This window comes from Emydura macquarii, unplaced genomic scaffold (assembly GCF_026122565.2).
Source record: "Emydura macquarii macquarii isolate MOO-44397 ecotype Brisbane River unplaced genomic scaffold, CSIRO-AGI_Emac_v2 contig_3477, whole genome shotgun sequence".
Taxonomy (NCBI): Eukaryota; Metazoa; Chordata; order Testudines; family Chelidae; genus Emydura; species Emydura macquarii.
Window position 1 is genome coordinate 1,989,638 of NW_027133614.1, and position 71,105 is coordinate 2,060,742.

Below are 71,105 nucleotides of genomic sequence, written 5' to 3' on the forward strand. Positions count from 1 at the left end.
CTATCAACATGTCTCACTTTGAAGGGGTATATGTAAGCCGGCCATTATGTCTCCCCATGTTATGTTTATGTAATGCTTGTGAAAGACGATGCAGCAGTTAGGGTGTGGGGATAACTGGCAAATGTTTATTCTTTCTTCCTACCCATTTGTAATCTTTGGGGGAATGTTTGTCTTTATATCTCTTGCCTCTATCTTCTCCCCTCTCCCCACAGCTGTTACTTTGAGCAACTTAAATATCTAGGCACAGAGGAACTGCCATGGCAGAGATGAGATTGTATAGCTGAAAGGAGTGGTAATGGCTGAGACATGAAGACTTTCATCTCCAGGACAGCAATTCCAGTATTGTCAATCCCAAGCATTCAAAAAATTACAAGTCAGGCTCCCAAACATCATGAAATTGGCCTAAAAATCATGAGAGTTTAAAAATCAGAAGAGTTAGGTTCTTTTTGTGTGTCTTCAGATATTGGAGACGTTACCGGTCATGTGTTCAAGCTTTTCTCTGCAGCCATGAAGGCTAGAAACTTCCCCTTTTTTTCCAGTGAAAACTGAGTTTCTTAGGTAATAACATGACTCCAGCAATTGGAGGCTTTATGAAAAGGCCCCAAGATCACAAGATTCACAATCAAATTGTGAGAGGTGGCAACATTCAAATCCAGCCCCAAGCAGCCATGTAAAGCTGAATCCATCCGCACCGGGGCCAAGTCCCAAGGACTATAGCAGCATCCTGTCCAGGATTAAGTGTCTGCATGTAGGACCTAATCTAATGCTAGTTTGGTGCCCTATCAAATGGTGGACTCCCTCCAGTTTTCTAAATACACAAATGGCCATATCATAAAAGTCACCCTTTTCTTCGGTGCTACTTAGTAGCCTGCTTGGTAGTCCTAGCAGAGAAGCCAAGGATCAAAACAGGATGAAGAGAAAACTATTTTCTTTACTAGTGGCCATAGCGAAGGCTCATAGGCATCACAGTTTACACTACTACTGCCCATGCTGTAACTATTCACTGGTTAAACAGAAAACTTCAGGTTCCAGGAATATTTTAGATTATAAACTCGGCAGAGCTTGTCCATTTAGTCTGTTTGTACAGCACCTAGCATAATGGGACCCCAAACCTGGCTGGAGTCTCTAGGCAATAATACAATACCAAGAAATAAGGGCAATAGCTGGTATCTTCCACCAGCAGCACTAAAGTCACTTTTAATAAAAATATATATTTTTTTAATGGAGATACCGCACTAGGAAAATAAAATGGTCCACCTAGCTCAGTATCATGTCTCAGCCACTGCCCAATCCCAGATGCTTCAGAAGAAGGCAGAATGCACTCAATGCACCTGCCTGTACAATACCAGAGTGGAGGGAGGTGAGAACTTTCTCCCGACCTAGCTACACCCTGAAGCCTAAGGATTGATAGTTCTTTTAATTTGCAATCTTCACTAGTGTAACTACAGATGCATTTCTTATTCATATTAACAAACAACAAATTTAGGGTTCCTATAGACATAACACAAACCCACAAAAGCACGGAAATGAAGAGTTCAGTCACATAACAATAAATACATTCCAGCACACACCCCTTACCATTTCCACAACTACCATGCATCTGAGACCATACCCTGCAACCTTACCTCTGTCCCCCTTCATTCTTCTACACACACGCCTTTAGCAGATTATCCCCCCCCCCCCCCCACCTGTGAATGTTTGGTGTAGTAGTTTGGAATTGGGAGAGAGTAATTTAGTAAAGTGTTGTATGCAGAAGAGAGGTTAAAGGGAGTGACGAAGGCCATAGGGACAGGCAAACTGAAAACCAAGCTCACTAAAATGGTAGCAGATGGATTTTGGAAAATTAAACTAATAAAAACATGGGAGGAAGAAGCACTCGTTTTTCTATTTGGACCAGCATTTAGATGGTTCAGCTAGCCAAGATGGAGATTCCATACCATCAGGGACGCTGTAGTTAAAAGGTAGGGTGACCTATGCATTTCATTAAATAATCCAGGGAGGTGAAAGGGCACCAGCTGCTCTCAATGATTTAAACAGGTGCAGCAGGCACTGACCTTGCATATCTTGCAGCAGGTTTTGATCCTTTTGATTTTTGTATCAAGTTGATGAAATTCCCAGAAGCAGGTTTTTGATTCCTATGCACCCAATTTACTCTAAAATGAATAAATATTAAAAGTGGCGCCAGGCTTGCTTTGAAGAAGCTGCCAAGTCAAGGGCAGACAATCGCTGGTTTTGAATTAGTTTTCAAAGGCAGCAAAGGCCAGCAGTTATCTGGGCTGCACTGCAAGGCAGGTTTTGGGTTTGTTTTTTTTAAATCTCCATCTGGCACTGAAAGGCTTAGCTGCAATGTGTGTCAATAATGCATTCCGGACAGTGGGGAACTGGTGATCTCTGAAAGCACAGACTGGGGAACGTGAGGCCAAGAAGCACTTATGTTTTCTGCACAGACATCCGTCAACTCTTAATCCATCATCTTGACAGCCCAGTTGCAGCTCCCTTTGCTGGTGCATCAGCCTCTGAGGAGTCATTGGCCTTCTACCCACTTAGGTTCCCCACAGTTCAAGGGGGCAAACAAGATAGATCCCTGCTCTCCTACCTTGCCCCCGTTCTGTAGGCCAACAAAGTATTTTCTTCCAGGTTGGTGCCTCTTCCCAGGCCTCAGAGTTTGAAATGCCCATCTGTATGCTTTGTAAAAAAGGGAATTACAGCATAAACCTCCTTTACCCCTGAGGTGCTCCTGAGTATGGGAGACCCGCTTTCTAATGTCTAAGGCTTATATGAGGTGGCCTGAACACAGGCCTTTTAAAGAGGCAGAATCACCAGCAGTGGTGAGCTAGAGTCACCTCTAACAAGAAGCACATGGTTCTTGAGAAGCTGGAGGATGGGACTGGGAGGGAGATAAAGATCTAGCTCTGAGGACTAGAATTTGATTTCTTCAGTATGTTTGCAAGTGCAAAACATTCTATGTTAGTGTAACATTAAGGTTGAAAAATTAAACATACAGTTTGGAAATGCTGAAGCTAAGAGTTTGCCTAGCAGCATTAACTTGGTCACACTGGGCGCATGTTGTATTTTTTTTATTACTGTTTCTGTTGCTAAATGTATTCCATATTGTAGCAGAACTTTTGCAAGACAAACACACTTTGCAGATTAGCCAGTAAGATTGCAGAAAACCCAACCGTCTGCCTGAATGGGTCCGATTGTAGGATTGGGGTCTTGAGTTGTAGATTAGCAAAGAGAGAATTAGCAACATTCTGTTGTGTTTATCTATAATATGGCTGAATTAGGCCCGCATGCTGCAAACTCTAAGGCCCTGATCCTGCAAGCACTTAAAGACATGCTTAATTGTAAGTTTATGAATAGTCCCTTTGTAGTCAGAGGAACTATCCATGTACATAAAGCTGCATACAAGAGCCAGTCTTTGCAAAATCCCAGCCTTAAGCACATGTGTAATGTAATTCACATAAGTAGCCCCTTATCTGAGAGGGTATATGGTGTGGTGGCTAGTGCACTAGTACGATTAGGCTGAGACTCAGGAGATCTGCATTCTAGTCCCAGACAAGAAAACTCCATTAAGATGGAAATCTCCGTCAGTAATTTAAGAGTAAGAAACACCACAGGGATAGTGTAATTATCCCCAAAGCAATCCTTACAAAGCCAGTACATTAAGATTACACTGAAATGCAAGAAATAAAGTAAGAAATGCACAGTTAGGGCACCCAAACAACCTTAACTCTGCCCTGAAGTAACACCATTCAATAATCTTGTGATTAAGGCATTTCAGTGCTTGTGACCCCAGATTAGATTAAACTGATTTTTAAGAACACATTCACTTTTTTTCCATATGTTTTTAAATCTCATGGCCTCACTTATGTCCTTAACTATTTGTATTGCAGGACCAGGCTTTTGGCTGTGTAAAAATCAGACTTTACAAAACAAGATCCATCCACCTTGTATCAGCCCACTGTTGTGTTTTTAATTCCAGTGAAAACAAATTCATGCAACCCAAACATGGCAGACCTGGCTTGTGCATGAGAGCCCGCAAGTGAAATGGATAGAAGCAAAAATAAAAGGGACTGGTCTAATTTCATGTATGTGCGGACAGAAATGAGAAAGCGCAAACAGCAAGAAGCCAACTAATCTTTCCGTGATTTCACTTAGACAGCTTTCACAGAGGAAGCACAAGGAAGGGTGGCGTGCTACCTTGTGCTTAATTTGTGCCACGGCTGAGTCCCGGCAGATCTAGGCTTGGCAGTTCGTAGCCCCGGCACCTCTGGGTTTGCTGCATCAGTTATGAATGTAAAAAAATTGCTGGAGCGCCAGCATCTAATTGCTTGAGCCCCACCACCTCTTTCATTACAAATAAAGTACAAGGCTGCCTCTTTTACCTGACCCCAAATTCTGGATAAGGGCACTGGTGTGATGCGGCCTGCAGCACCAGCACACGCTCATGGCCAACAATGAGGGACTCTCTCCCAGGTCCAGAGGCAGGTGTGGGCTGGAGGTTGGGGAGGGTGGAGCACACGGGAATGTTGGGTATGAATGTGGCCAGTGGGGGAATTGCAGGTGTGGCAGCACCATTTCCTCCATGTAACCTCCTGCTCTGGTTTGTGGCTCCCACCGTCCCTTGAGGTCGCCAGCTATTGGAAGCCCGTCACCGCTCTCTGGAACCAGTCACACATAGAAGTGGTGGGAAATATTCTGAGCCTATACAACATCATTCTTGAATTAGTTCTTGCTACGACCCACAGCACTCTGTCCTCCAAGGGTTTCAGTCAGGGATCCTGGAATAGGTGCTGATCGTAGGAAATGGAGTCAAAGGCAAAATAATCTCCCCACCCCTTTCTGTAACAAAACCATGGGTAAATTGTACTGCTCCAGACCACGTGGGGCAAAGATCCTGAGAGCAAACCAGGGATAACTCAGCCAGGTATTGTGCACATGCAGCTCGTTCTGCCAATGCACCTCTAACCCTTGCCAGGTTAGCCCTGGATTTAGCAGCAGCTGTGAGTTGTGCCAGTTTATATCGGACAAGGCTGAGAACACCACGCTTGCTCCCTTTGTGATTTAAGCAACATAAACACTGGGGTCACCTACAATGAAATGTTAGGGCATGCATTCTCCATGGTGCCATTCAGACATTTGGCCATTGTGCTTGTTAATAAAGCTATGGGGTGAGATGTTATTAAAGAAGGTGAGCTAGCCATGTCAGTGTAGGGTTAGAATAATTAATGCACATTAAAAGGTGTCAAGAGGCCTTTCTGATGAGCTTGTCCTTCATGGAGCAGCAGTGTAAACACAATCCCTTCCACAGGTGACCACACCGAGGTCCCTGATTTCTCTGTGACTATCATGGGTGGAGGAAATTGTCAGCGAGTGAAGTGGGTCCAAAAGTGTCCTGCAGGTAGCAGACTCCCTCATAGGCTTTCTGCGTTCTTGTAGAGCAGAGCCCTCTCTTTTCACCACCCACGCTGGGGAGCAGGAACACTGGTCTCATGTCCCTGGAAAGTACTGGGAGCAAGGGTATCAGGTCTTTCTACTTCCTCTGCAGGGATGCCCAAAGGAGGCGAGGTGATTATCAAGAAGGGATTCTTATCAAAAAGGGATTGGCAGGTCCCTTCAACCAGAGCCAGATCAAACAACACTTCAGAACGGCAGCGGAGGATATTCCAGCTCCAAAATGATTTCCCACTCACCTGCAGCAATCTGGCGTTGCAAGTTTCTGTCGTGCAATCACCACTCGCTTCTCCACTGCCAGGGTAGCTCTCATCTTGGTGTCCTGGCACTGGAGGGCTGGGGTGAGCTCAGCGCACAGTTCCAGGAATGTGGCCATGTGTATCCAAAAGGTCTGCAGCCACTGCTTGTCATCCCAAGCCTGCATTATGAGGTGATCCCACCAGCCAGTGCTTGTTTCTCAGGCCCACTGTCTGCAGCTGCTCCGTGAATGCCACCAACAGCCTTGAACTGGTTCTCGCTATATCCCACAGCACAATGTCCTCCAAGAAACAGCCATGTTCTCCACTGATTCCGTTCTTCTTAGGGCACTGCAGACACCGGAGGATCACACGCTCTATGCTTGCAATGCTCATGAGAGTAGGGCAGTTCTGTGCCAGTCTCCATGCTTCTGTCAGAGATGGTAGACAGCGAGGAGGGTTGGGGAGGTTTGGGAGGTATTTTAAAATGCACAAAAATTATGGGATATAGATGGCATTATGGGATGGAGACAGGTGCGTGCTGGGAAGTTGACCCTTGCTCCCAGTCAGCCTGCATGACTCATAGACTCTAAGGTCAGAAGGGACCAATATGATCATCTAGTCTGACTTCCTGCACAACACAGGCCACAGAACTTCACGCTCCCACTCCTGTAATAGACCCCTGACCTATGACTGAGTTATTAAAGTCCTCAAATCATGGTTAAAAGACTTTAAGGTACAGAGAATCCATCAGAAAGTGAGCCGTGCCCCATGCTACAGAGGAAGATGAAAAACCTCCAGAGCCTTGGCCAATCTGCCCTGGGGGAAAATTCCTTCCCGATCCCAAATATGGGGATCAGTTAAACCCTGAGCATGTGGGCAAGACTCACCAGCCAGACACCCAGGAAGAATTATCTGTAATAACTCAGAACCCACCCATCTAACATCCCTTCACAGGCCATTGGCATATCTACCACCAGTAGTCAAAGATAAGTCAATTGCCAAACTAGGCTGCGCCATCATACCATCCCCTCCATAAATTTGTCATTTCAGCCCCATCATGCATTGCCAAACTACTCAAAAGACAGTGCACTGGACAGTTGTGGGTTGCACACTGGTATACCTACCTATGGTGCACCGCATTGTGCACCAACACAAGCACTCCTGGTGAGTGCACAGCGCCAATGCAAGGAGTCAAGTATGCCCATGCACAAATGCTATACTAACTATGGCGGCTTGATGCTGACGTAACTTGCATCGACCAAAATTTATATGGTAGACATGGCCTGAGAAGATACAGAGAAATGAAATCACTTACTGACTTGTTCTGTGGCTTTCAGCATCACTGTAATCAGGAGTAAGACTCCAGAGTTCCTGACTCCCAGCCCCATGATCAATCCACTAGGCCCTGTCTCCATAGGCATTGACTCCGTGTGTGTGCAAACCTAGAGGCTATTGCTACATCTAACTCAGGGAAGAGCGGAATAGTGAATCAGACTTGAAAGGAGCAAATGTAACCTTGTGTTAATGATTCCTGTCTTTCTGCTGGTGTATCCAGTGCAATACGATCCCAAGACTCAAAACACAGTTGCAAACAATGGTGAGTTTAGTAATGTTTCTAGTCTGACAGTGCCACCTGCTGTCATGCAACACAAATTGATCTTAGCCATTAGAAACTAATATTGTCACTGTAACTCAGGCCTGCATTTTAACATGATCATAGATTCTCAGCAGGTATGTGCCCCGTTTCACAGCTGGTTTGAGTGAACAAATCCTTGCTGTGATTCAAAGCTCAGACAAGATGCTGTAAATTAGAAATAATGGTCTGCAGAAGAGAGGGTGCCCGCAGCTTTACGCACATACTGTGTTAAATATGGGGGAACCTCAGAAGGTTTGGGGTTCACATTGATAAGAAACAACATGTTTGGTAGCTTATTGCAGCTTTTGCCAAACTTCCAGAAGTGGGCCTACAAAACAGGAGAATTTCTGGTAGTTCTTGTTTCTAGCAAAGGGCAGAAATACCATAGCAGCAAGCACATGGGCTAAAGCAGTGGTACCAAACTTTTGGGCTATAGTTCATCCTCACTGTATTTCAATAATAGAGGTATGCTAAGGATGAATGTGGCCCAATGTACTTCCACTTGAATAGTGCTTAGGATAACTATAGGGCAAGTCTCCGGGAAGATTTATAAATACAAAAAGATCCCTTTCCTTTTCCCCTCCTCTACTCTTCTGGTTGATATTTTACTAGAAGCTGTCTCCCCTTGATAGCTCAGTTACATTCCTTACTATGTCCATGTCCGACACAGTCTTTGAAATGGATTAGTTTGTGTTTGTACACAGTTTTGGAAGTATAAAGAGCTATACAAGTGCCAAGAATGACGGAGTTCCACCTGTTCAGATGTTGGACTATCTATATGCTAAGTCACCATTTAAATAATTTCCATTTTAAACCCAATGATTCAGAAACGATAAAACAGACAGACAGGCGTCTACACTCTCCCTTCTCCTTTGGGCTTAATTTTTCAATTGTTTCCTTTTGCCTGATTAATAGCTCCAGACACGTAACACCTTCCCATCCACAGAGTTCCCTTAAATGTTATCATCATTCAAATAGTCATCTGGCCAGACAATTAGCTCTTAGATGCTTCTGGGACTTGATTTCCTCACCCTTATGAGTAAATATGAAGGGAAGGTTTATTTATTTTGCTAGTTCTTAGATAGAAAGATGAATTAGCCTCCTATTAAAGAAGTGCCATTAAAATAGAGATTCAAGTACGAATAGCTAGGGAATGAATAAAATAATGGTCATTGAATATCTGTCTGACATGCTGAGCACGCTAGACGGCATGTCCCAGATTCACCATTGCTTTGCCCCTCATATCATCATTTACGTGAGTGCAAAGTGGAGCTGAATGCTATCATTTAGCTTTACACCGACTATGCATTTGATTTGCACTCGTGTGCATCATCACCCAAGGTCTAGGGCACCGGTGAATCAGACCACGCGTCTTTTACAATATCTGCCTCTTAAAACAATTTGAAACCTTAAAAGTGCAATTCTGGGGCAAGGCCCCTGCATGGATCCTGCAGCTGTGGCGTTTGCCGTGGAATTCACCCCTTGTGGCAGAATTGTGCTCCACAATCTCGACTCTCATCTTTTAGACTGTAGGGTTGTGAGGATAACTTTGAACACAGAAGCTTAATAGAAAGTGACGTAATAGCATCTTTCTGAGTTTGCAGGCAGCCTGAAACAATTGCTCTGAGAAGAGTGACCTGCTCCACTCATCTCAGACAGGCCCTTGTGGATTCCACAATTAGATGGTCATAGAATATGGCATTTCTCCAAGATGCCACGGGATTCAGATTCTTGCAGTGGAATTCACCATTAGGTAGCTGCCTGGCACTCAACATTTCATTTTTTGTCTCCCTGCCCTGCTGGGACCTGCCTTCAACTGCTTCTCCAGCGTTCCCCACAAAGGTGAGGTAACTGGATTACAGTGCATACTCCCTGCATTGTTCCCTGGAGCTGGGCAGCTAGGGGGTCTTGCAGCCTGAGCTGGAGTCCATCTTGCAGCCTGAGAGTGGGTGTAGCTTGAAGTATTAGCTGGGCTGCCTAAAGAACAGAACAGTAGGTGTGATTCAGGAAGCCAGGGTGGTGAATTGCTGAAGCTGGCAACAAGCTCTTCTCTTCCCAGGTGCACATGGTCGTTCTGTGCTGATTCGGACATCAGCGGGGCTCCTGCCATGTGAGTGCAGGAGTCTGCCTAGACAGATCTCACTGCAAGATTGCGACCATAGTCAGAGAAGTAAGTGTCTGGCAGCATTGCAGGGCCCAGTATTCCCTCTGTGGTTTCCACATTATATGTGTTTTGTTTGAAGCTGATTTTGCTAAGGGGTGGGACTGAAAGCTCTTTCCACTATTTAAGAAGCCAGAGGACAAGTGATGGCCTAATCTGAAGATAAGAGAGTTGCAGAGGTCACTAAGGGCCAATGTTTGGCCTATGGAATCTTTCTTACAGGTGATGACACTTGAGATGGAAAGTCCTCGGCTTGACTCTGAGATTAGAAAAGAAATTATTGGCAGATTTGACCCAGAATCAAGGAGCGGATAATGCATATGGCTCTCCGCAGTGCCATTTTCAGAGTAGCCCTGCGTCTTAACCAGCTGGTGCCATGTGGAACTCTGCAGAGCAGCAGTTCTTAACGCATCACAAAGGAGCGACTCACTCTAGAAGGGTTTGGATTGGCAGTGACAGCAAAGATCTCAAGGACAGGGGAAACATGAGCAAGGCTGGTGAGTTACCTGCAACACACCCTTACTGGATGCCTTAGGAAGCAATTAAAGAGGCAAAAGGGGGGGGGGGGAAGCACAGGCCAGAGACTCAGAAAAATCTTGGTCACTTAGGTGCAAGTTTTCAGAAATATCCATTAATTTGAATTGTACAGTTTTTAGGTGCCCACCTTGCCTCTGTCCCTCACTTCCATATCTGTGAAACTGGGATACCACCACCTCATGGGGATAGTAGGAGGCTTAGTTTATTAATAATGCTGGTATAGCACCTTTAGACCTAATAATGTTGGTATAGCACCTTTAGATCCTTGGATGGAAGGAACTTCTGAAGTTACTCACTGTCACTATAACCCAAGTAACTCTGTCTCTTTTGTCTCCTGTCCTGTCCATTGACCTGTGTTGGTTTCTGGGAATTTATTATCCTGATCTGCAGGAAAATAGTTAAAGATCATCAGTTTATGGAGCCAGTTCCTCAGCTAGTGTAAGCTGGAGTAGCTTCAGGAGGTCAAAAGAGTGATTCCCATCCACACCAGCTGGGAATTTGGCACATGATGCTGTATTCTTAAAATTTACGTTGGGACGGAACACCACTGGTCCTCTCCTACAGTCAGCCACAGTGTCTCTTCTTTATGTTGTACTACACTGACTCCAGAGTACTAATGCTATTCCTACATGAACTAGACACTTCCATTGTTTAGATAGTTGTCTTGAGCTTTCAAAAACTGGGGTCGTAGGTTGGGACAAACTCTGGCTACGTAAAACCTCATTTAGGATTTGTCTTCGCTTCAGAGTTTACCTGGGTCTGGGCCCCAGGCATGGGTACCCCAGTTAGCCAAGCCCACCTGCAAGTGTCCATGCTATGGAGCCATATTTCATTCAGACCCGTGTAGCTGCTGTTACATTTTGGGGTGCAATCCAGACTGGTAAGGGGTTGTGTAACTGCCTGCCCTGTAACCCTGGGTAGCCAGCAGACAAGCTTGTGGTATCCCGAGTGTCTGTGCTGTGCAGCCCTGGTCAGTGCTTCTGACTGCAGCAGCTTGCCTACCACACAACAGCCCCACCCAGGATTCCACCAGGCTCAGTTACACCTGGCAAGATTACCCCCAGCCCTGAATTTGCACAAAACCATCTGCTCTGAAGTATCCAGCACTCTCCTGTACTACTCAGAGAAATAATAAGGTTTGTTTGCTCCATCAGAGAGACAGTACCCATCAGCTTGCCACATTAACTGAAGTTAACAATTACTTCAGTTCAAACACTGCACTGGGCTGCTTTCAGACAAGTTTATTAGCAACAGGACATAGGTGAAGTGATGCCAAGTAAAAGAAATAAAGGTAGAGTTGGTTACAAGCAAATCAAAGTGAAAACGCACATCTAAAAGTCTAAAACTCAACCTTGCAAGGCACAGTCTTTGTTTAAGATGGTTTCGCTCACCAATTACTCTTGGTCCAGCACAGCTGACTGTCTCTCAGTCAGGACCTTCCACAGAAGTATGAGGTGTTGGTTTCCCTTGTCTTCTTAGGTGAAAGTAAAGGTGAAGTCTTTCTCTGTTCCTTTTATTCCCCAAGTTCCCATGTTCTCATGGTTAGGAAGATCTCCTGTGTCTCTCTGGGGAACAGGAGCCATGTTTATTCTCTGTCACTCGAGTTCAGACTCAAGACAACCCTGGCTGGTTTGCTTTATAGCTTTGTTAATGACTAATATGTAAACTGAGTTAAACCCTCATTTCTTTGTCTAGGACAGACCTGCTTATCATTTTTACCTAGGCTAGGCTGTCTTCTTACACATCTTCTAGTAACATTATAGAAAGGGAATTCATAACTTCACATATTAGGTTAATACATGCATTTTGCAGTGATATTAATGAACATTGTACTAGAACATAAGAATACAACACTGGCCATACTAGATCAGACCAATGGCCTATCTAGCCTTTTATCCGGTCTTTCAATAGTGGCTGGTGCCAGATGCTTCAGATGGAATGAACAAAACAGGGAAATTTACTGAGTGATTCGTCCCTTGTTTCCACTCCCAGCTTTTGGCAGTCAGAGGTTTAGGGACTCCCAGAACATGGGGTTGCTTTCCTGACCATGTTGGCTAATAACCATTGATGGACCTATCCTCTGTGAACTTATCTAATAAACCCAGTTATAGTTTTGACCTTCACAACATCTCCTGGCAACAAGTTTCACAGGTTGACTGTGTGTTGTTGAAGAAGTGCTTCCTTGTCTGTTAAAAAAACCTATTAATTTCATCGGGTGACCCCTGGTTCTGGTGTTATGTGATGGGGTAAATAGAACTTCCATATTCACCTTCTCCACACCATTCATAATTTTATAGACCTGCTATTAGTTTTCAAATGATACCTTACGACACATATTTTCTACAAACAACATTGCAGTAGTGTGTGAATACAGGGGTGCTTAGAGTCACTGTTGTGTCCACACTGGCATTGCAGTAACCCAGGTCAGGTGCTATGAGTTTTTGGGCATATCCCAGGATTCTTAGCACCTCACTAACTTGAGCTGCTCTAGGAAGTGTGTGAGATAATTTGTCTGTCCTTCCCACCCCTCTGTGCAGAAGCGTCCTCAGAATTTTCAGTGTTACAGGAACCCAATATATTAAACCTTCTCCTCCTTTTGTGTTTTTTAAAAAGGGGGGTTAGAGGGAATTTAAGAACTGTTTTACGTTTTGTAAACAACTGTCTCTCCTAGTGTGATGGCTACCAGAGATTGAACTGAGGGCAGGTGTGTGCTGCAGTGTGTGCTTACGTGCTCCATTTGTGGCTGTAACACATCCATATCTCCTGTAGATTGGCACTAAGGGGGCCCTATAATACACTCCCCAATGGGCTACACTAGCTTTTTAAAATACCTTTTTTGGTTCAGTTTCTCTCCCTCTCTGCAACAAGAGCTGGGTAACTGTTTCTCTTCTCTCCCCCTAGCGGCAATAGCCTCCAAAGAGCTGGTGGTTCTGCTGGAAGATGACGTTTTTGTAGATTTTTTCAACACATTCCTGAATCTCCCTGTAAGTTTCCCTCTTACAATTTAGCTCACTCTCTTTCTGGATCTCAGAGTATTCCCCGGTCTCTGAGAGTTTGCAGGTCTCTGTGTTCTTAGGGAACCCTGTGAATTTCAAGCTACCACCGCTCTAGTAGCTATTCCTACACCTGCTCCATGGGCATGTATCTGTGGATGTAATTTTTTCTGCTTTTGCAAGCTAAGTACAGGGGGGAATTTTAGATGGGCAGAATGTAGTTATCCAAGCAGGACTTTGGGCAGCATATGGGGAATAACACCCTACTTTTCTATGCTGTCTGGAGTGGCTCACAACAGTGAGTGCCTACCTCATGGCAGAGTGTCAAAAACAGGGCAGACACCCCAACTGGTGGTGTGTTCTATAATTAGATTTCACCACGCCAGTTACAAATGTGAACTCCTGGATCACTATATCAGTCTCATCATGGAGTCACAGACAGCCCACTGAGATTCTGTCCATCTTGCCATCCAGGCAAGCTGGACTTAGTGATAAATGGGCACTTACACCAAAAATCACAAAATATTCAGGTTGCTTCTAGTCCCACAAGAGGCTAAACACTAAATACATTCTTATAAGACTAATACCTATTTTGAGCAACACTAACACATAGGTGAACTGAGCTGGTCTCCAGCTATGAGTTTGGCAGTTCTTAGCTAGTGTGTGCAGCCTTGGCAAGAGCTGGCCTGTCAGCATCACAGCCTGTTCGGGCTTGTCTACGCTGCGGGCCCCACAGCGATCGATTGAGCGGGATTGATTAAGTGGGATTGATTGAGCACCCGCTCAAATCGACGGGCTCTTTGGTCGCTGCCATTAGTCCACCTCCCCAAAAGGAGTAAGGCTTGCATCGACAGGCAGGCATCTCCCATCAATGCAGCCCTGTGAAGACACTGCGGTATGTCAGCAGAAGCACATCAACGGGAGATACGCAAGCTACGTTATGTAGCTTGCATATCGCCTATCGACAGCTGCCACCAGTGTAGACCAGCCCCAAAGAGTCAATACTGATCAGAAAGGATTGAAAAATATATACTCAACCCCCGGTACTGAGTTTCAGAGCCCAGGACAACTGACTGGGGCTCACAGGGTGCGGGGCTAAAATCTAGCAGTCTAGATGTTCAGGCTTGGGCTGGTGCTGAATGCTGCCTTTTGAGATTTAAAACCGAGATCATGATGGCTTGTGGGAATTAAGAATCCTGTGTGCCTGCCCAACTTCCCAGCCATGCCATAGCTTGTTTCTAAAATGGCTACTCTTGGGCCCAGCAGGAAAGAGCCCATTGAAGAGAAGGGCATGAGCTTGTGGGTTAAGACTCAGAAATGCTGGGTTCAAGTCCTAGTTCTGCCACAGATGGCCTAGGTGACCTTAAGTAAATCACTTAATATGTAATCTGGGGGTATTAGTTCCTTTCTCCCATTCTTCATCTGTTTAGACTGTAAATTCTTTAGGGAAGGGTCTTCCCTTTACTCGATGTATGTACCACAGCTAGTACAGTAGGATACGTTGGCCCCACTGTAATACAAATAAATAACAGACCACAGACTGAGAACCATGAGTACAGAGAGGGAGGCCTCACTTCTATTTTAAACAGTTGGTTCATGTATTAATAATTGTGCATGAGGAGTGTATCTGTTTACCAAGAAAGGCTGGAAGAACTCTGACTTGGAAGAATAAGTGGTGATGATTGTCTGTAGGAAAGATGACTTTTCCAGTATCAACCCCACCCTCGTCACCACTCTCTCTCATTTCTCCCCCATTCTTTCTTCACAGGTCTTTGGCCAGACACCTATTTACATGGCCAACATTTGCCAGTGGTTCCTGTGGCCAGAGTTACCCTGCTACCTGGTGAGGCAATGACCTTCTTAGCATGCTGCGAAGGTCTGACACCTTCTCCACTGACAGGGAAAGGGGTGGGGAGGGAGTGACAATAATAGGGGTGTGCAGGACAAGGTTTAAGATTCCCACTGGTGACTCCTTCCCTTTTGTCCCCTCCTCATGTTTATTCAGTTAATTGATTTAGTTTAACATGAGGAATCATGTTCTTTTGCAAACCCTGGTACAGTCAGGAGCACAAGTGACCAAGGCCCTGACGCTGGGGAAGTTCCATGGGCTTGATCCAAATTCCCTTGCAGTCAGTGGAAAGACTCCTGCTGACTTTAGTGTGTGTGTGTGTGTAGGATCAGGCCCCATGTGCAGAAGTTTTGTTGCATTCGATAGAACACGGTGGAGCAGAACATTCCGTCCTTAACCGGGACAGGACTGTCTTTGCAAAACCAGGAGTCTTCACCCTAAGCCACCTCCTGCAGGGTCTTCATCTCCACTGCTACAAGGAGGATTCACCTGTACTCTAACACTACTGATCCCTGATGTTCTCACTGGAGAGCCTGCTTCCCCAGTGCTCCAGTTGTGTCTTCACCACCTCTTCCTTCCATTGGCTTCACTGAAGGAAGCGAATTCTATCCCCCTCAGAGTAACGCCATTGGGATCAATGGGGTTTGCGTCCCCCCAAATGTTCCTGAAAAGGTCATGAAAAACAAGTTCTACCAGGCTTTGAGCCCTGGAAGTCCTACAGGCCCCTAAGCCTTAGTGGGTTTGCGTTTAATGAAGTCAATGGAGTTATACCAGGGATAGATTGTTCCTCACAGTCTAATCAATCTTTGGGGCGGGAATACAGGTGCCAAAGTACAAAGGCTTAATGACCTGGATGGAAAAGTACCGACTGCCACACTTCTGTAAAACCAACTTGTGTCTTCATTACATTCTCTGCCAGGAGTTTCTCAGTTTTATTAGATCCGAGAAGGCAGGTGAGCAAAGGTGACCTTACAAACAAATATTCTAATGCGGGGCGGGATTTGACACATCACTAGTGACATACCCTGGCCCATTCAGTTAAGGTGCTCACTTCTGGTGCGGGCTGACTGTGATTTGAGGAGTTAGCAACACATTCTGGACCATGTCATCTTGCTTATGAGAAGATTGCATTTTTTAAAATGGTTTCATTTGTAGGTGAAAAAATATTTGTGAACTGTGGGAAAGGGCTGAAAAGGGGCATTATTTATTATAGCAATTTACATTGGAATCCGTTGATTTCTCAGTCTTGGAGTCTTTATATCAAGACCGAATGTCTTTCTAAAAGATAAGCTGTGGCTCAACCAGACATGTTGGGTGGGAAGGGTGAAATTCTATAGCCTGTGTTATGCAGGAACTCAGACTAGAACAGAATAGCCTCTTCTGGCCTTTACACCCGAGGAATCTAGGATTCCATTCTCAGTTCACATATAAAGAGATCATATTCCATCTACTTTTCAAACTCCTCTGTACAGGCAGATATTGGGGAGAGAGGGAATTTGCTGGTAGTTCAACTGGGAGTTACTCAGCTACTATGGGCATGAGCAGTGGTGCAGTCCTGATTTTTTATGTGCAGGTACTCTGCCTCCACCAGCGTGGCCCTGCATGTATGAAGCATGCAAGGTCGCACTGTGTTAATGCTATTTTGGTCTACAAAATGGCATCCTCCCTGAAGCCACATGGAGGACTCCATTTTGTTTCTGTATAAAATAGCGTCTTCCATGCAGTGTGACCTCCCACGTATAGTGCGTGCGACATCACGTTCTGCAGAGGCCACCATTTTCTACATGTGGCAAAAGAGCCGGTACACCATTCTGGTGCAATCTGGCTCCACTAGAGCACAAGGGATGAGGATCATATAAATTACCTTGAGAAAAAGAAACAGAAAAGATTGAGTTTATTGGAGTGGCAGACAGAAAAAAAAATCTATCTGGGATCAGAACCCTGCTTAACTTGTATTCTGGCTTCACCATCAGTAATAAAGAATCTCCAGACAAAGGTCTGCCCTGTGTTTTACTGTGCAACCCTATTGCCTTCAGCAGGGCTTGTCACGGGGTGCACCACTCACCCCTTCTGTGGTGTCTCCTTCTGGTCACTGTGGAGATTAGCTCAAGGCCAACGCCCCTTCCTGTGGTCACATACCATCACTCCACCTCGCTCTCAGGTCTGCAGCTCTCTCTCATCCCAGGAACCACAGCGTCCTTTCATGACTCAGCCCTCCGGCTAGGTCACTCAGTGTTTTTCCCCCTTCTGGGGTATAATCAAAGTCTTCCCTTCAGCAGCCCTAGGCAGTCTTCCCATTCACTGCCTGAGGTGCCACTCTTTCAGTGGTGGGTAGGGGAACCCAGGCTGGCCCTCTGCTCTGGGTTTCAGTTCAGGGACCCTGAACCCAGTAGTTCTGGGCTTTCCTCTCTCTCTTTCCCTGGACTGCTTCCTACCACCCAGCTTCTTCTCTTTTCTTTGGGTATACCAGCTCCTAACCCTCTTCTCAGGGAATGACTGTCCTTTCCCAGCAGCAACCTGGCTGTTGCCAGCATCCTGGCTTTATAGGCCCCGCCTATTCCTGCACAGCTGAACCTGCTTGCAATCAACACCCTGCTCCCTGGGTCTTCCTCCAGATGCAGCCCATGGAGTTAATAGGCCTACCTGGCCACATTAGCTCCTTCCCATCCTGTGTGGGGTGGATCCCCCCATCACAGAACTGCACAAATGTAATGGAGGGCAGAACAGGAAGATGAGAGGAACAGATTATCCCAGGGGTTCTCAAACTTTTATTTTCTGGGACCCCCTTTGAAAATATTTCAGGCTGTGACAACCCTCACAAAAAAGTGACGACCCTTCCCCTGCCATGCCACCCTTACTTCTGCAAGACTGCTGGGGGTGGTGCTGCCTTCGGAGCACCAGGCCAGCAGCCACTGCTCTCGGCCACACAGCTCTGAAGGACTTTGGCATGAATGGGGCTGACAGCTTGCGACCCCCACCATAATAACCTCGTCCTGACCCCCCGTTTGAGAACCCTTGGATTATTCTATCACTTATACCGGTGCAACTCCCCTGCAACTAATGCATCAGCCCTGGGGTAAATGATGGACGTATTTGTTAACTGTGGTTACATGAGCGGGAATCTGACAGTATGAGTATGTAGAAGGGGTATAAATTATACCCTGAAATGTACAGTAGAAAAAGCAAATATCAGACAGGCACAGAACAAAGCAGAGGGGTTTGCTGTAGTTTTTCTGCTCCAGTCCAGCTTTCCCCCTCTCCATAAGTTACATTTGCACATCAATGACTGAGTGTTAAATCGCTGCAAGTCGCCCTACTTTGCCACTTACACTTTTTTTGGCATTTAGAACTTATAGCCAAGTCTAACTTGCACATCCCTCTGACAGTCACCAATCAGTCATTTTATCCCGGAGATTTTGATGGGAGCTGCACACAGAGCTGAACTGTCCCATGACGCCCGAGATGCTGAAATTAGCCTCTCTTATACGTGTCCTGAGACGACCTGTTTTTTCTTCATCTGAAGGAGTGGCAACCATTTAAAAATGAGATATCTTGTGAACTATCATGGATAGAAACTAAAGCTATATGCCAGTGGGAGTCCCACGGTTCCAGTGATGTATGCAATAACCCACCAATAACCCACAGCTCATCTGCTGTGTCCTGTGCTTATAAAATAGTGTCCTGGCCTATGGCCTAGCCAGCCTCTGTCATAGTTGCAGTAGGTCTGAATCTGACCCCAAAATGACCTGACCTGAATGATTAACCCAAAACATGACAACAACAGCCCATTTCCAGGGAAATGGAAAGCTGTTGAAAGTGAAGACAAATGGCAAAAAGGCAGACCGTATTCCTGTGGTGTTTCATGTGGCACAAACACATAGGGCTGGATGCATCTGGTGTAATGCAGTCATTGGGTGTAGAAGGGTCACACCCCAGCCAATGCACCTGTAATGGCTGGGCTTGCTGTAGCAGCCTCTTTGACTCTGGTGGCCCTTGGTGATGGCCACTCTGAGCCTGTGGTGGTTTGCCTCTTCTCACAACTCAGCCCTCCAGCCACGTTGTTTATAGTCCCACCTCCTCTGTGGTAATAAAGAGCCTAACAAACAAACAGTGCAATGACCTTATGCCAAGTCTTCAGCCCCACACTGGGATCAATAGTCCTTGTTTCCTTGCATTGGGAAAGCTTTTGCATCCCCTTCCCTGGAGGCAGGAAGGGGATCCCAGGCCTTCTCTCTGCTCTTGGTTCCAACCCAGGTACCCTGTGCTAAGCAGCTAAGATCTGCTTCCCTGGGCCACTTCCTACCTTCATTGACCTCCAGGCCCCTTTCAAAGAGCAACTTATTCCAGCATTTTGTCCATGAGGGGCAGTTTATAGCTGATGCACTCCTCCCCAGGTTCCCAGGCAGCAGTCCCTCATTGCCTGAGCTCCAGCCTTTTATCCCAACTGTTGCTGGTCAAATAATTCCCTGGAGGTGAAGAAGTAGCGGCTCTGCCTATTAACCCCTTGGTGGCTATTGCAGCATAGGGTCTAGACTTTCTAGATAAACTTGGGCTACACCCTGGGTGTACTTGGTCCATGTGGTTCAACAAAAGCTTAGAGTTAGAATGGCGTTATCAGAAGAGCAGGAAAGACAGGTGAGCCATGTTCATTATGTATTATAAAGCCAACAGGGGCAAAGTCCACACCAGTTCGATCTTTCGTCCTCATCTAAGGCTTCTTCTTGCTACATGGGTTTAATGTTAGACAAGGGAAAGATTTGAGGTGAAGCCCCAGTTGAGATAAAAAATGGAAATGGGCGAAGGGGGGGATGAGAAGGGCTAACTCAGGGAAGAGGTGGCAGGGTCTGGAGGGCACGTGTGTGGTTTTATATGGCCATAGGCTCCTGTCTCGGGTATCCCTAGGGGGAATTCCAGCTGAACATTTACAATGGGATCCTATTTGTTCCAGCTGGCAATTAGCTTTTGGAACAGAGCTAGGGTCCATTGGCCTGCTGGTTCCTGGGGATGCTGGTCCTCCAGCAGAAACTAAGGGAGACCCGTTGAAGGATTCTAGTGAGGTCTACTGGAATTTCCACTAGGGGTGTGTTTGCACATGCACATGCTTGAGTACTTTCTGATGTGATGTCTTTCACTTTCTCTTGCAGCGGAGATGTTGAAATGGAAGAGTGCAGATCAATGGCTGCTCGAAAAGTGCATTAGCGGTAGCAGGGGAATGTGGCGCTTTCGTTCCTTCATCCAAGGAATGGCAGGTGATCCCACAGAGATCCCTTCATACTGCCCCCTACTTCCCTATGTATCCATATGTTTGTGCAAAGTGGCAATCTCTGCACCAGGGCATTATGGAGTTTTAGGCCTCATATAGACCTAGATGTGCATTGTGACCAAGTCTACACTTGGAGCTAGGGGTGTGATTCCCAGCTTGTTTAGATATACTCACCCTAGCTCTCATCTGAGCTAGTGTGCTAAAAATAGTGGTGTAGCCACACTAGCACAGGCAGTAGCAGCAGCTATCACGGGATCTGGATGGGTTTGTCCGGGGAACGTGGGGTGGCTAGCTCGTGCCACTGCTCATTGCTGCCTGTGCTGCTGTGGTTACACCGCTAGCTTGATGAGAGCTACTGCATGTGTGTCTACCAAGCTGGGAATCACACCCCTAGTGTAGACATACCCTGTGTGAGACAGAGGGAGAATAAGACACCGGATAAAAGAATACTCTTCTGAAGATGAGTCTGGCCCAAAACTTCAGATCCAAATACCCCCAAGCTGAGGGGAAGTTTGGATCTGAAATATGCAGGTCTGGCCCATGTCTATGCTTTACCCTTTTACAGCTGCTCTAAGGCCTTTCCTTGTCCTCTACTTTAGCATAGCACCTGCCAGTCTCATCAGCGATGCTTTCGGGGAATGTCTCCTAACCTGGCTCTCCATCTCGCTCTCCCCGCTTTCGCTTTCTTTCCCTGCCCTTCACCATAGTGTGTCTGATCCACAGGGGAAGATCTGACAAAGTTCTGGCTTGCTGCAGAAAGGATCTTGGAGATCGATGAGTTAGATGTTGCACAGCGAGATCTCTACCTGTCTCTGCTCCAAGTGCTGAAGGCCACTCATTTGCAGGAGGGCTCCACTGTGGTCACCCTCTGCAGCATGACACTCGGTAAGGAGAATTTGAGGCTGGAAATCTGAACTTCTAAGAGCAGCAGCACTTGAGTGGGTCTGTGCACTTTGTGGTCAGGTCCAGCACCCCGAGCCTTTTGGAGATCGATGAGCACAGGAGTCGGTTTGTACAGGTCCACCTTGCAGAATGGTCATCAGTGTTGCTTGGTTAGAGATCTCCTAGTTCTAGGGAGACCAGCATTCAATGAACAATGGGACCAAATTCCTCTTTCACTCCAGGAGAGGGCACCTGCTCAGGCTTGAGGAGCAAAGGTGGAGACCAGAACTGACGGGAGATGGAAGTGAAATCCATTTTCAGACCCAATGGAGGGGAGTTCTTCCAGGGCAGAACTGTAGGAAAGTGGTGGAGCAGAGAGGGTAAACACAGGAGGGAGAGAAATGGGAGACTGACTGATCTTGGCATCTTTTTGAGAAGGTTAACCCAGCTCAGCTGCGGTGAGGGCTTCTGGAGCCCATGGTCACACTGGTACAGTAGCCAAGCTAATCTTAGACGTTCACTCACAGAGAGTCCTGTTGGGGCTGTGACCCTGCTACTGGGCCCTTACTGTATGAAGGTGCATGTGGAGCAGCTGGAGTCTAGTGAACTGAGCAGAGGACTGAAAATTAGTCCGCTTGTAGTCTGCGGCTAACTCTGCCACTGAGTTATTGCATGACCTAGGCCAAGTCACTTAACTGCTAGTCCCTGTGCCTGCGTTACCCTATCTGGAAAACAGGGGACAGTAACGCACTTCTACCTCTCTGTGTAAACTGCATTGAGTTCTGTGGGTTTACAAAACACTCTACAATGCAAAGTATTGTTATTGCTGTTATTTCCCTTTGCATTACACCATTTTCTTGTGGCTGGAAGCAGCGAGCTATTTTGCTTGTTGACTGCCAATCTGCATGCGAGGGTTCTGTATGTATGCACACAAAGTGCTATCGTGCATTTGTTGCTTCGTCATGTAACAGATAAATCACGATCAAAACCCCAGTTTTTAAAAAGTCATTAAAATTAGACTCATCTGTGCAATAATTCTGTGTGCATGCAGCTTGCAATAAGAAATAATGGAATAGAGCACCACGAAAATGTGTCCAGTAGGTGTGAATCAGGCACTGCACATTCTCTAGGACGCCTCTCTCCCTGCCCTATTCATTCATCATTTCTCAAGAACCTACGCTTGGTCCCAAACCTGGTGAGTCAGTGGAAAGCCTGTCATTGTCTTCAGTGGACTCTGGATCAAGCCCTTACTCTATCATTCTCCATGTCCTTTTCAGAGTCGCTGCTGAAGCTCTCAGGATGGCACCCAGAGCACATCAGCACCAGAAGGGAGATCCTGAGCGAGATGCAGAAAGTGGCCCTGTTTAAGATCCAAAGTTATTGGCTCCCTAACTTCTTCATTCATTGCAAGCTGAACATGGAGAAGGAGGAGGCATGCCAGCCTCTGCTGCAGGAGTACCAAGAGCGTTTGTCACAGGTGGACTCGCAGGAGAAATCAGTGTCTACAGCATCCACAATGAGTATCAGGAATAGCCGGGCTACATCAGAGCCGTACTCCAGCAAAAAAGCCAAGGAGCAGATCTGGGATCTAGTAGCTTGTGGAAGACAACCTAAAGAAACAATGAAACACGTAAGATGTGGGCTGCAGCCAGGCCCAGACTGGAGTGGAATTAGTCTGACAGAGACAAGGCAACCACCTCCTAAAGAGGATGCCCTGGGAAAGACTTCTCTGTGGGCAAAGCATCCGGAAAGGGGTGTTAGAGATATGGAAGAAGAGGCCACTTCTTTCAAAACACTCAGCTCTAATGCCCAGTTGCCTCTTCAACTGGAGGTGATCAACAAAAGGAGAAGCCTCTCTGATCTACGTACTTCTACACCCATCGTCCAGCTGCCTTCACTGCTAGCCCTGAAAAAGATCATCAAGTCCTCTTCTTCTTTGGATTTCCTTCCTTGGGCACTTAATGCTGACAGCTGTGCAGGCCGCCCCTTCAGGGAGTTCTTGAAGGGCAAGAACTGTGCTGTGGAGACTCATCTTCTAGATCTATGGCACGATCTGGAGGATTTTCTGCGCATGGTGCTGAGCTCCAGCAAAGGAGGAAGCTTCCTCTTGCGCCATTTGGCGGGTGAAAGAATATGCGAGATCTACTTAACGGAAAGCAACCGGCAGCACCTTCCCTTGAAGCTGAACACTCTGAGGAACCTGCATGATCTTCTGCCTTCTGGAGAGGTCATTCCTTGGATATTAAAAGCACAGGAAGAGATTTGCAAGGTAGGAAATGCTGTCCATGATGCCACTGCCAGGAAGTGTGATTGACATTCTCTGTGCTGGGCGGCTGCTAGGCATGGATGGTACGAATGTGTAACATTGCAAAACTGAGCACTGTGGTGCCTGACAATCCCTTTACAATGTGCACTGGACATGTTCAAATGCAGTGGCTTGAGCTTCTGACTTTTAAGGTCCGATTGTAAGGAGGCCAAACTCCGAACCAGGCATTCCAAGCTACAGTAGGTGGGATAATACGCCGACGGGAAAGGCCACATTTTCAAAGGTTAGCACCTACGTTTTGCTCACAAAACTTGCGTACACAGCTGGTGTGCCTGGCAAGCCTGATTTACACCTGCAAACAGAAACTGGGGCGTGCAAAATAGGTACTTAGATGAGCGGCTACCCATTTGCAAGCCCAAATGTGGATTTCGTAAAGGCAGATTAGGGCCTATTTCATGAGGATGGTGCTTCAGTTCAGAAGTGAGGCGGCGAAGGGAGAGTAGAGGTGCAAGAGCATGCCTTACTGCATACTGTCTGGCCACGAATCAGAATCCCCCACGGATGCAGCAGGTGTGAGTCTCTGTTTGATAGAGGTAGTGCTGCCTCCAGTTAAAAATGACTTCCACGTGGTCTGATTTCAAGACCTTAGCTCTTGTTCTGTGGACCAGGTGGAGGTGGGTGGTGCGCTGACAAGTCAGTGTGCCCAGCCAATAAAGATGTGTGAGCCAGGGGACTGGATGGTTTGGGAAACAGGGCTAGGAATCCTTTCCCATCGAGGCTGCTGTTCTCAATGTGATGTAGGTCTGTGACTGAAGCCATAACCATAGCTATTTGGCAGCCAACTATGCAAAATGACTTGATGGGCATAGTCCAGTCTACATCACTAAAAACACCACTTTAGCTGGCCCGTTAGCCAAGGACCAAATGGACATGGAGAGTGAATTCCCTTTTCCCCCTAGCCATGGTCCTTCCAGGTCAGTGTTGAGGCATATGGACAGGGCAGTCTGGGGAAAACCTGCTCTGAGGCCACCTGGGCTGTCCAGGCTTTGTGGATGTGCAATGGACTCCTGAATCTATGGAGGGTGTTAATTCAGCATCGTTCCCAGCACTACACTGATTTTTCAAAGCACTTCCTAGCAAACTGAAAGCTGAGAGCTCTGCTAAAAGAAGTGGTGAGCGCCTGCTTACAAAGCATGTTCTTTTTTCCTTATCAGATACTCAGCTTCTTCTACGATGACTTTCTTCTTGATGATGATGAAACATTTCTTCATTTTGTGGTAAGAGGAGGTGGTGAAGCGGCTGAGGGTCTGGAAGGATGGGTCCGGGCTGGAGTGTCTGAGGATGTGTGGTCCCTTTGTGTGATCCCGTGTGTTCTGTGCATACAATTCATGGGTCTGTCCATGCACACCCGGGAAGGGTTTGTTTGTGTGAATATTGCTATCTGTGCACGTAGGTGTGTCTAAAAGACTCTCTCTCCAGCTCTTTGGAGCAGTGTTCCTGAATTCCTTAGCCACTGACCCTTGGAATTTAGCAGCCTATTTGTGGTGTCTTGCAAAAGGCCTTGAAAGAGCTGTCTGGAGACTTGCCTAACCAAAAACCACCCAAGAGTAGCAAAAGAAATAACCTTTCTGGGCAGGAAATACAACAAGGAACCAATCGAGTACACAAACCAAGGGTAGGAAATACAATGAATGACTGATACATTCTTTCAGAATCCATTTCTTTTTCTTTGCTCATAGCAGGTGCTGCCGTTATTACACAAAGAGAAACAAAATCTATACATGCAAAGAGGCACCCATGCAATCAATAAGGGCCTTCATTAATGGGAGGAAGGGGTAGCTAGCATTTTTAACTGTGTTTGGCTTGTGTTTATGTTTTTCACTTGTTTTTTCACTACCTTAAGGAACCAAATTACGTGAGTTCTCCTCTTCCCATGGTATTGCTCTTACCTGATGGTTGAAGTTCCACAAGAAGACCAGATCTCATGGAATAAATGGCAACCTAAGGCAACAATGCCTCTGAAAAACATACTTTCAAACAGAAGTACTAAAATATCCAGGTTTATTTGTGTTCTTGCAAAACCCACATGGACAACCCTGATAACTAAGGTCAACATTTTCAAACTGACCTCTTATTTTGAGTGTTTCCAAACTGAGACACCTGGGTCCTGGCTTTAAAAGGTGCTGAGCACACACAGCTCCAATTTTCTTGAGCACTTAGCATGTCTGTCTGCAAATCAGACCTTTGTTTATTCAAGTTGGGTGCTCCAAATGACTTCTAAAAATATTGACCTTGGGCCAGTTTTACAACGGTATGTAGGTGCCTAAAGATGCAGCTAGCTGCCCAGTGGGATTTACAAAGCATGTAAGCAACAAAGCCAATGAGATTTAGGCGCCAATATACCTAAATCTGTTAGGTCTTGCCATGCTGAGTACAGTAATGCTTAAATACCTTTAAAAATCTGGCCCTTATTCATTAATTCTAATGGTTGTAAATTAACTAGTTAGCCAGGCTGTTAAGCATCCTGCCAGGGAAATTACCTTTCAGATCACAGAATTGGCACATGAATGCAATTAGAACATAAGAACAGAACATAAGAACAGCCATACTGGGTCAGACCAATGGTCTATCCAGCCCAGTATCCTGTCTTCTGACAATGGCCAGTTAGTACTTCAGCAGGTGCGCAGTCCCTGATAGCTGCAGGCAGGATATGCATCAAGTGGGCCAACTTCATCCTTGATGTCACTCTGTGGAAGTTGGTGGAGTTGCGTCAGGGGTGTGCGGGGTACTCTGGCTCAGCAGCACACTGTTCTAGCATACCAGGTAAAGAACATTCGAATTCTGTTGCCTTGTGAAGCATGCAGATTGCTCACTAATGGTTAAGAGCCCAAATCTGCAGGCAGCAGCAGGGCCAGAAGTATAGACTTTAGCTTTAGGGGGAGGGGAGACACTCTGCTCTTGGAGAACTGCTGAAGCCAGTGAGGTCACACAGGTATAAGGGAGGGCAGAACTGGCGTCCTGGTGTCATGCCATGCATCAGCAGTTTCAGCTAGTCACAGGGATGGATGCAAATCAGAAGGGCTGTTTCTCTCCTAATAGCACTTTTTGTTTCATGAGTTAAATACAATGCCCTGAGTGTGCCAGTATCTGAATGATATGAGCATTTTTGATGTTATCTGCTGGATACACTAAATTAAGTACTGGCTACGCAATTGGATACACTTCAAGGGCTAAAAATTCTCATGCTTCAGGGCACATCCTGATCATCAGTTGGTGTCAGGAAGAAATGTTCTCCCCTTGTCCTTCACATTATTATACAATTAGGTGCATTACAAGGGTTTCCTCTATGTAATGGAGAGGAAAGGTGATCTTGTGGTTAAGGCACTGAACTCAAGAGACCTGAGTTCAATTTCTGGCTCTGTCACAGACTCCATATGTGATTTGGGGAAAATCATGTGGTCTTTCTGTGCCTCAGTTTCCCACATAAGAAATGGGGATCATAGCACTCCCTTTTTCTACTCTTTGGGGTTTTTTTATGTGTGTATTTAGATAGTAAGCGTTTCACGTCAAGGACTGTTGCTTTATGCAATGTCTAGCACAACAGGCCTGTATGTACTACAGTAATATAAATAAACATTCAGCACTGGCAACTGTCTGAGCCTTGCCTACATTAAAAAAACCAGTCGTGTTTAAACACATAACACAGTCTGGCTGTGACCATCTTACAGCATGGTCAGCTCTGCAATGCACCTGGTGCCAGGGCTGATGGAACAGTCAGTCTGTTCTAGTGTAGTAATTTCTAGGATGTCATCTGGGGTCCATGTAATAATTCTCCACTTTTTTTGCCATAGTCTCAGATGGGCCGGGTTCAAAAGCCTGTGGGACAAGTGGAGACTTATGAAAAAGATGAACACCGTCTGCTGGCCAAGAGAATAAATGAATCTCTGACTCTGAGCCAAGCCTTATATGGTGCAAGGGACTTCGAGACACTCTCAGAGAAGCACTGGAGATTCATAGCTATTCAGGATCTCAGGAAAGGGGGATCGATCCAGGTTGAACTGGAGCCTGTTGTGCGCAAGAGAGGTAAAATGAGTCTCTCCTGGTGGCTCAGACATACGCAGTTGAGAGGGAGGCACCGATGTCAGGCTTCATCCATGAAGGCTGAAATGTATAGGCAGGGTTATAGTAACCCCTACAGTTAACCTGCGAAAAGTGTTTTCCCTCTAGAGGACCATCTTCAGCTGCTTATTAGTTGGAAAAATTTGTAAATGTTGACAACATTATTTTTCAGAAATGGTGGCTGTTTTTCCAACCAGCTTCTAGAGTGGTTGGAATTTTTCAAAAATTCAAAATGTTTATAATATATTTTTTGCAAAAAAAGGTTTTAAATTTTTCAGCAACATTTCTCTACACTTTTGGACAAGATCTGTTGCTTATAGTCACCTTGAATTTTGATACTTAAGGGTTGAAATTTTCCATGCTTGGCCTCAGCCTCACAGCAAATTAAAAAAAAAAAACCAAAGAAAACCCCCAAAACCCTTAAATGTTTGAGCAAAACACTGTTCACCTTTTGTGGAGAAAAATACACTTATGCCATGTGTTGTGACCCTTTATTTGAACAGCTCAGAGGGAGATGGCAGACAATGGAAATTTGACTGGGATGTGACTCCATAGGGTGATCTGGTGAAAGGTGATTTTGATTTGGCCAAGTGATATGGGTTAACAAAACACACTATACGCATCTCCCATTGCATAGGGTGTCTGAAGGTACATATGGAATAGAAGCCCGTATGATATGCAAAGGAGAGTACAGAATGGGGGCAGGGCTTTGAAGTCTGGGATGCCTGAGTTGTAATCCCAGCTTTGACAATGACTCACTGGGTCAGATCCCTTCATGCTGGCACAGGAAGAGCAAACTGTGCCTCTCTGCACCAGCCTGGGCCATGGCGCTGGGTGGAGGCTGCAGCAGGAATGCACCGAAACCCATGTTCAGCTGCCTTGGCCACACCCCACATCATGGACTGCCTTGGCCCCCCAATATAGGAGAGGTTCTCTCACCCAGTGGACTTCTGCTGCCAGGAGCCATGCACAGGGTTCTACGCTGGCAAAAGCTGTTGTAGACCCTTGGATTAATTTAGATGGCTGTGTGGCCTGAAGAAAGCCCCTTCATCTCTTTGTGCTTCAACCCCATTTGTACAATGGGAACAGCCATATGCATCTCAAAGGGAGGCCGTGAGACTTTAGTTGTGTTTGGAAAGTGCAAAGTATTATTATTATTATTAAACAGTTTTGGTGATGCCTACGTTTCTGTGGACTAGCTGTCCTGGGCCTTGCTCATCACAGTGGTGGGAGAGTCAAGGGATCAGAACAGAGAAGAAATGATGGGGGTGGGGAAGACTAGCACTCCTGTTGGTTTAACACCATGAATTATTTCTTTAAGCACCTTCCCAAGACTGACTGGTAACCACGAGCTAAGTGAATAGTCCAACCCTTCTTCTCTCTGCCCCATCAGACTACAGGAGCATGACGTTCGAGGAGCTGACCCTCAGGAACCCTTTGATGGCTGTAGAGGTGCTGAGCGAGGACTACGAGCTCTTCTGTCACATGTTTCCCTCCCTGGGTGAGTACTTATGAGGGGCTAGAACCAGGGCAGATTGAAAACTAACTCCTGGGCAGCGAATAGCAGAAGAACTGAGCGCAGAAGGCACCCTGACAAGATTAGGCTGAGGAGAGGCCCACCTACTTGCCTCCTATGGTCTCCAGAAGGAAGGGGGAGAGGAGAGTCCTGGCCACCAGAGAGGCCTGCACTCCAGCACCCATCCCAGAGTTCAGGGAGAAAGAGCGCTTCCCAGCAGCCAACCCCAAAGCAACCTAGCCCTATTCAGGTGACTAGCTCCCACAGCACAGGCTCTTCCAGGCTGGCCTCACAACATGAATATCATCATGTTGGATTTGGGGATAGCCCAGAGCCCTCTGGGTTCCTCCCCCTGGAGGCTGAGTCAGTCTGTGCTTGCTGTGACCGGGGCCCGATTCTCTTCTCTCTGTAACAGCGTTCGACCTTGGGTACGAAAAGAGGAAGAGTGTTCGCCTGAGCAAGACAAGTCTGTCCCTCATGAGGAGGGAGACTCTCATGTTAAGGAAGCCCTCTCTAAGACCCAGGTACAGCGCCAGGTGGCATGGAGCTTTCCTCCTTTTTACCACCTCCACTCTCTCCGGCATCACATTTTCCAAACCCCCGACCACTTGCCATCTGATTCATCTTCCTGTGGCACCAATCACACCTGCCTCCGAGAGGGGGGCTCTCTCAGACAGAGACAGTGATATAGCTGAGCTCTGGGCAGAGAAATGTGGGGAGGAGGGGAAGAAACTCTGTATTCCCCCCTTCCCATGTGCAATCTCCCGTGCGCCTCTCCTTGTACATGAAATATCTGCTCCATCCTGTTAGGCTGAATTGCTCCTAGTCACCCAGCCGGTGAAGCTGTTGAGCACCATTCATAAGGCTTCCTCCTTCCCTCATGCATTTATTTCTCGTGCTTGTCTAGTTGGGTTCCCTGCTGAGCTGATATTCCTTCAGTGCAAGGGCCAGTGGCCGCTGCTGATCACTTGTGTCTTCCAAGGCTGCCAGGGCAGAGGCCTTCAAGTTGCACAGCTGAAGTCTAGTGAAATTAACCTTGCCCCCAACTTAGTTCTCTAGTTGGGATCTTTTGTTAAGAATGGCAGCCACAGAGCCGTTGGGACAGATTCTGCTGTCTGGTACACCGGCGTAAACCCAGAATGACTCCATTGGCTTCAGGTTTTTACACTGGTTTAAACTCAAGTTGGTATTTGGCTCAGTTGCTCCCTTTGGTGGCATCCAGGTATGGCGAATTCCACCAATGCTGTTGACCCATGCGTGGGTCGATCTGCTGCAAAGGACTAAAAGGACAGGTTGGGCGGGAGGCTTGGTCCCGGGGTTCTCAATGAATCAGTAGATGGGGAGGAGGCACGAATCTGCTTTCCCTTGTTATGGAGAAGACGTGCTCCGCTGGTGCCTTCATCAGGTGCGGTGCGCTGAGGCCCTCAAGCTTTTTACCATCACACCCTCACTGGGAGTCTGACAAATGCGTCAGTAGAGATGCGGGTGCAGAGCTCCATCGGGGCACAATATCCTGCAGCAGTGCTGCCTCCTCTCCTGGTGCCTCCTGCCCACCAGGTACCTCATGGAAGTGCTGCACAACCCCGTCCACCTGGAGTTTTTCAAGCAGTTCCTCAGACAACATAACGCTGAAGCCCCACTGCTCTTCTGGCTGGCTGTGGAGAAGCTCAGTGCCGAGTCCAACGCCAAGGTACAGAGAGCTGCAATCAACGGCATCCTCAAGAATTTCTTCCACACCAAAGTGCCTGCCGGTAAGCAGACTCCCTGTTCCCCAGAGTCACAGAGCTGAGCTGCCAGGGATGGCAAACATGGCCACCCACTAAGATTACCAGAGACAGGGATGGCCCATCTTAGAGTGATTTCTCTGGGCAAGGGGCAGTGCCTGAGCGTCCCAGGAGTGGCCTGGGGAAGTGTTATGCCCCAGACACCCCCGTGGAACACAATTCACTCCCCATGTCCCTGTTACTCAGGTGCTGGGCAGGGGTGGGAGGGGAAATAGTAATTTGTTGCTGGGCCAGGCCCACAGCAAACTAGGACAACCCCCCTCCTCACCTCAGCTGTTTGGTGCATTGGGGAGGGAGGGGAAGCCGATGCACTGGCCCCTTGCTCCAGCGTGGGGAGTACAGTGGAGCAGCTGCTGCTCTCACTGGCTCATTTGGGTAGCCACATTGTCCAAGTCACAGTCTAGCCCCATGGCTTTTTGGCGGGGGGCACGGTGGGGTGGGGGAAGATGGAAGGGGAGTGCTTTATTTTGGTGGGTGCCCAGCTTGTGTGGCATTGCATTTGATGCCCTGAGCAGTAATGAATGTGCAGCGCCAGAGCCATTACAACTGGCCACAAATCGGCGAGTATTCTTGACCGTGGGGAGCATCCTACGCTGTCCCCCCTAGCACTGGCTTAAGGTGCCATTGTATCACTCCAGCAGCACCCAGGGACCTCAGTGGAAGCAGAGGGTCTGGCCTGTCACGTGGCATTTCCAGGCTGCTGTGCCGCAGTGCTGCCAAATCCGGGGGCCTTGCAGCAAGATTTAGATCCAGCTTGAAGCGGAGTGCACAAGGCCTTGCCAGCTCTCACTGCCCAAATCAGTGGGGCATCTGCTCTTCAAGGATTCTAATTTCACGGTTTCCTGAGATTCCTGCTCTTATTGCAACAAAGATTCCCAGAAGGGACCACTATAGTTATCTAGTTTGACCTCCGGCAGAGAATTTCACCTGTGATTCTAGCAGAGGAGGGAATTATTCTTCCCTACTTTGTCTTTTTTAGATATTTTGAGCTCAATAGTGTCATTTGCAAAGTGTGTGAGGTGCCTTTGTACCTACGTGCCTGCAGATTTCTTCATGGGTTAAAAAGTGATTTTCAAAAAAGGGAAAATGCTAAGGAAGGAAGGAAAATGTATTGGGCAAAAGTGACAGAGGGGGGAGCGATGTCAGACATGGTGATGAAGCCCTGATCCTTGTGAACATAAGGGATAGAGAATCATGGATGACTCAGGAGGTCCTTACGATTATGGAATGTCTGGTGCAGATGACAGAAGGTGACTGTGTCTTTTCTAGAGGAATTGCTGCAATGCCAAGCTTCCGTCATCAAAGATATACCCAAGGCCAGCCTGGTCACCACCTCCATGTTATTCTCAGCACAGAGTTTTGTCCTGAAAGCAATGGAAGAGAAATGGTGAGTAGCCCTGACTCATTTCACTTTAACGGGATACACTCACCACTGAGGCGCCTCCTTGTGGCTGGGTCTGGGGATTCTCTCTCATCTGGTCTGGCGCCCCTTTCCGTCAGTTGCCTGCACCGTGGCATCTCTCTCTCTGGGACTTGGGGTGCTCCCTCTTCGTGACTCGGCTTTACAGCCAGATCACTATTTAGTCCTCCCCTTCTGGGCTGCCAGGGTCCCACTAGACTAGCTGTCTGTAGGCCATGTCAGGCAGTCTTTCAGTCCAAGTCCAGGCCCAGTGCCACTTCCCCAATGGCTGGCATGGGAACCCAGGCCTGCCCACTACTCCACGTTCCAGCTCAAGGACCCTTTGCCTAGCACTGCAGCCTCTTCAACCTTAGATCCTGTGGCTGTTTCCCTGGGCTCCTTCCTAATTCACTTCTCTATCACCTGCTCCACCTCTGGTTTTACTAGCCTGAGCTTCCTCCACCTCCAGGAGCTATTCCTCCCTCTCGGCTTCTTGCCAGACTCTGTAGTCCAAGGTGGGATCTGAGGTTTTATGCTCCCCCTCAAATCCTCTCTGCTCCTAGCTAGCTCCCTTTCCTTTCTCTCTAGGGTGTGACTGGAGAGCCCCTTCCTGCAGCCCCCTCTTGCTCTCAGCTTCCTGGCTTTAAATAAGTCCAGCCTACCCGTGTCCATACCCAACTGGGCTTCATCTTCCGTTAGACTTTATCCAGCCCTGGCTCTCCTCCAGGTGCAGCCTGTCAGGTTAATTGGCCCTTTGGTAAAGCCTGTTCTGGTCTTGTGTGGGGTGGACACACCATCATGCATCCGGAGAGGCCAGTTGATGGTTCAAACATAGGTTCTAATATACAAAATATTTTAAAATCAGCCAGAGAGCACAGCCCTCAATCCCAAAGTGCTGACTGTGTCCTTACTCCGGCACAGCTCCCACTGGAGCCAACGAGGGTTTTACCTGCCTGAGGACAGGAAGTTGTGGCCTGTAACTTTTAATACACAAGTACATCTGTGATATATTTGAAGGGGCAGGTTGAGGCGCTCCTTGCATTGCTGGGAGGGGAAATGTTACCCAAGAATACAGTGCCTGCAGCAGCAAAGGCTGGTGAGCAGGGGATCAGAGGATGATCAGTTTCACCCTCCTCATCAGATTTCACTGGATTATTCTTGGACTGGGCCTCCCATTCCCTCGCCAGCTCTCTCGTCCCTGTCTCAGCCTTCACACCCATCTCCTCTCAATGTTGAGGTCCATTGCTTTAATGACTGACTGGCTGCCCTGGGTGCTCCCTAATACTCTCGGGGTCCATTCTGGCAGGTTTAAAATGTACCAAGACTTGTACCCTGGGAGCGATATTTTCGACACTCACTTTGTCCCGAGGCAGGGGAGAGGATCCTTCATAAAGGACAAGCTGGTAAGTAAGGATGGCCTGCACTCTGCCTGCGGATACCCCGGCTGGATCCCAGAGCACAGGCCCGAGGAAGGTGGGGGGCTGCTTTTCTCTGTGGATGTGTTGATGTAAGTGTGCTATGGGGTCAGGCGGGGCTGCAGAGCAACTGTCTTTGTCCAGAACCAGACCGTTAATGTCTACAACCACCGGGCTGTAAGCTCATACGCACAATGCAGAGCCCCACTGACTTTCATGAGGACGTGTTGATCAGGAAATTCATTTAACTGCAGCGTCCCCCAGGGCTCTGATTGAAGTCCAGTGATGTCGGAAAGCAATCACCGTGGCTCAGTGGGATCAGTAATGCCACGCAATGAGGATGCATTTTGGAGTTGGTAATGGGAGGTCTGCCTGGGCAAGGAGCCCTCCATGCATGATCCCCAAGGAATAATCAGAATAATTATTCCCATCAGGCCCATAGTTAACTACTGCCTCCACTCCCTGCCTTGGTTCCTCTCCCTTAGCCAGCTGCTCCAGCGCTGTACAGATGCTGACACGCTCCATGCTCTTTGCCCACAGAAGAGAGTGTGGTCCGTGCTCCAGGCCTTCATCAGGAGCATCTGCAAGTTCCGGAGGGAGATGAACAATTGGAAATCCCGCAAAGACTTTGAGGACTTTCTCCGGAGGGAGCTCATGAATCAAAAGGAAAGTATGTCCAGATCCCTCTCTTTCTCCTTCCTTCCTTTGTTAACTCTCGGGGTGAGGAGATTCTGGGGAAAGTAATAGCAGAAACCTGGCAGCTTGTCCCCTGCTGTCATTTTCTTACCGGAGAGTTCTCTGTTGGAGGCTTATAAGAGGCCATGATACCAACTGGCTCAGAGAGAGCAAAGCAGCTGTATTGTTCTCTCCACAGCAAGAATCTGTTCTCAGCAAGAAGTTAGCCCCTGGAGAAGGGGAAATCCCATTTTCTAATCTGGACATGCAGTTCTGCAGTTGACCACTCAAAGTGGTATTTTATGCAGCTCATGCTATTTGAGCACCCATATGAGGAGCTGGGCATCCTGATTTAGGCACCCATTGGATACTATAATGAAAAATCAGGACCTAACTGTTTAAAGCAGTCACTGTACTGTACAACCCCCTTGGAAGCCGCCCACACTCATACATTTGCCGCTCATTTGATGCCAGCGCCCACCAGCTGCTTCTTGTATTTTCAGTAATTCTGTGAATGACTTAGTATGTGGCTTCAGCTATTTGTATTTCCTTCAGGTGATGAGTTAGGATGTAGCACAAATGAAAAATTCTTTCCTTGTGATTTAGGATAGTGCTGGGGGGAGCAGGAGGGCATGGAAATTAGAGAGTGATATGAACTATAAGGGATCTGGATGAGCCCGGTGTGGACTGGGGGAAGTGTGCGGGTTGAGGACAACAGATCCAGAAACACCAGCAGCGAACAGTGTGTATATATGAGAGAAAAGCACTTCAGGTGGGGTGGTGGTTAGAGTACAGGATTAGACTGTAAGGGGAGGTTGGGTAAATTGATAGACACTTGTGCATGAGACAGAGAGATTACAGGTCCAGCAACACCTGCACTAATGGATTTGATCCACATCTCATTTCAGGCCCACATATAACTCTCAGTCCTACCCTGATCTGGTAGGATTGATCAGGCATATGTCAGATAAGTTATTTACAGCAGAAATACTGGATCTGAGGTGCTGGGAAATGTTACTCCTGCTGAGGAAATGAATCCCACGTTGTTTAAAACTCGCCGTTTTCCTCCGGCCCTACCTCTGGGTCGCAAGAGCTTGAGGGAGATGAGTTGCTCAGGTCTTCTCTTTTCTTCACTCAGACTTGGTCAGTAGCTCCGTGCGCAGTAACATTGCCGTGTCTAGCCCCCGCCAGGCCACGCCTGCGGCCAGCATGGGAGAGGATGTGGAGGTGATACAGGTGAAGCGCCGGCTCTTTAACCAACGACACATTTCCATCAACTTCCTGGTCAACGACCTCAGTTTTTATCTGGAGATTGAGAAGTAAGCCTGTCTGCCCTTTCGGTTCCCCCTGTCCTGCAGTGATACAATCCTTGGCTTGGTGGGCTGGCTCAGACAAAGCAGCACTGCACGCTAGTGTGCTGGACATCCAGGTTAAAGCCAACACTCAGATGATCTGTTGCTTACACTGCAGTGATGTGGAGCTGGGAGGCCTGTTCATTTATACGAAGGCCCCTTTGCGCAGCCAGATCTTAGGGTGTTTTGGTGTGAAGGGTACCTGTTGCTGAGTGCTCTGCAGCGACACCCGTTGGCTGATCTGGGAGCGGCGGAAACAGAACGCTGAAGAATGCTCACTTCAACTCTCCCAACCAAAACAGGAATGGCAGTGACACAAGCTGTGGATCTCCAGAGCCGGAGGTTGTTTAAGGGAGAACAAGCCAAGCCATGCTGCCTGTGTCCAACATTTATTACCCTAACTGTGATCCGTGCACTGCTGGTGCTCTGCGGAAAGCGAGCTAGCTACACAGAACTGGCTACTACTCCTGGTTTCCAGCAATTCCACTCCTCTTTAAAAAAACTAAAAGCAACATTTGGTATTTTCCTACTGCAGCTGCCACAGGGTTGTCAAGATGGCAAATGGGAGGGTGGGAGCCACAAGACAATCTCTCTGCTAAGGTGAAGTTGCCCCCATGGAAGGATCTGGGAATGCCTAAGCTGCCAGGTTCTCCCACCCCTCTCTGTCATAGAGAGTGACTCACTGTTCGCACACCCCCCTCATAGCTGGGCATGATGTAGCAGGTCTGGTCTGGCATCCTTTGAGGGACAGCTACTCCAGCCCAGTGGTGGTCTGCATATTCCAGTGACTCAGCCATCCAGCTGGGCCACATTCAGTCCCTCCCCTTCCGGGATAGCAGAAAGTCCTGCAAACACCAGTGGGATGTCTTTACGTCAGGTCTCCAGCCCTGACTCTGGGCCCATTGGTCTCTACACCCCTTGTCTCAGGGCTTCCCAGAGTCCTTGCCCCTTGTACCAGGGGTTTCATGCCACCTTCCTCAGTGGCCAGGAGGGGAACCCAGGCCCTCCCTCTTCTCAGGGTTCCAATCCAGGGACCCAGTGGAAGCAGACTCCTCACTGGAGCGCTTCCTACCTTGGCCTTCCCCCTGCCCCTTTCTGGGCACTGCAGAGTTCTTTCTATTTCTTGTGGTGTGCAATACCTCCCAGAGCTTCCCCCCTGGAGGTCCTGCTCCTGCCTCATCTGTCAGAGCTTCCCACGGAAGGACTGCTCCACCCCTCTGCCTTCCCAGTGTCTCTCCTGGCCTGTTCCAGGGTTCTCCTGTCAGAAAAGGATCCCCTAGGCCTACTCCCCCACACCCACCTTCCTTTTTCCTCCATTCCCCTGAAATCCTTCCCTTGACTCACAGGCCTCTCTATTGCCCCCTCAGCAGGGCTTCTTCACCTCATTGTGACCCCCACCTCCTTGCCAGCTGGGCTTCATCTTAAATTGGACCTGGCCTATCCTCCAGCTGCAAGTAGCTGCATTAATTGTGCATTGGCTTCACTTAACCCTTTTTATACCTGTGTGGCGTATACACAGTATCACACCCTCTTTGGAGGAAGACATGTACCACAGGGCAGGGGGGTAAATGTTAGTGGGAACCGGGCATCCAAATCCCCTATAGGGCTTTGAAAATCTCAGCTAAAAGTCACATGTTGTATCAGTCTGAGTGGACAGCCACTCCCATAGCCTTCTCTGGTACACAGCCCCTTCCATTTGTCCTGGCAGGTTTTGTCACCTGGCAGATTCGGCGGCTGTGCTCGCAGCCTGCGGGATGTACACCGAGAAGGACGTGGCCTTTCTTAAGACCAAAGTGGCCACGATCACCAAACTCTTCCTGAACTCCGAAGTCCCTCCTAAACTGCGGGTAGGATGCTGTAACATGCCCTGCACACTCACTGCCGGGGAGGTCTGGGGCATCCCCTAAGAGCCTTGCGGATTGGGGTGTGTCTAGCTTTGGAAATTAACAATGGGACCCAGGTTTCAATCTGCTCCAGCTGCACATACTGCAGTTCTGGTGACTGTTCAGTGGCATTGTGAAGTTATTAGCTTCAGTCTAGGCCCTAATGGACAGTGTCCACCACCAAAACCACTGTCACAACTGATACTAATTGGTAATCCACAGCTACTTATCCATGAAATAAACAGTGACCCTACTTGGAGACCTCTGAACTGTGACCAGGGGTCTAAAAGTGGAGTGCAGAATCCTGGAAGGTGGAGGCGGGGAGTTACTAGGGGTGTTTCTCTGTGGGGTCCAGTAGGGATGCCAACCACGCCTCAAACCACATTTGTGAAGTGGTTTCTGTTCTGTGGCCAGGTGAACATTTCTGAGGGGCAGAAAGATTTAATTCGGAATTTAGTTGCCAAAGGGGTACTGGATCGCAGCCTCTATCACGTGGCCTTGCTCACCATCTTCCCGATTCTGATACACTTCTGGAAAAGGTAAAAATCCCTCTCTTTTGGGCTGGGCGAGGGGTATGCGGACGTGGGTGTCAGGCACTCTCTCCCTTTGCCTCCTTCCAAAGAAAATGTGAGGCCAAATGGGACATTATCTATGGCTGCATTCCTCAAACGTGTGAGACTTGATTTGTTGTCTGTCTTTGACCTTGGCATTTTCCTTACAGATACTGTAACTGGAAGGCAATGGAATCCTTCCGCAGGTACCCAAAGATAAAAAAATATCTCTCTCCCCTCCCTGCTAAGACATCACCTAGAACATCCAGTATCTTCAGTGGGGGTAAGCTTAGACTGCCTCTTCCTCATCCTCTCTCTTTCTCCGATGTTTTTGCCGTGTGACATATGCTGCATGTTAGTCCTCTCAGCTTTGCCCACCCGCTAATGAGTTAGGTAGCGGCTCAGCAGTAGGTTTTGTATGAGGAGAGGCAAAGTTTGATATTAAAGTACCTTTATTTGGTGAGTGTTGGCATAGGTTAGGCAGCTGTCATGTTTCATGGTATAAACTGGATCAGGAAGGAATCATCCTCCGGGTAAAGTGCTGTGCAATTGTCTAGGGGATGTTTTAGTGAAACATCAGGTATTGGTTATAAGCAGAAGGCCGGAATGGATGGACTAATATTGATCTGGCATTAGCAGTCTTTGGGGGGTCAAGCCCCCTGGGCAGGACGGAGCAGTGAGCTGTCTCTGAAGCTCAGGCCCTCAGGCAGGGCAGAGCATCTGCAGGCCTCCTGGCATAAGGTGAGGAGGTTGCCACCTCAGGGGTAGGGTTGGTAGCAAGGGGTTGGGGAACCCAGGCCCACCCAACTCTACCAGTTCCCAGCCCACCATCTGCCACTGGGTCCGTAGGGATCCACTGTGTTTCAGGCAACAACACAACCAGACTATCATCTGGTTTCCCTGCGTTACTTCCTACATTCCCCTCGGGGTGTACCAGTATCGCAGGGATGTCCTCTATCTCCCCAGTGTACACCACCAGGAGTCCCAGGAGCCCCTCTGCATCCTGGTCAGCTGGCAGCTCTGGCGAGCCCTTCGCACCATTGGGGTGGGAGGCATCTGTCTCCCTCAGCAGCTCCAGCCCAACTGAGATGCAGGGCCCACCTTTTATACTTCCTGTCCCACCCTTCTGCTTCCGGTGGGGCGGGCGGGTGTGGCGGTTGGTGGTTCCTCCCTATCAGTCTCAGTGGGATGCGACGCCTCCTCACTACAGGGTCATATCCATCAAATGCACTTTCTCCACATTAAACGCAGTAGATTCCTTATACCATGTCCCCCAAAAAATTCAACCCTTCAAAACAGAGATTAAATCAAAATAATTCTGGTCTGTGAATTTGGCTCCCAGCCAGGATCTGAGATAAAAGCAGATTGAAGAGTGATTCATCTCTCATGTAACTTTGCTGACTTCAGTGGCGTTACACCCAGTGCTGAACTGAGCACTTAAAATGTAGAGATGTTGCAGTCAGGGTTTAGGGTGATACTCACTAGAGTTCAGATGTGAAATGGAGTGACTGGCATAGCGCTCATTCTCCTAGGGATAAGAGACAATTTTCACTCCTCAGCCTGGCTCATGGTACCAGCACATTTCAGAACTTAAAACTATGAAATGATAGTAGGAGACATTAGCCCTGAAGTGGTTGTCACTTTCTCTGACACCTTGGATTCCTAACTGAATATTCATTTGGCAATTTTCTAATTGACTTATCATATTAATCAAAATAGTCATTTTTTTCTTTAAAGGAGGAAGTGTTATCTAGTAGTTAGAATAGAAAACTTGGAGTCAGGAGTCTAGGGTTCTGTTCTCTCTACTCCGTCACTGAATGACCTTGGTCAAGTCATGTAACTATTGTGCCTCAGTTTCCCTGCATATAAAATGAAGACATGGGGCCTTGATTCTCCACTTTGTTATAGCAGTTTAATATAGGGCAGTTGATCTGAATGTTGAATCAAGCCCATTGAGGTCTGTTGAGATGTATTGACACAGGCAAAACAGAGCTCAATATTTATCACAATGAACAATAAATCTTATTTTCACTCAAAGTAGAAGTTACTATACGTAACTACAACAACCTTTCTTCCTTTTGGTTTGTGGAATCTTAACAAGGGGCTTCTGAGACCAGCCCCTCAACACATCATGGCTCTTTTATTCCCAAATTCAGTATTATTGACCTCCAGAGGAGGCAGACAAAATTTGACTCATCACATGATTATTCTCAGCAAGACACAAGTAAAAATTTCAAATGCACATTAAAAGACTTAGGGTATCTACCTGACAGGACTGTTTGTGAGGGTCAACAAATCTTTGTAAAGAGCTTTTAGTTATTAACTATTTCAGTTCACTGCTGTCCCAGGCACCAGAATTCCTGTTAAAACCCATGGTGCTTGGAGATGTGACCAATCATCATCCCAGGATTGAAGTGCTGCTCTGGACTGGACAGAAAATGGAATCTGTTGAAAGGGCATCTCATCATGGCCATGATCGAGCAAGGAGATCCACAGAGTTCCTTGAAGGACCGGGGCCCCTAGCAGGATCCAGGCTGTGTCGCTGGGGGCTTTAACAGACTCACATCCTCACTAGATCTAGTATAGAGGATGACGCATAAAACACTCTGACTGACCTATGTATTATAGCTACTCCCTGTGTTTGTGTCAATTTTTAGAGCTACCCATTCAATGAGAAGAACCACCTGTAGTTATTACCACTGTGTCCGCACTGCAAAGCTGAGATTAGCGGTGGGAGAGCAAAGCAGACTCTCTTCTGCTTCATGTCATCCACCAATTTGCCAGCCAGTCTCTGATTGCAGAATCTGTATTGTTGATGTCATTGTATGAGGAGGCAAAGTACCAAACTAGATTTTCAAACTCAGGATGAAACTATATTTTAGGCAGTCAGAAAAATCTTGTTTAGACTTGCAAACTGAATATACCGTTAAGGAAACAGAACCAGCTGTTTCTGCTGAGTTTTGCTAAGATACTTTCCTGATTATTGTTAGAAATAATCAACAGGTTGTCCCAGGGGTGGACTGGGGAGACGGAACTCTTTATTGCCTGCTCATTCCACTTTGACGCCGCGAGTAAGCAACGAGGGGGTTACTTTACAATCCTTTTATTCATAACAGCATGTAACTGTATACATTTCCAGCAACTCCCCATAGACCCTTATTTGGTTACACTGACACCTATAAAATGAATATTAACAACTACCTAATGAATATAATTATACCCGTCCCTGTTTGTTGTTTACATGATTACCATACAGAGGTCAGGCACATCACCTTAAAACCTATAAATTTTAAACTAACATTCTTTGAAGTAAAGGCATGCCAGGGGGAGAAGGAAGATAATACATTTTTTCCACCAAAAGGCCTTGCACAGAAATAGCAATAGACTTATTCCCTGCGCAGATGGCCAGGAATGAAGGAGAAGATGAGAGATAACAGTCTAACTAAAATTCACACCAATTAACAGAAACAAAGTTTGCCCTTGCCTTGACCCAGTTCCCCGTAATTTAGGCCTGGCCACTTGTTCAGCTTTTAACTCTTTACTCTCCTACAATTATGATCCTTTCTTTCGGGGAAATTCCCAAGGAACAGACTTGAATTTTTCTTCAACCACGTCACAGGTTGTCACTGTTGCTCCACTTATCTTGTCATCAGTCAGAAATTTGGACAGCTTTAGGTGTCCAAAGTGATGTCTCAGCAGGGACAGTAGACTTTAGGGATATGGTAAAGGATCTTCTTTAGGAAAATATGAATAAAATATAAATCAGAACTTAAATCTCTAATTCAGGGAAGGAGTAATTCAAATTACATCTGTGCATGAAGATGGAGATAGTGCTTCATCCTGTAATTTGTAGAGCAAATATACTTTTCTTGTGCATACACCAACTGTCTGTCTGCATGTATCTATCAGACTATGGATGTGGCTGTGCACGTGTGTGTATGGCAATGTGCTAAACTGTGTGGCTGTGTGTAAAGCTTTGTGTGGCTCAGTATAACACCTACCTCCTTCCCCCATTCACACAACAAAACAGACCACTTTGAACAACATCCAACTAAACACAACCCCACCTCCTGTCCTGCCAAGACCTGTACCATGTGATAATCAATAACTCCTACCCTCTGTTGACTTCCACTGCTACAGCAGAACCTAAGTCAAGAGGCGGCCTCTAAATTATTCATTTGTCCTCCGATTTTGTTTCATTGAACTTGTCTGGTGATGTTCTAGGAGAACAGGCTAAAATGAGATGCTTATTGGCTTACCCTGAGTCTCTTCCTCCCCCCTCTTGCCCAAGGATGCTTGTCTGAGTCACAGTTCATCAGCAGGAAAGCCTCAGTGGTTGAATATGGGATGGGGAGAGGGATGCAGTCTCAGTCTCCAGTCCCCCTCAATCTGGTCAGCTAATCCAGATGAAAGGAGCTGAAGAGGCCTGCAAATCTGTGTGGGAACAGCTGGGTGGTAAAGCAGAGGAAGGGGGTCTATCAGGCATGCATTAGAGGAGGTTCCCATTGCTGGAGCAGTCACTGTGGTGTATTGTTTTGCCTCCTTTTTCAATAGAGGACTATCCAATCATTAGGTTCACGCTACTCAAGGGGATCCAGCTGCTGCTACCTCAGCCTCGGGAGGAAGTGGATTCTTCTACAGAGCACAAATGTAAGTATCTTTGTTCCTGAGGCTCTCTGACCTGAGAACAAGTGCCTAGTGATGAGCAGGCAGCCTGGGGAATTGGACTCTCTTGTCTCTGGAGTTATTCCTGTCCCCATTTGCGTAGATGTTGCCAGGACATCTTGGGAGCATTATGCTCCCCTGCAGATCTTTTTACCCCAAGGAGAAGTTAGGAATTCTATTTCTCTTCAGTTCACCTTCCTATCTGCCCAGAAAAACAATGCTTAGATGTTAAAATGTTACTGGTTGCTTGTGTGGAGGGGATCTCCAGGGTGGTTTTCAATACATGATGGAAAGTTCTCTTGAGTTTTGTCTCAGCTTCGTCTGGAAGTCTCAACTGGAAAAAGGCCCCATCTGGCATCTGCGTGACGCAGCAAATCGGGTAGGTAATGATTGGGAAATCTCATCTCCTGCTATCCAGATCTGGAGTAAGTGCCCAGCATTAGATGTGTGGGTATTGCCTGCTCCTGGTCCCCCCTCCCACTCCAGGCACAATAAAGAGTGGGGAAAGCAACCCCAGCTGAAGATGACTACAGAATAAGGGGGTAACTTACTTTATGCCCCCCAACCCTCTCTGTCCCTACACAGATGATGCAGAACCAGCAGTGTAATGTAAACAACCATGGACAGCTGAGATGGGACAAAACAAAGGCCAAAATTTTCAAACTTGGATGCTAAAGGTTAGGCCCTTAACTAAGCACCTGTTAAGTGACCTGACTTTCAGAGGAGCTGAGTACCATCAGCTTCCTTTTTATTTCAGTGGGATGTGTGGGTTTTCAGCACCTCTGCAAATCAAGCCACTGAATTAGATGCTTATATGTGGTTTTTTTCAGTGCCTAACATTTGACGCCCAAGTTTGAAAATGTCAGTCACAGCACACATCTAATTCATCAATGTGGGGGACAGTGAAGGATTGTTCCCCACAGAGACAGAATCATTTGTAATTAAAGCACTGGACTGGGAATCAGGGGAGGATCCTGCTTCAGTTCCTGGCTCTGCGAATTAACTAATCTCTCTGGGCTTCATTTTGCCATCTGTAAAGTGGGGGTAATAATACTTCCCTGCCTCAGCAGGGTTGTGTGGATAAATCCTTGGAAGACACTGTCATCCTGCAGCGATGGGAGACATGGAGGGACTCCGATAGACAGTATATTCTCCAGGGCTTTGTCCAGTTCACTTCCAAACTAATAGGGTGTATGAGATTATGCCCAGTCCAAGAGCCCTTGCCAGATAGTTTCACTGATATTCAGGCTTTTCATTTCACTGCTTCTGGTTAACAGCCCTTGGACCATTCTAATGTATAACTCCAGAGGAGAAAGTAGAAAGAAGGAATAAACCAACCATGACAGAGTTGGAATGGGCTGAAGAACAACATGTATGGATACATGATCATGGGTCAAGGGATAGGGCCAGCAGGAAGTGGTGGGACATGTTGAAACTAGTTCTGCTGTTGAGAAAATGATTGTATCCCTGACAACATTTGTGTCATATGAACTAAAAACTAGGGGTTTAGGAGATTATTGGTTTCTCAGCTTTGTTGCAATTCCAGTACATTTGTATAGCATGGGGTGGGTGCCCTCCTGCCCCCCACCCGCCTCGGATTGGAATTGCCTGGCACTCTTGTTCTTTATCCTTCAGGCAACAGCTTCAAGATGCTTTTAAAAAGCCATCCTAATCCATCTCCACTTTCACTGTTTGAGTGAGAACAACTGTCCCTCTCCACCCAGCAGCGTTGCCGGTCAGGACTGAGGTGCGTTAGCCGGGCTATGGTGGGTGGTTTGGGCTAGAATATTAAGGGTCCTGGCAGTTCAGCGATTAGGTGATTTGGCAGACCTATGTGGTTGCACAACATCTGGCATCATAGTCTTTGGCTGTGGACAATGATGGCATCTTCTGCCTTCAATAATGTTCTTTAATCTCTGGCTCCTTCCCCCACAAAGAAATAAGTGGAAGAAGAAAAAGAAATAAAGATCACCAGAAGGTACGTAGATAGCTAGGCCTAGGCACTAAGACCCAGGCGGTGCCTGCCCACCCTTCCATCCTCCAAGACAACTGCAGACAGTAGCCAGCCAGACTCCACCTGGCAGGAGCAGGAGCAGCTGAAGCAGGGACCTCTGGACATTCCAGTCAAAATTGTAGGCAGTTCTGACTTTCCCTGCTCTGCGCTGACTTGCTGTTTGCTCCAACCCTCCTTCCCTCTCCTCACAGTATCTTCACCTCACCACACCAGTACTGTTCAACACAGAATCATAGAATCATAGAATATTAGAGTTGGAAGGGACCTCAGGAGGTCATCTAGTCCAACCCCCTGCTCAAAGCAGGACTAACCTCAGCTATATCATCCCAGCCATATCATCCCAGCCAGGGCTTTGTCAAGCCGCAGCTTAAAAACCTCTAAAGATGGAGATTCCATCACCTCCCTAGGTAACCCATTCCAGTGCTTCACCACCCTCCTAGTGAAAAATGTTTTCCTAATATCCAACCCAGACCTCCCTCACTGCAACTTGAGACCATTGCTCCTTGTTCTGTCATCTTCTACCATTGAGAACAGCCTAGCCCCATCCTCCTTGGAACCCCCTTTCAGGTAGTTAAAGGCTGCTATCAAATCCCTCCTCATTCTTCCCTTTTGCAGACTAAACAAGCCTAGTTCCCTCAGCCTCTCCTCATAAGTCTTGTGCTCCAGCCCCCTAATCATTTTTGTTGCCCTCCGCTGGACTCTCTCCAACTTGTCCACATCCTTTTTGTAGTGGGGGGCCCAAAACTGGACACAATACTCCAAATGCGGCCTCACCAATGCCGAATAGAGGGGAATAATCACTTCCCGCAATCTGCTGGCAATGCTCCTACAAATGCAGCCCAATATGCTATTAGCCTTCTTGGCAACCAGGGCACACTGCTGACTCATATCCAGCTTCTTATCCACTGTAACCCCCAGGTCCTTTTCTGCAGAACTGCTGCCTAGCCCGTCGGTCCCCAGTCTGTAGCTGTGCACGGGATTCTTCCGTCCTAAGTGGAGGACTCTGCACTTGTCCTTGTTGAACCGCATCAGATTTCTTTTGGCCCAATCCTCCAATTTGTCTAGGTCACTCTGTTCATATTCATAAATGAACTGGAAAATCGCAAAGTGGCCAAATCTGCAGCTGATACAAAACTATTCAAGATAGTTCAGTCCAAAGCAGACTGCGAGGAGTTACAAAGGGATCTCAGAAAACTGGGTGACTGGGCAACAAAATGGCAGATGAAATTCAATGTTGATAAATGCAAAGCAATGCATATTGGAAAACATAATTCCAACTATACATATAAAATGATAGGCTCTACATTAGCTCAAGAAAGGGATCTTGGAGTCATTGTGGATAGTTCTCTGAAAACATCGACTCGATGAGCAGCGGCAGTCAAAAAAGCTAACAGAATGTTGGGAATCATTAGGAAAGGGAAAGATAATGAGACAGAAAATATCATATTGCCTCTTTATAAATCCATGGTACGCCCAAATCTTGAATACTGTGTACAGATCTGGTCACCCCATCTCAAAAAAAGATATATTGGAATTGAAAAAGGTACAGAAAAGGGCAACAAAAATGATTAGGTGTATGGAACAGCTTCCATATGATGAAAGATTAATAAAACTGAGAATTTTCAGCTTGGAAAAGAGACAACTAAGGGGGGATATGATAGAAGTCTATTAAATCAAGACTGGTGTGGAGAAAGTAAATAAGGAAGTGTTATTTACTCTTTCTCATAACATAAGAACTAGAAGTCACCAAATGAAATTAATAGGCAGCAGATTTTAAATGAACAAAAGGAAGTATTTCTTCACAAAATGCACGGCCAACCTGTGGAACTCATTGCCAGAGGATGTTGTGAAGGCCAAAACTATAATAGGGTTCAAAAAGGAACTAGATGAGTTCATGGAGGATAGGCCTATCAACAATTATTAGCCAGATGGGCAGGGATGCAAAACCATGCTTATGTTCACTCCACACCTCCCCCTCTTATCCTCTCCTCCCCTGCCCTGTCCCCCTCATCCTCCTTTATCTCCGTTTCCATTTGGCTCCTAAGTAAAACCATCCCCCAAGATACTTGTGGAACTAAAATGACGTTTTCTGCCATCCCACTGATCACTCTGATTGCATGTTAGATCCCTTCCCCTAGCCTGGGTCTGTCTAGTCTATTTAGACAATATTGTCTCATTGTTTCCTTGTACTCCCCGTCTATGTGTATCCACCTGTCATCTCGTCTTTAGATTCTAAACTCTTTGGGGCAGGGATTGTCTTTTTGTTCTGTGTTTGTCCAGCGCCTAGAACCATGTCCGTGACTGGGGCTACTAGGCACTTCCGTAATACAAATAAATAAATAATATAATAATAGGTTTGCCATCTGGGTATATTGATTCCTTAGGTGTAATGCTTTTGTCCCAGTTCTCAGACGGAGTTGTTCCAACAACTTACACAAAGTAAGTGGGACCCCTCCATGCCTTTGAAGCAATATTTTGGGAGAATCTGGTCTCTCTGTAAGGTCTTGTCTATCCTGGGGATATGCCCCAGGTACAGCTATCACTGTCCAGCCAGTAATGGAGTTGTGCCAGTGCAAACCCATAGTGTAGGCAGGCAAAAGCTCTACAGGCTACAATTTGCACTGATGGAGCTTATGCTTGCTGGAAGCCAAAGCAAGCTGCATTGTTGCTAACCAGAGTGTATAGCATCTTTGCCTGCCTACACTAGCACAACTACAACGATGGCTGAAATCTCCAGTGTAAACAAGGCCTAAGGGAGCTGTATCTGGCCCCCAATATCCTTCTCATTCTTTAACTGCCCAGAGCTCAGTCTGTTGCAGTGTGTGATGTAAAGTGTTTTTTTACCTCCATAGAGACAGTGGGAAACTGAGTGCTCCTATGTTATTAGTGGACGTTGCACAGGTGAAAAAAGTTCTGATCATCAAGCAAACTGGGCAACATGCACAGTCACTTTCTGCTCAGATGCTAGCAAGTGCAGAGAATAAAAGGTTCCATGTGCTAGATGTGTTCCAAGTGCCCTTCTGTCTGCCTTTAATAAAAATAGCAAAGCAACCTCCATAGTGAATTCCTGTCCCTTCAGACTCCGAACACACGACATGGGACTGTGAATCCATCTCCTGTTCTCACTGCCATTCCCTCTTTGGAGATGCTAGAGAACTTCTGAGCTCTGGGGTAATTACACCCTGTCGAGCTTAGACCCTTGTAAATAGGCCCCACAGGAGTGAACAAGAAGCTCCCAATCCCCATGGCCTGGCTATGTAAGGGCTACTCACAATAGCAGTGCCTGTTCTATGGGGAGCCCATGGATTACTTGCTCATGCCCCCCTCACATCCCCAGCCTCGGTGGTGCACATGTAACCGACTGGTGATACAGATCCCCTTCTGTGCCTGATCTGCAGGGGATAAGAGTCTGTTACAACCCCAGCTAGAGAGCTTTAGCTCAAGCTGTGGCAGCCCATGTATTTAGCTCTGGACGTCTCCAGTTCAGCCTCCTAAGTTGCTTGAGGGGAGTGCATCTAAAACTGTGAAGAGAGAAGAGGTGATATATCTGCCTTCGGGCCAGTTAAGACCTTCTGTCCATTCTGATTAAGACTAGCAGAGCTTGCTTGTGATATTCAGTCGTGGAAATAAACTGATTAATTTGAGTTCCCAAACTGGAGATATTGACCAAATAGATAATTAAATCCCACCAACCTCCTTCCACACAGCGCAAACTCTCATAGACATAAAACGTCAGGCCTGGAAACTGGTCAACAAAATACCGTGACAGGTTCTGAATTATTTCCATGAACCTAGACTAGAACAACAGATGACTTTACCTGGGGCATCCCAGCTCACTGAGAAGTAACAAGGAAGTAGATTTCCCCACTTTTTGCTTATACCAATAAGGTTTCACCAGCCTTGAGAGGATTTTCTGGAAACAAACTCATGTCCACACTCTCCCTGCTTTGGGTCTGTGGCTTCTTCCTTTCTCACCCTTGTTCTCACTTCATGGAGGGGCAGGATTTGGCTACTAGTTTTCAAAATCTGGTTGTAAAATGCATGTAAAGTTGTTTTTGGTTTTTTTAATGCTGGAGAATAGGCGCCGACTTTTAATTTTGCCAGTGGGTGCTGGTGGGTGGGGGTGTCTTGGGGGAGGGGAGGGGAAAACACGTGACTGGTCACGTGACTCCTCTGGGCAGCGGACCCCATCCCCCCACCCCGGGCTTAGTTCCCATCCCCAGGCGGTTGGGGAGGAGGTCCCAGAAAACTCCCCCCCTCACCTGGAAAGTTGGGGCAGGGTTGGCCCCTCTGTGTAAGGGGGGACGGAGCTGTGGTGCGAGGAGAGGTTCTCCACATGGGCAGTACAGCCCACCCTTCTGGGGAGAAGGGGAAGAGTCGCCCGCTTCACTCTCCATGCTCTTGGGCCCCTATGAGGCAGGGGGAGCCGAGGGCCGCTACCAGCTGAGTTATTGCTGGGAGCAGCCACCATGAGAAGAGCGAGAGAGGTGCTGAGGGATGCGTTCACTGCCAGCCGGCGCTTCTGCCTCTAGGTGACTTAGGGGAGCAGGGCTGTGGCCAAACCCCCCCCCTCCCCAACAGCGGCGTTGCCGCCAGGTGTTTCGCCCCCCTCTCCTGAGGCTCCCCTCAGCCTGCCACTCACACCTCTTCACGGGGGAAACAGGCAGGTGAGGGGGTGAGAGCTCCTGCAGCAGGGATCAAAATCACCTTATCCAGTACATGTGGGAGAATGGGCAACACAAATTGTCATATGCACACACTCTGGGGCTGGGCAGCAGGAATTCAGAAATCAAAAGACTGACCTAAAACACACAATATCATCTTCTTTAAAAGCTCATGTGTTTTGGGCCAATCTCATGGGGTCTGAATCTCTTGAAGTGGGCAGTGCTGCCTATCCCAGGCAGACAGCCCCCATCGCTGAGGTGCTGGCTTCTTTTTACACTTGGGCAACACTCATTTCTTGAGAGGGACAGTGTCCGTCTTGCCTCTCCACTGTCAGATGTCACTGGCTTTCATCAAGGAAGGGACAGGGAAAGAAGCTACGGGAGGATGAAGGAGTGAGAACAACATAGGCAGTGTGCATCTTCTCTGGAAATACTTACTGTCATTGTGGCCCACCTAACTGCCTTGGAAAAAGGAATCTCAATCTTCCTGGATTTAATCATTCCTCTACTTATGCCTCATCTAGCACTTCCTGCCTGTGGAACACTGCCAGGTTAAAATTGATCCATGCCTTCAACCAGCCATAGACCATCTCTCCTCATGTCTTTCTTTTAGTAAGTCTTTTAGTAAGTTTAGTTACAAGATACAAAAATCATAGCAAACAGGAAATGTTTCCTCATAAAAAAAGGCTAGTGTAGCAAGGTCCTGTAGCCTTCCTAGGAGCATGGGCCCAAGGAAGGGTCGCGACACCTCTGCTGGGCAGAACAGGGCCCTACAGGCCAAACTGCCCGGCAACAGAGGGGTGGAGCCAAGGCAGAAAGGGGAACTATAAAAGGCCAGCCTAGCAGCTTAATAGGGAGGAAGCTGCTGCTGGAGGCAGATGTGTCTTCCTGGAGCCCCCGGCCCCCCGGCTGATTGGAGCAACCGCCCCACCAAGCAGAGCATCCAAAACCTGCCTGGATTGCCTGGCCCAAGTGATTGGACAGGGCCACCGAGCCCTAGTGATTGAGTGGGGCCACCAGGCCCTAGTAGCTGGAATGAGCTACCCGAGATTCCTGGGTGGGAAATGCCCCCGGAGGCTGGCCCTGAGCTGGAGTTGCTGCCTGTTGCTGGGGACCCCCGGGAGCTGACTGAACCCTGTGGACTGGAGGAACCCCTGGGACCTGGAGGAGCTGCCCTCCACTGATGACGCAGAGGAGTTCCCGGACCTGCCGCTGGTCGATGGTGAGGGACTTGTGGGACTGCCGCTCGCATCCTACCCCAGTGACCCAGAAGGAGACTGCTTCCTGCAGGTACCCGGGGACAGGGTGGGAGGAAGTGACCCAGGGACAGCCAACTATCAAGTGGCTGAGTCAAGGGCTAAACCCTGTCAGCATGTTGCTGCTGGAGCCCCGCTGCTGATAGGGCCCTGTGCTGGGATGCAGTGGAGACGGGTGGGCCTGCATCCCCTTCCCTAACCACCCAGGGAGTGAGTGCTACCCTCTGCGTTTGGGAGACAGAGGATCCCAAGCTCAACTGGCCCTGCCTGCCTGGAAGGCCGGGGGCCCCAGAGTGCTTTACCAGCCCTGCCTGGGGGAAGGCCGGGGGCTGTAGACTGCTTGCCTGCCCTGCCTTGGCTGAGGGCCGGGGGCACCAGACGCTTGCTAACCCGCCCTGCTGGGGGCTGGGGCTAAAGACTTGTAAACGCGCACTGTTTATTCCCCTAAAGGAAGGCGCTGTGGCCTTCCTCAGAGCCTGGGCCCGAGGAAGGGTAGCGACGCCCCAGTCGGACCGTGCCATCGGCTTACAATTGGAATAACGCAGCCCACGACCTTCTCACTGAGGACCCAAACAGCTCCCTTTAGGTATGTCCACACTGCAGAGTGAAGTTGACTGACTTAAAGTTGACTTTCACCCGTCGATTTTTAGAAGTTGCTGGAGTGTGTACACACCACGCTGTTTGCATCGGTCTCGTGCATCCACACTCACCACGCTTGTGTCAACTTTCAAAGCAGTGCACTGTGGGTTGCTATCCCACAGTGCAACTAGCCATGGTGGCTGTTGGGACAAGTTTCATCGTCCCATGATGCAACGCTTCTTCCCCCAAACAAACAGGAAACCGATTTTCGCGTCATTTGTTTGCGCCGCACGCTCGCCATTCCTGCAGAGACATGGAACCAGCTCAACTCTGCACTATTATTGTGAGCGTCACACATACATCGCGGCTTATCATTGAGTATTTTTGAAGTAGAGCAAGAAGCCGAAGCACAGGCAACTGCGATGCCACCGAAGCTGTCCTGTTACAAGCCATCAAGCGGAACCATTCCCGATTGTTGCAGGCTGTAACGTGTCATCTGCAGTCCATGGAATGCCGGTTCTGGTCCTGGGAAACAAGCACAGACTGGTGGGACCGCATCGTTATGCAGCTGTGGGATGATGACCAGTGGCTGCAAAACTTTTGTATGCGAAAGGCCACTTTCCTTGAACTTTGCTCAGAGCTGGCCCTGTCCCTGAAGTGTGTGAATACTCACTTGAGACAAGCTCTGATGGTGGAGAAGAGTTGCCATTGCTCTGTGGAAACTGGCTACCCCGACTGTTACGGGTCAGTTGGGAATCAATTTGGAGTCGGTAAATCTACAGTGGGTGCTGCCATGTTTCAAGTGTGCAGGGCCAGCAATAGACTTCTTCTACGAAGGATAGTGACTTTGGGAAATGTGCAGGACATAGTGGGTGGGTTTGCCACGATGGGGTTCCCAAACTGCAGGGGTGGGGCACTGATGGGACGCACAACCCTATCTTAGCACCTGCCCACCTAGCAACCGAGTACATAAACTGCAAGGGGTACTTTTCCATGGTTCTGCAGGAGCTTGTGGATCACAAGGTTTGTTTCACCAACATCTATGTGGAGTGGTCTGGGAAGGTGCATGTCGTGTGTGTATTTCGGAATTCGGGGCTGTTCTCTAACATGCAGGCGGGCATTTTCTTTCCTGACCAAAAAATTCACATCGGGGGTGTGGAAATGCCAATAGTGATCCTGGGGGATCCTGCTTACCCATTGCTCCCTTGGCTAATGAAGCCATACACCGGTCAACTATTTAAAAGTTCAATTTTTGTACCCTAAAAACCCGGCAGCTCTTCCCTGTCCTCTCTTTCTCAGGGGTTGGATATTTTCAGCACTTTCTGGGACAGAGTTTCAAAATAGCAAATAACCAGCAGAACTTACATTTCTAGAAAAGAGTTTTTTTAAACAACCTCTTAAAGCAGCATATTATAAAAACCCATAGGGCTACCTCAAGTCCCCAGGGATCTGATGTTTCATGACCAAGACGAGGGCCATCAGACCTAATGGTCAGAGCAGGAGTCAGTCCGAGCTAGGTACCAGGAGGTCAAAGTCCAAGATAGGCCAGAGAGCATACTGAGGTTCAGGCATCAGGCAGAGTCAGGTTACTGGGCGGTCAGAGTCCGAGACAGGCCACAGGGCAAACAGAGTCAGAAGGCAGGCAAGATAAGGTAACCAGGAGATCAGGGTCAGGCACCAGGTGACCAACAACAATGGAAGTGCAAAGTCAAGGACAAACCAGGGTTAGAAGTCAGGGTCTAGTGTGAGCAGGGTCTAGAACAAAGACAGGCAGGCACTCTGTGTTGTTGGTCAGACAGCATCCCCTCATGGCTTCCAGTTTTAAATACTGGTATGGGCCAATCGGGGCTGGGGGGGGGACTAGCCACTCAGGTCCTGCTGGGTGGTACTTCCTGCTGACTGAGTCCAGCCTCAAAGAATCATTACTGTAGAAACTTTTAGGCTAAGCCTGCTGTGGTGATCTGGAAGTGTCAGCAGCCCAGAACCACCCAGGTTCCTGCCCTGCAGGTTCTAACAATGTGATCTGTGTCATCTAGTCAACCTGTAAAAGGCAACACCCACTTGTCCTGTGACTTGAATACACCAATCCTTGGCATGAGTGTAACCCTCAATCACAGTGCGTGTGTATAGGAGCATCAGTTTGTCTCCCATTCCAAAACGGAATCCCTCTTGTTGATATAGTTTCTAATGATGAGGCAAGAATGTCTGAGACAAAATATCTGAAGTGCAAGAGCCCCGTCAGTCCAGATAACCATATCTTGGACAAGTGAGCAAAGACTACTGAATATCTTCTTTCCAAACCAGGTTTCTTGATCACCAGCCAGCAGATCTTCCTGCAGAGTGACTTCATATATCCAATTTTGAATCCTAAATGCTGCTGCACCAAATGTATTGAAGAAACTGACCAGCTCATTAGGGTCTCTTTCCTTCCCCTTACCCCTCAAAACAACATAAATAGATAGCAATTTTTAGAGCCTTATGGACATCTGAATCTTCTATACATTCTTAGCAGAGGGTTGGGACCTAAGCTACTTTGCTCCCATCTTGGACCTTGTAGCTGGCTGACCCTCTGCTTGGACTCAGCAATAGTATCTTTGAGTCTCTTGCCCCTGGGTACCCTACAGGAGCCCTCACTCCTGAGCAATCTTACTGTTCCCAGCAGGAGTTCAGCTCCCTCCTGAAGTTATTTCAGAGCCTGGTTTATGGTCCCCTTATCTCTAGTCCCTGGTAGCGCTTCCCAGGTCCCACTGCAGGTTTCTGGCTGGAAGAAGCCTTCCAGAGCCTTCACTCATATCAAGCTTGTCATGCCAATCTGCCCCAAACAAGGGTGGGGAGTGTGTGAAAGAAAAAGGTTAGGAACTGCCTCTGGCTAGGCTCCCCTTGCAACCAGAGCTCACTAGCAGCCCTGGTAGCCTCCCCACTCCTAGGAACACTCCCCTTCCCTATTCTGTGGCCAGTCTCACCCTTTTTAAGCTCCACTTCTCTAGGTGGAGCATGTTCTGCAGGTGTGCCTAATTGGTGCTGCCTGAGTGTAAGAATGCTTTAGCCTTTCTACTTGTGGGACGGGGCATGTCCCATCACAGCCTTCCTTTCCCCAGCCAAACCCTGACTCCCGTCCAGAGTGTTTGAAGGGCCTCCTCTGAGTAGGGGCTGAGGTTCATCATCTCTGCCCAACTCACCTCCACAGCCAACATGCCTCCTCCAGGATGCTGAAGAACTTCCAAGTCCTAGGGTATTTCCATGGCCTTGTAACCCACCCAGTTGCCAGTAACTCTCCTCCTATGCAGAGATATACATTATATGCTATTCAGACTCAGGTGCAATAAGAACTGATTGTCCAGCTGAGTTTATTTCAGATTTAGGTCTGTATCTGGGAATACTGATGACAAAAATGTCAATGTCAAAAAAACAAACAAATCCAATAACAGTGAATATCAGAGAGGGGAGAAAACAGGTATAGATGAAGAAGCAAAGAACGCTGCAGATATTTAATTGGTCAGATTAGATGGCATTGTGAATACATATGGGAAAATGTATTCATGCCAGCCAGCCTCATGCATCAAAGCTTCTGCACCAGTGCTGCACTGAATCTGGGGCCTGATCCTGCAAAGCCTTACTTGCATAAGTACTCCCAGTACTCCCTTTAGCTGCAATGAGTGAATCACTACTCACAAGATTCAGAATTACTTACAGTGGTAAGGTTTTGCAAGATCAGCCCCCTGGTTTCCATACTACATAGAAATAGTTGCAGACTCTCATGATGTAGCATTAAAATGAGAATGTATGAGATTACCAACTGGATGCATTAAATACACCTAGTAAATATCTCTACAACTTCTAGCAAAACAGCTGCTTACAAAACAGCTCCATACCTGCGCCTGTCACTCATCCAGCTGTTACCTGGGTTCCTGCATTTATGTTTGCCACATTTAAAAGAGAAAGGTGCAGTTTAGTTAGTTTTCAATCCCCACTACAAAGACAGGTCTCAAGAGAGAGGTGGAAAGCTGCTTGCGGTGTTTCTGCTTTTAAACAAAAAGGATGGAGTAAATGTAATGCCAGCCTATTTGATAACTGGGATTGGGTGGGCAGAGCCCATGGGAACAAAAGGACTGTCCCCACAGGTGACAGTGAATACACAGCACAGGTATAGGATGGCAGTGTGACAGCATGTACTCCTGTGTCCACACTCTACACACTACTGTAATAATCTTTGTACAAGACATAGCTTGTAAGGTATCATCTGAAGATTCAGAATTTGCTGGTCAATATTGTCTTAATAAAATGTGTGGCAACACTGTAATGTGAAGTTATACAACTTCCTTGTATGATGTTATTAACACGTTCCAAACTGTGCCTGGCAAACAGGTCTATCTCAAACAAAGGAACGTATGCTCTGCTTAATTTGCATTTAAGCAGTAAACAGAGTAATCAAGCAGGAAGGGAGAGAGTGGGAGTTCAAACAGGTGGGAAAACCAGCAGGGAATATCCTTCCTTACAGATAGACCCTCTATCTCCTGAATCTCCGCTGGAATTGTTTTCCAAGAGGGGGACTGACAGATCAAAAGGAGGAATAAACGCTTTAAGGGACCCTCTCCTCTTTCCTCTCTCTGGCCATCAATTCACTGCACCAGAAGGGACAAAAGAAGCAGGCAGGACAGAACTCCTTCTTCTGTTTAATAAGAAGTTTGGCAGTGGTGAGAAAAGCTTTGCTTTGAATTTAACAGTTTGTTAACCATTTCTGACTTTTATGCCTCATTACTTGTACTCACTTAAAATCTCTCTTTGTAGTTAACAAACTTTTTACTGTTTTATCTAATCCAGTGTGTTTAAATTGAAGTGTCTGAAGAACTATTTGAAATAACAAACTAGCATATTATCTTAAAGAAATAACTGACTTAACATACTTGTATTGTCCAGGAGAAGGCTGGGAAGTACAGGACATATATTTCTGGGAGTTACTGGGAGTGAGTTGGGGTCACTTTGAACTATATCCAAGGCTGGTAAGAGCCAAGGTGTGGCTGGCTGGCTGCAGCTCGCACACAGAAATGTCTGGGAGTGACTTGCATGCTGGAGGCTGTTTGTGAGCAGTCCAGAATGGAGGCTACAGCAGCAAATCTGTGTAAAGGATACCCCAGGTAAGAGGGCAGAGGTGACACAGCTGCTCATCAATCTAGATTGTACCCTGGGTATGTCACTCCTTCCTGCCACTGGAGCAGAAGAGAAGATGACACATCTATTTTGTAGGGGTGCGGGGGGGGGGGGGGGCAAGAGAAGTAAGGCAACACAGTCAGAAATGGCTACAAGAAAAATCAAGATAAAATGCTTTTTAATGCTAAACTTAACAAACCATATTAGATCCAAGCAAAGTTTCTCACCACATGCTTCTAGCAGTATTACTGACCAACCTCTAGGTCAGGACCCCTTCTCCCAGAGTCTGATGGCTGTTTCCTTTGTCTTCTCAGATGCAGAGAATGAAGTGGGCTGGCAAAGAGAGAAGTCCCTAGGGGTGTTTGCCCCTCCTTTATAGAGTTTCAGTCCCTCTTTGAAAAACATTTCCATCTGTGTTTGCTTAGTATTAGAAAGCTTTTTATCTTTATTTTTCTTGTAACCATTTCTGACTTATTCTCACTTAAAATGTATCTTTATAGTTAATATGTTCATAACTTTACACATAATGTTGCTACATGCATTTTACCATGATACTAGTGATCAGCAAGTTATGAGTTTTCCAATGATACCTCACAAGGCATTCCTTGTACAAAGATTATTACACCCGTGTGTAAATACAGGGGCGTAGTCCCTCATGAACCCCCATTTTACAGAGAGAGAAATGGACAGGGGAGGTGACTTCCCCAAAGTCACACAGTGAGTCAGTAGCAGAGCTGTGATTAGAACTCAGGGCTGCCCACTTCTCAGTCCTCTGCTCATTCCTTCAGACTACACTTCCCTGTTCTTCCTTTCCTCAGTGTAATTGTCCTCCATGATCCCACCCAAACATAGCATCTTTACCTCTGAGTGTTTTAGTGCTGAATCCAGAGACCCTGATCCACTGACTGAAATTCCGATACCCTCTGCCCACCCAGCCCCTTACCCACTTTGTAGGACTCCTTTTAGCAGCTGAATGAAATGGTGCTGAAAAGGAAGTTAGTCAATGGGATTCAGCCATAAAACTGGGAGCGATAAAACGTGCTACAGCTGAGAAAAACTCTGAAGGCTTGGAAAATGTCTGTGATGGTGTATGTTGCGTAATTTCTTGTAGACATAAACTGTCAATTCTGGAAAGAGGTTCAAGAAATACTCTGAGGGATCCTTGATTATGTCCTTGACCCTGAAACAGAAGAACAATTGATTTTTAACTTGGGAAGCCTGCCCTGCTAAAAAGTGTCAGAGGATCAGAACAAACATTCAGGTTTCCCCATTCCTTTCCTTATAGAGTGAAAGCCATTTCAGCCGCTTTCTGAAAACAAGAGAGAATTTTCTAGAAATGTTTAATATCCATTATATCCCTGATCTAAACAAGTTCCTCTGCCTTTTCCAATCTCTTCACTATCCTTCTATTTCTCCATCCCATGGGATTAGTCTCTTCATTGATGAGGGGCCATTTATCTCATTATTTTCAAAATTGTCATATAGTCCAATCATCAAAGCAGCTTAATAGGGCATGTCTTCACTGCAGAGATAACTTGGGTGACTGGAACCTGGATCTGGGCACCTGGGTTAGCCTAGACTGGGTGTGAGCGCTGCAGCAGCCACATGGCAAAGCACACTTGAGTTACTGTGTTCTCATTGGTGCTGCACTCCCCTCTGTGTATTGCTAGGACTTTGGGGTCATATCCCATGGTTCTTTGCGCTGCAGTAAGCAGAGCTGCTCTATGAATGAGGTATGGGAGAACTCATCTGTCCTTCTGGGCACCTGTGGGAAGGCTTGGAGGACTATCAGCACTGCAGTGATTTAGCTTGACTCTTCACTGTAAAGTAGGCAGAGGAGCATGGGCTGAAAGCCCCACTGAACCTGGGCAACAGAATTTTGTGTGCGGATGGGAGGAGGGGTGCAGGGCAACACTGAGTAAGAACTCAAGTTAACCCTGCATTGAAGACAGACCCGTATAAATGAAGAGAGAATTATGATCTCTTGGCAGCAGGACTGATGCTTCCTAATTTATAAATAAGGCACCTAAGTACTATAAGTGTTTGAGAAATACTTAGGTAGATTAAATGGAGTTTTTTAGACGTTGAATATAATAATGAAAAAAACCCTGTAGCACAAGCAGCCCATCCTGGAGCTATTTTGTCACAGAAGCAAGCAGCAGCATCTGGTGAAAACAGCAGGCCAAGCAACTGATATTCAGAGAGGTCCTGCTGCAGCACTATGCCATTGCATCAGCCGAATTATCATCTATTATGCAGAGCACTTCCATGCTAGGATTATAGCATGTGTTCCTAAAGTGTGAGGATGCGGAAATACCTCTCTGGAGATGCCTGGTAAATGACAACACATAATAAAAGCTGTTGTTCAATGGTGACCCCAGTGACGATTTTGAAGCAAAAACTAGTTTCCAGAAGCATCTTAACTATGTAAACTGCCTTTGGGGGATGAGCGTGGGGTTATCTAGCATTTAGCCCAGCATGGCACTTAGTATTCTGACTTTCATAATACGACACACTGCATCCACATAACATTCTGTGCAGCTACAGAGCACTGTGCTGCTGGAGGAGCTACCCTTCATCACCTGGACACACTTTAATTTAGATCATTCTGGGGTACGGGGAAGCTGTCTTTTCCCCACATCCAGAATATTTTTACCCTCGTAAAAGGGGAGCATGTCCTTTTGAAGAAGGGATTCCTGCTCTTCAACATACTGGGACTCGCAGCCTTTTACAGACAGATAAAGACTCCAAGGGACTGTGAAGCAATCAATCAATCACTTACTTTTCTTCCTTCTCATCAAAGTGCTCGCCCATGTTCCTGATTAACTTCAGTAGGTCCGTGACACAGTTTTCATACTTTTTCCTCATCTTCTTGCTCTTGCCCTGGTTCCTGTTGTTGAAGGGTTTGTTCATACTGTCCAGAACCAATTCGTCAATCTGAAAGAAAAATTCTGGATTATTCCATCCCATTTATCTGTCACAAAAGATCACCCTCCCCTGACTTCAGCGGTCTCTCTCTCTACAGAAATATAATACACATATACATTTCTCCTAGATGGAGAAATATTTTATGGCACTTATATTAACATGTATGTTTAACAACATACAAAATTTCTATGGTTTTATCTGGTTTTTGTTATCTGCATGCAAAGGGAAAAATAGAAGGTTTTTTTTAAGCAGAAAGTCTACTCTTTCACATGCATATAACTCAAACATGGCTACACTGATTTTTCTCCAACTCTCCCAAAAAGGAATGTTAATAGGCTGAGATCAAATGTGTGATGTTTCAGTCTAACTCGGAAAGGAAATGTTAAGAAAGCTGGGAAGAGTTCAGAGGAGAATTTAAAAGGAAAGGGCCTTCAGTTTGTAGGAGAGCATTTGCTGCTGGCTAACAATATAATAATGATACATATATTTTATATGCACGTGCAGTAGGAAACGCCAGAAATCTTTACTAGTGTTTTTATGACTAAGGGCTGTATCTGAGGTATTTTCACATCTGTAATGGCAATGAGAAGCATGTCTGAACATGTCAAAACCCCTGCTTTCTCCAGATGTGAAGAAGGGTGCACCTCACACACCCTCACAGCTGCAGTCCTACACAGGCCAGCCAAATTACTCTAGCTGTATTCTCCGTTTGAAAGTGTTGCCAGAACTTAAGCAGAGTGTCTCTAGGGCAGTAATTCCCAAACTATGGGGAGTGCCCCCTAGGGGGAAGAATGTTCAGGGGGCATGGTGGGGCCCAGGCCAGCCCCTGGGAGGAGTGGGCAGGGAGGTAGCACCACCCAGCCTGCTCTGTCACCAGCCCCGAGCCGCAGCTCCACTCCAGGTCCCCGATCATGGCCCCAACCCAGCTCCAGTCCCAGCTCTGCCCCCAGGCCGGCTCTCATTTCCTCATTCCCTCTCCACCCCCATCCCCAGTTCTACCTCCAGCTCTGCCTTCAGTCCAAATTCCTTTGCTGAGATAACTGGGCAGTAATGGAGGATAGGGCGCAGATGGATTCTATTACCGATAAGGGGAGGCGCAACCGGAAAAGTTTGGGCACCAGTGCTTTAGGGCGATGTCTATAAACCACTCTATGGAAGCTCCTTGTACACCTTTAGCAGATGATGATGGTAGTTTTTAAATCTCCTAGATTTGATTAGATTTTGCCCCCACGTAGTCTGGATATGGATGGAGTTACCTTTCCAGTTAAAGTTTAAAATTGGGCCTGTAAGTCCTATGAAAAAGCTTTCTCCCTGTGTGTCCACAGCAAAAGAGCTTACCTGCTCAGTCCACTGCTGAAAAGGGTCCTCATCACAATTCAAAGCTTTCAGAATCTCACTCTTGTTGTTGTGATGCTTGGTATTGCGTGTTTTGATATCGTCCTCATTCCCAACATCTCTCAGGAACCTGTACCTGCTGTGGAATCAAAGGCACATTGGTGATGGCCTGCTGAACTGATTCTTGACTAGAGAGGGCAGCAGGCAAATCTTCTGTTGGAGGGGTTATAATTTTCATTCATGGCACTTACGTCTGCTTGCTCCAGAAAAAGGGATGTTGGATCAAGTCTCCCAGTAGGTCCTTGACTGGGCTTCCTTCATCGGGGGAGACCAGACTTTTCATAAGGTCTACAGTCTCCACATAATCCTGCACGTCCTTTGGACAACTTGCAGCCAAATCTTCTCTATCATTTTCTGCAAAGGGGACCTTACCCACTGATACAACATACAGGACCAGCCTTCCAAGTGCCTGAGCATAAGAACAAATGGCCATTTCACTCCAGGACACACAACTTCCCACCAAAGAGAAACAGAAACAATCTTCTAAAATCAGCACTGTGTATATCTACATGTGTGTATGTGTATGGCAGCAATCACTTAATGAAGTGTTTGTATCATAGAGAATAGCCACACTGAAAGCATAGAGCAAAAACAGGACGTGATTTCCAGGGATCAGAGACAAAAATTTAATTTCTAATCACTGTAACTTCCTTGTACTGCAGTCTCTTGTGCCATGGGAATTTCCAGAAACCATGCTGTTATATATTTCCTTTGACTATGCAGGAAGATCAGCTGATTCTCCCCAAGAAATCAAAGAAAATAAATGAATAAAAAAAAGAGGGAGGAAAAGACAGAAATTGGAGAGGGGGGTGCCTGAAACATAATATTGGTTTAATGGAATGTTACCTTCAGGTCTTTGATTATAACATCCTTTTGTCCTTCACTCAGTCTTTTGCTCTTATCAAAATCTGCTAAGCAAACTTTACCAGCAGCATCTGACAAAATAACAGAAGTAGTTAAGCCTGTTGTCTGCATTGTGTGTGTTGCACTCCTTTTCTCTAATACCTGGTTGAGTTATTCACATGCGCCCAGAATTCTTTGATAGGTTATTCAGCGGGATGACCTGATCTCTCAGTAAGAGGGCAAAACTAATGTGAGACATATGGGTGCTTTGTCTACTTCATGAGTGCTAATGCACATCCCCCCCATGTGCATAAAGCTCTCTACATTGCTGACATATATGGGCAATCCTATAATTACTACTGAGGGCATTCTATGCCAAAAACTTAAAAATTCTGCACCAAAGAAACAAAAATTCTGTACACAGTATTTTGAAATTCGGCAAAATTCTGCATATTTTATCTGTCAATAAATAGATGTGGAGGATCCAGCATGGCAGCAGGGAGCACAGGCCACTGGCTGCCCAGCGGTAGGAGATCATCCTGTGGGCTCCCCCGGGGACACGGACTCAATGGTGAGGCTGCACCCGACCCTGACACAGCGCAAGGGCCAGGCCTGCCCCTCCACGCAGAGCACACCAAGATAGCAAGTGAGAGGGACAGAGCTCGCATATACACCCAGCCCTGGCCCCCAATCCAGATGTGGGGCAGGCAGATTCAGCCCGGCAGGATCCAAATGTGGAGTGGCTTAATGTGGGGGGATCCCACTTGGAGGGGGGTAGAGGGGTCTGTGTGGAGCAATCTGGATGTGGGTGACTTGGTGGGGAGAGGTCTGGGTGCGGGGCAATGGGACTCTGCAGGAGGTCCAGGTAAAGGTGGCTGGGGCTCAGCAGGGGGGTCTGGGAGCAGCTGGTTGGGGCTCAGTGGGGTAGGCATCTAGGTGAGGGGTGCTTGTCAGCGTGGTCTAGGTGCAGGGGTGGCAGTTCAAATGCTGGGGCTCAGAAGGGGGGTGGTCCGGATGCAGAGCGGTGGGGTTCGGTAGGAGATTCTGGTTGCAGTGGAGCTCCAGACGCAGGGAGTGAGGCTCAGCGAGGTGAGGGTTCTGGATGTGGGTGGGAGGAGGCTCGACAGGTGGTCCAGGTATGTGGGGGGGGTCCAGATGCATAGGGGTTGGGCACATGGGGGAGCAGCTCTCCATATAGTGACCCCTCTCCCCACAGCTGAGGAGCAATGGGGGCGGGAAGTAGGGGGGAGGGCATGCTTCCTGTAGCCATGGGAGATTTCTGAGGGTGGGTCTGACCTGCCCCGGCTGCTCCTTGCAAGGGAAGAGGAGCTGAGCCTGGCACAGGGGAGGAGCCATCGGCCAGGGTATCCTCAACCCTGCCCCCCCCACCACCGCCATGGTGATTTCTCTCTCTGCCGACTGCCTGAAACGATGCACCTGCACTGCTCGGGAAGGGCGCATGACTGCTCTTGTGGCTTCCCTTTGCGTCCCCATCAGAAGACATTTTTCTGCAGGGAAACAGAGCCATGAATTCTGTGCTTGCGCAGTGGCGCAAAATTCCCCCAGGAGTATATAATGCATTGCTTTCTCAGCTATGGTCAATAGAATAGAGTAAGAATGATAAGAAGACACAAGCTAACCTATCAAAATGTTACGTGGATGTATATCTTGGTGGCCAAAACCAAACATGTGTAGTTCTTGAACTGCCTCAAAGAGTGTCTTAAGAATACCCTTGCAATTCACTTCATTCTCTGATGCACTCAGGTGTTCTTCAAGGTTCTTCTCACAGAGCGAGAGGCACAAGTACAGGCAGGGTTTCTTTTCCTCAGCACCAAAAAACTTTACTAAATAGTTGCTGGTCAGACATTGGTTAAGGCACGTTTTCTCTCGTTCAGCAATGTCTGTGCCAGTGCAGAATATCTTCACAGCCACCTCTTTCTCATCGTAGAGTCCCAGGTAGATGCCACCTTGGGAGGTGCTCTGAATCCTGAAATCATTATGTTGTAGGATTTTAAGTTTTCCAATCATAGGACGATATTCCTTGTAAAGAACCTTCAGCTGCTCTCCCCAGCGTTTGCTGGTGGGTGCCCAGTCTTGCGGTTGACTTTGACTAGCTTTGGCGCCATACTTGCAAAGAAGAACTGCCATTTTCCTATTGTAATTCCTATTGGCAATTCCAATAAGGTCACCAAGGTCAGTCCTTGCTCTGTTTTCACACAGTAGCTTTGCTATTTCATAGTAGTTTTTCTCTACAGCTATCATCAGTGCTGTTTTGCTCTCTCTATCAGCATCATTGATGTCAACTTCATTCTTCTCCAATAAAGCTTTCACCAAATCCAGACTTTGCATCTCGACTGCCAGGATGAGGGTAGTTTTTCCATGTTCATCTCTTCTGTTTACATGGATGCCACAATCCAGCAGGAAATGAACAACTGGAGCAATTGACTCCCTTTCCTTGTTATGACTTGGAAGAAAGGCATGGATTAAAGCATTCCTGTCCTGGTTGTCACAGATGTTCACATCAGCCTTCATATCATTGACAAGAGTGTTTATGACTGAGAGGTGGCCTTCCCTGGCAGCATCCATCAGGGCTGTTGCCCCCCCTTTATTCAGTGCCCTTTTCTCCTGGTTCACCACCCTCCGCAAATTCACATCCGCCCCCTTATTGTACAAGAATCTTAAGGCCTCCTCATTCTCATAGCAGGCAGCCTCCATAAAGGCCGTGAAACCATTGTCATCATACTCATTGATTTGTGACCCCTTAGAGAGGAAGAGCTCTAAAAGTCTCACATTTCCCACTATCCCTGCTACAAGAAAGGGAGTGGCGCCATTTTTCTTCCTGGCACACGGATCAGCACCTTGTTCCAGCAGCAGGTGAACGATCTCTTCCTGATCTGCTTGCACAGCACTGTGCAGAGGTGTCCAACCACCTTCTACCTTGGAATTGACATCTGCACCTTCCTCCAACAGCTGCCGGACTCTCTCTATTGAATGTTCTCGGACAGCAATGTTTAGCAGAGAGGGTTTGTCTGCTATTGTTTCATTTCTGGAGATTGATGCCTCCACCTGGCTGTTACCAGTAGCCTCCATGACAGTTAAAATAAGTGGCTGTGCTCTTGTTCTGTGCTCCTTTCAAGTGAAGATTCTTCAACAGAATGTACTTCCTGGGGCTCTCCTTTAAGATGGAAGGCATGGATTAGTCAGTGCCTTTGTTGTCGGGACGTGAATGGAGCTTTGCTGATGAAGTGCACCAGCACTGCCCTGCTCCAAGGGCTCCATGCTTCACATATTCCACCTGATTAACAAAGAGAAAAAACAACCCTGTTTACTGACTCTCAAGACTTTACAATGGTGCTTGATAACCTATGGATCTGCAAGAGATGGGACAGTGAAAGTTACACCAGATGGCTTGCAGAGCCACAAGTGTTGTGGGGACGGGGAGGGGATGGGGAATTATACCAGACGCCCTATGGGTCCACATGCAACAGCCCCTGCTATTTTGGTTCTGAGTTTCTTATCAGTATAGATTGACAATCATACTGCATCATGTATGGGTGCAAAGAGTGGTTTGTACCTTGAGGCAAGCATGCAGTACTCTTGCCTGTGCTTCTCAATGGGGAGAAAACATCCTGAGAAGGATGTCTGCAAGCTGATCTACTCTTTGTCCTTGGGTACTGTTGAGGGTACTTGGATTATATAAATACGGCTTTGTGTATTCTGCAATTCCAAAACTGCTTGAGTTCCTACATGATTACTTTCTGCACAGAAGAGTGGAGGAGATTCCAAGCTTTTCGTTTTCAGAAAGGTTTCTAGTTATCATGACTGTGAGATAACCTTTCACATATGATCTGAATAGAAGCTGCTACAGTGTTATCGTTGTGAGCCTGCAGACAGCCCACGAAGTGTGAATTTATCTGAATTGAATATTGACACTGGAGCATAATGATGCAATTTTAAATTTAACAATTCACTGCCAGTAAGTGTATTAGAAAGATCCAGCTACTGTGCTTCTCTGTAACTTTTAAATTTTCCAGATGCTGCTGCAGAATTTTCAGTTTACTATAGAAATTAGCACTATTGTGCTACAGAAACCATGGGTTTTGCTGTGACATTTAGGTTCAACGTACTGCAAAATACACATGGCCTTCATTATATGCACCAAATACCTGATGCTTCCTGTTCTTTGTTGGAGAGTATCAGTATGTGCATATCTATTACCCCATTCAGTTTTCGGCAGCTGGTTATGCCATTAGCCCTGTGAAGAGACCAGTCAGAAAGCAGTATTAGACAAAAAGTTCCACCTTATCCCTGTCCCCTTTCTGTCCAGTGAGAAGCCCGAATTTGTCCAGAAGACTTTCTTGACCCTTTCATCATTTTCCAGGATCACTCAGGAAGGAATTCAGGGTCTGGAGGCACACATATCACTGAAAAGCCATTATGAGAAAGTCTTTAAGAACAGTGGGTAAATTTAAGACTTCTATTTTTTTTCCCCAGTTATAAAATGGGTCATTAGTTAAAATCTAGATATATCATAAATCAAATGTGAGTAAGGGTTCACAGCATTATTAATGGGAGGATAGGAAAATGAGACTATATGAAATTAAAAAGTTTTCTAATGAATACTTTCCAGGATGAAAGTATATTTTATTGTACTTAAGGTTTTGTTGTTCTGTCTTATGAAGGAAAAGAAACCAAGTTACAAAAGTTATAACCTCTTTTCTCCTTTAAAGAAAGAAAGGTTATAACTATTATGGAAAAATAAAATTCAGCCTAACTGTCAAAGGTGACAGTTGTTAAAGATTTTTACCAAGGACTAGCTTCTTCTGAGCTCACTTGTTTGTGGGTCTGTAAGGGGTTTGCACAGGGCCCCCCCCAGCTGTTCAGGTCCTCTGCTCCCACAAACCACTCACAGACTTCAGCTTTGTGCTCCCACCAGTGCGCTTTATTTAAAAATTGTTACCTACCTACCTACCCACCCACCATCTATTGGCACACAGTCCAGCCTATCAGCCTCACAACTTCAGTCACTGACCAAGGGACACTCACTTCCTGCTGTGGCTTCTCCCTTTTGTGACCGAGGCCCTTCCGTCCTGTGAGCCTTTATAGCCCCTGGCTAACGAGCCCAGCAGCTGCTCCCCATTGGCCCACTCCATGCAGGCTTACTCAGCCTGCTCCAATTGTCCCTCAATTAGGGCTTGTGGCAGAGGGTTGGCTCAGCCTGTTTTCATCCAGCACCCTGCCACAGGGTCTTACAGAAAAGATTTATTTTAAAGGGAACTGGCAGAGAAGCTACAAAGTCTTAATTACAGAAAAAAGTTTAATGCATAAAACTTCGCATTAGCTTGGTTGCCTTCTGAGGAAACCAAATTGAATCACTTATCATAGTTTTTGTTAAAAAGTAAAATATTTATCTATCTATCTATCTATCTATATTTGAGTTACTTCGCAATGCTTATTTTCTACATTTTTTGAGACATACAGTAAAAATAAAAGGCTCCTCTCAGAGCCAACAAAAAAGCTACAGTCTTGTTAGAACTATTAACAAGAGTCTTAACGTATAAAGGAAAAAAATAGTTTTCAAAAAGGGGAGGGGGAGGGAGAGGGAGAGACAGGGGCTGCTCTGACTAAAAGGGTTGATATGCCATGCTCTTTACCTGCTGCTGTGAAGAGGCTTTGTTCATGCCTCGGGTGCTGACATTGTCTCTCTGCCTTTTACCAGCCTCCGTCTGTCCTCTGCTAAAGATGAAGGAAGGAAGGAAGTTGCATTTGCATTCTGGAGAAGGAGGAAGGGGATGGGTTTGGCAGTGCACACTTTCACTTTCAGTCAGGGTGACCAGACTACAAGCGTGAAAAATCAGGACAGCGATGGGGGGGTAATAGACACTTATTTAAGACAAAGCCCCAACTATCAGTGCTGTTCCTATAAAATCAGGACATCTGGTCACCCAACTTTCAGTGTCTCCTGAAATATTCTAAAAGGACCCTAACTAGCTGCTTTGCAAAGCGGGATCCCTATCTCTGGGATTTAATAATTCCCTTGGTTTTGAAGCCTTGGTCTGAACCTTGTGCAAGACTATTTTTTTAATCCAGTTCCCACAATAGCCACTCCCACCTGCCTGTGCATCATTTCTTGCATTTTTATCCTGCTCCCACCTGCAAAAAACTTAGATCCACAAGGGAGACAGATTCCCCCATATTACTAAAAAAAAGTTGGTTTATACATTATATATATATATATATATATATATAATTCAGACACAATTATTACCACTAAAAGAATAAAACAAATCTTGCTTAAACCATGTAAAAATATTTTAACTGCTGTTATAAAAGACATCAAATCTCTTTCTATCCCTCAGTTAAATTTAAGTCTTAAAACCTTTATTTTTTTTAAAAAAATGTGCTTTACAATTGCTGAAATTCTATTTATGACAAACTGCTGTGTTGTGTATATCACACAGAATGTTAAAACAAACTGCACCACAATTTTGCCTTAAAGGTGAAGTTTTTTTAATGATTATAAAAGTAAGTTGTTTTTTTAAAAAACGGGATTTTTTTTTAATCATTTAATCACTTGTTTTTAGAACTTTGAAACATACTGTTCAAGATATTTATATGTCAGGATTATTATTGCTTTTTGAAAAACATTTATGGGAAAAACTGATCACAGCACTAGTTTTTTTAAAGAAATAAGTTTTAAAAAGGGGCTCAAATTAAGTGATCAATAACACGGTCAACTTAAACAACAGGTGTAACTAATCTTGCATTTTGTTTCCCTGCAAATTACTGCAGTCTGGTGTTTTTGCTCACCCAATCCTTCCCACAACAAAGTGCATTTTACCCACTCCCACTATTATGGCAAGGGGTCCTGTGGGACCCATGGGATCCCAGTCCCACTTCAGCGTGCTACCTTGGTCCCTATTTACCCTTCTTGATGCTGATGATTTTCTGTGTTTATTTCAATAACACCTCCACTGTACAAGGCACTTTAGATCAAAACACAGATAGGACACTGTCTCTGTCCAGCTAACCTGTGCTCAGAACAGGGTCGGGGGGAGCAGTACAGGTGTCTTAACTCGCTGCTCTATTTCCCTGATCCATGGGGCTGTGCCTGAAATAAATTAGAGCAGCCTTAGTGTTACTCTGATTCTCAGCTGCCTCCTGTAGACCCCTGCATGTCACTTGGGCACAGCACTCTCCAAACACAATGCCTCCCCCAACATACTCCCAGTGTCCAAAGCAATGCCAAAGATTAAGAAAATAGATAAGAGAAAGATGTCACTGAGCTGTTGAAGTTGTGAAGGCTACAAGTCCCGCTGCCAGCTCTGATATCCTACTGCAATTCACACAGTTGCTTTCAGTCCCCCTTAGGTCCTTTCTCTCTTGCATTTCAGTGAGCAAAGCACAATGCACACAACAGCATCACAAGCAGTCGCTGTCATTAGCAGCAAGGAAGCAAGACTAATAACTCAGCCCAGCACCCTTTCTTCTGAGGATGGAGGTACTGGATGCCCAACGTCTCCATGGCACCAGCCTGCCCCCACAATGAACTCATATGCCAAGCACTCATCTCACTACATGGGAAATCTGCAATTAGCAGCCAGAGTTCCAGACAAGCAGCCCAGCTCAACGGGGCAAAGAAGGGGGGTTGGGGAATAAAGGGCTGCACATGGGAGAGAGGAAGAGAGACAGTAAGAACTGGATAAAATGAAAGTGTAAATGAGGGGAATGAGAAATAGCATGAACAAGAATGGGGTTGGGGGGGAAGACCACAACTGAAGGGGGAGGTGGATGTGAGGGGGTGGATGGAAACACAAGGACTTTTCTGTGATATTTTCCCTCATGTCACATCACAGATCATTCTGACTATTTACATGTTTCCACCACTACGGGCAATCCTCCCCCAGCACCACATACACACACTAAGTCCAAATGTCAGGCTTTGTGGCTTTGTACAGGGTGCTTTTGTGGGGATGGAAAGGCATGGAATCCTTCCTGAGACCAAGGAGCTGCAGTGAAGCCTCTCCACAATAGTTACTGCAGCCTCCGGACACCAGCACTATCAGCTACACTTTGCACCCATTTCCCAGGGGGAATGGCCAGTGGATCTGCTCCTATCCCCCTGCAAGTTGGGGCACAGGAACCGAGCCTCACAGGTACAAGGAGTGAGGATCAGTTGCACCAAAGGAGGGATGGTGTCACCTGTAAAGATGATGCTTGCTTATAGAAATGCATTGAAATGTAAGTAGGCCCAAAATTTATTTCCTAAAAATAGACCTGACAATAGTGGAGCAAGACCTAGTAAAGTAAAATAATTCAAAGGCACATTAAAAATAAAGTGAGGACATAACCCTAAGGTCAAGTCTACACTTACCTGAGAATTTGGCGGCAGTCGACAGGAGTTAACGCAGAATAGCTTGCATAACTCCCATTGACTTCTTAACTTCTGTTGTGTGTGGTGTCCTCACTGCGCTGCGCCAACAGGAAACGCCACTTGAGGTGGTTTTAGTACGTCAGCTTCCTGACCAATTGAGTGGGTCTTTACCGAACGCTCTATCGATCCAGAAAGATCAATCTGATGGTAGTGAATTTGACGCTGTCAGTGTGTGTACGTTGCCTTAGTCATGTTGTAAACATGTTTTGGTCTTAACTGGTTTTTACACGTGTTTTAATTAAAATGTTAATGTTTTTAAAAATACTATCTATATTGGTAGTTATTAGCATTTACGCAGATGTTAATTAAGACAGTGCTTAATGTTAAATAGCCAATAAAAAAGTATAAAATATTTAATGCTGGTGGTGGAAATATAAATATGGTAAAAGGTAGTAATTAATTAAGAGGTGTTATAAAAAAATTGTATGATCATTTTAGTTTGGCACACTGATCCACCATCAAGGTACTGTTAGAAAAAAAGTTATACCCATTCTTCCCATCCAGGGATTAATCACCCCTGCATGCGTCATTTCATCTTAAAATGTAAGTATGATATGCAGTGTATGCTTATATTCATTATTTTATTTTAAATAAAATCTTTAATTTTATCTCTGTGTCATTCACAGTGCTCCACTAACTTAAATTATCTGTAATTGCCCTGGAGCCTTGAAGCCTAAAGAATTCAGTTTGGTTTTATTCCTTATCTTTAAACTACTAACGGAGACGACATAAATCAAAGATTACAACACGGGGGTGAATTCTGAAACTTCATTTCCACTTATGTGGTGGAAAGAGCACCCATTTTGTCTTGTCTGCAGCCCTTCCCTAATCTAGATATTACAAGACAAACAGCCATACTAGCTCCAACATACATTCCGCAAAGGTTACCAACTATCAGTAAATGTAAGGCCTATCAATTTAAACAAAACATCAAAAATTGCGTGCCAGAGTCAAAACTGTCTTAAAAAATGTGTACCTCTAAGTACAAATGGCAAGATAACATGGCAAGGAAACATATCCCTCTTATCCTGGTGTCAGCCTCCTTCTCCCTGTGCAGCAGTGAATTTAATGCACAGAATGTTATCAGAATCAAAATGGCAACACCTAAGGACAGAATGCTTAGTCACTCTGATCACTGTGATTCTTAGTGTGCCTACTGGAAAATAATCTACAAAGGACAGAATATGTGATTAGTGACACAT

At 46.7% G+C, this 71,105-nt stretch overlaps 2 protein-coding genes across 2 annotated transcripts; one reads left to right on the top strand and one right to left on the bottom strand.

Moving 5' to 3' along the window:
- The first annotated feature begins 9,977 nt into the window (after nt 1-9,977).
- Nucleotides 9,978-43,250, top strand: RGSL1 (regulator of G protein signaling like 1). The gene is made up of 21 exons (XM_067535177.1): nt 9,978-9,990; nt 12,932-13,014; nt 14,792-14,866; nt 15,696-15,825; nt 20,017-20,121; nt 20,859-21,020; nt 22,295-23,286; nt 24,498-24,560; nt 27,135-27,366; nt 28,796-28,903; nt 29,334-29,442; nt 30,476-30,669; nt 31,972-32,089; nt 33,408-33,504; nt 34,057-34,186; nt 35,330-35,510; nt 37,252-37,390; nt 37,841-37,965; nt 40,981-41,048; nt 42,532-42,627; nt 43,228-43,250. Exons 1-21 carry the CDS (start codon nt 9,978-9,980, stop codon nt 43,248-43,250), a joined length of 3,243 nt encoding a protein of 1,080 aa, XP_067391278.1.
- A 14,072-nt stretch (nt 43,251-57,322) lies between these two features.
- Nucleotides 57,323-67,194, bottom strand: RNASEL (ribonuclease L). The gene is made up of 8 exons (XM_067535142.1): nt 67,124-67,194; nt 65,771-65,893; nt 63,110-64,764; nt 61,473-61,561; nt 60,818-61,035; nt 60,570-60,705; nt 59,086-59,240; nt 57,323-57,483 (listed from the first exon to the last, which is right to left on the bottom strand). The coding sequence occupies exons 3-8, from the start codon at nt 64,557-64,559 to the stop codon at nt 57,345-57,347; spliced, it is 2,187 nt and encodes a 728-aa protein (XP_067391243.1). The 5' UTR covers nt 64,560-64,764; nt 65,771-65,893; nt 67,124-67,194; the 3' UTR covers nt 57,323-57,344.
- Nucleotides 67,195-71,105: the final 3,911 nt, after the last annotated feature.

What these genes read in the sequence shown, in the direction of transcription:
- RNASEL (XM_067535142.1), bottom strand. Translation starts at nt 64,559, where the DNA reads ATGGAGGCTACTGGTAACAGCCAGGTGGAGGCATCAATCTCCAGAAAT. An exon ending in TCCACGTAACATTTTGATAG is followed by an intron (nt 61,562 to 63,109) that starts GTTAGCTTGTGT and finishes TTATTTTGTCAG; the next exon opens with ATGCTGCTGGTAAAGTTTGC. An exon ending in TTTTTCTGGAGCAAGCAGAC is followed by an intron (nt 60,706 to 60,817) that starts GTAAGTGCCATG and finishes TTGATTCCACAG; the next exon opens with CAGGTACAGGTTCCTGAGAG.
- RGSL1 (XM_067535177.1), top strand. An exon ending in CCACACCAAAGTGCCTGCCG is followed by an intron (nt 30,670 to 31,971) that starts GTAAGCAGACTC and finishes TGTCTTTTCTAG; the next exon opens with AGGAATTGCTGCAATGCCAA. An exon ending in TTTTATCTGGAGATTGAGAA is followed by an intron (nt 35,511 to 37,251) that starts GTAAGCCTGTCT and finishes TTGTCCTGGCAG; the next exon opens with GTTTTGTCACCTGGCAGATT.